General features: G+C 36.4%; 4 protein-coding genes and 1 non-coding gene across 8 annotated transcripts; all 5 read left to right on the forward strand.

The window, feature by feature from the left end:
- The first annotated feature begins 1850 nt into the window (after positions 1-1850).
- LOC112702951 (DExH-box ATP-dependent RNA helicase DExH7, chloroplastic) lies at positions 1851-31416 on the forward strand. Of its 2 annotated transcripts, none has more exons than XM_025754199.3 (34): positions 1851-2506; positions 2673-2878; positions 2971-3033; positions 3594-3744; positions 3828-4228; positions 5114-5332; positions 5873-5984; positions 6124-6321; positions 7243-7322; positions 8731-8853; positions 8998-9084; positions 11370-11470; positions 11995-12052; positions 12298-12363; positions 13081-13163; positions 13276-13456; positions 13740-13895; positions 13977-14078; positions 14190-14342; positions 14917-15021; positions 17287-17427; positions 17531-17620; positions 17707-17763; positions 18138-18221; positions 18664-18762; positions 18842-18982; positions 19306-19376; positions 20800-20869; positions 21281-21373; positions 22256-22468; positions 22909-23001; positions 24129-24251; positions 25051-25220; positions 31111-31416. In XM_025754199.3, the coding sequence occupies exons 1-33, from the start codon at positions 2110-2112 to the stop codon at positions 25123-25125; spliced, it is 4392 nt and encodes a 1463-aa protein (XP_025609984.1). In that variant the 5' UTR covers positions 1851-2109; the 3' UTR covers positions 25126-25220; positions 31111-31416. The 2 variants fall into 2 exon arrangements, with proteins under 2 accessions (XP_025609984.1, XP_072055493.1); XM_072199392.1 differs by having other exon boundaries at positions 1887-2506; positions 13743-13895.
- Positions 31417-43102: 11686 nt separating this feature from the next.
- LOC112701394 (uncharacterized) lies at positions 43103-43852 on the forward strand. Its single transcript, XM_025752155.1, has one exon. The coding sequence runs from the start codon at positions 43103-43105 to the stop codon at positions 43850-43852; it is 750 nt and encodes a 249-aa protein (XP_025607940.1).
- Positions 43853-43946: 94 nt separating this feature from the next.
- LOC112701396 (uncharacterized) lies at positions 43947-45869 on the forward strand. The gene is made up of 5 exons (XM_025752156.1): positions 43947-44123; positions 44205-44796; positions 44897-45363; positions 45513-45566; positions 45675-45869. Exons 1-5 carry the CDS (start codon positions 43947-43949, stop codon positions 45867-45869), a joined length of 1485 nt encoding a protein of 494 aa, XP_025607941.1.
- Positions 45870-49321: 3452 nt separating this feature from the next.
- Positions 49322-53513, forward strand: LOC112702952 (uncharacterized). 3 transcript variants are annotated; one of them, XR_003154379.2, is made up of 3 exons: positions 49360-50000; positions 50927-51614; positions 51745-51993. XR_003154379.2 is itself a non-coding variant. In XM_025754202.2 (2 exons), exons 1-2 carry the CDS (start codon positions 49681-49683, stop codon positions 51408-51410), a joined length of 804 nt encoding a protein of 267 aa, XP_025609987.1. In that variant the 5' UTR covers positions 49322-49680; the 3' UTR covers positions 51411-51687. The 3 variants fall into 3 exon arrangements, 1 of the variants encoding a protein (XP_025609987.1); XR_011863908.1 differs by lacking the exon at positions 51745-51993 and adding an exon at positions 53109-53513 and having other exon boundaries at positions 49443-50000; XM_025754202.2 differs by lacking the exon at positions 51745-51993 and having other exon boundaries at positions 49322-50000; positions 50927-51687.
- Positions 53514-63982: 10469 nt separating this feature from the next.
- Positions 63983-64086, forward strand: LOC112704361 (small nucleolar RNA R71). The gene has a single exon (XR_003154989.1). It is a non-coding gene; the product is annotated as a small nucleolar RNA R71 (small nucleolar RNA).
- The last annotated feature ends 7487 nt before the right edge of the window (positions 64087-71573 follow it).

The raw sequence follows: 71573 nt of genomic DNA on the forward strand, positions 1-71573 counted from the left end.
GAAATACACCCAAAGGATTACAAAAATACACCTAAAGGATTTAAAAATACACACAAAATTCGTTGAAGTACACCTTATGCATAATTCAGAACTCTTCCTCTTTCTCCTCCTCATTTTATGCTTCTTCTTCTTCTTCTTCATTTTCTTATTTCATATTCTCATAATTCTTTTTGGGAGGAAAAAATCAAATAAAGAAGAAAAAATACATAATGTTGCAAAATCAAAAGAAGAACGAGGAAAAACACGACAATGAAGATGAAACACTTCAAAAACGAAGAAGAAGAAGAAGAAGAAGAAGAAGAAGAAGAAGAAGAAGAAGAAGAAGAAGAAGAAGAAGAAGAAGAAGAAGAAGAAGAAGAAGAAGAAGAAGAAGAAGAGACACGAAAAAAGAAGAAAAAGGAGAAGAAAAAGAAGAAGAAATAAATGACTTGTATGGAAAAATGCTTGTATGTGGAGAATTCTTAAAAAAAAAACGTCTAAAACCAAGAAGAGTTAATGACCAAATCAGTACCCGAAAGATTCAAACGCTGATATTTTGGTACCTCACTATTGTTATTGACAAAATGGTCTTTAAAAGATTTTAAAATTTGACAAGCGTGCCCCTGAGCTTGCCGGAGCAAATTTCCAGCAAGCACAATGCTGATGTAGCCACCATGTTTTTGTGACTTGGCAAACCACCCCCAAAGTTTCCTCCCCAACGCACACTCCCTCCCCTTCCCTCTCCCCTCTATCGGAGCCCCATCCCCAACGCACACTTCTCCCCCATCGTAGTCTCTGCCGTATCACAACCCCCTCCCCAACGTGCACTTCCATTCATAGCAACAACAACCTCCACAACTCTCCTTCTCCAACGCACACTACCCATCCCTCAACCCCACCACTTGCAGTAACAATTGCCTTAATATCAATAGCAATAATAATCTCCACCACTCCCCCTTCCCCAACGCACACTCCCCTCTCCCTTCCTCAACATCACCATTCACAGCAACAACAACCTCAACATCAACAGAATTGTCCCAAATCATGAATTGTCTCAAATTTTTAGGTTCAATTATCATTCAAAAAAATTAATAAAAATAAAACTCAGAGAAAACAAACAAATTCATATACAATAATCAAAATAAAATAAAATAAAATAAAACTTAATACAACACCACCAAAATAAGAATAGAAGAACACCAGACATAGAGGGGGCACGACACGATGGAGTCAAGATGGAACCAGACAAAGGAGGCATGATAGCGACTGGGGGCTAGTAGCAAGCAGATACAAGCAGTGAAGGCGACAGCGGTGAAGACGCACAGACAATGCAATGCCACGAAGGAGATAGACGACACTGGCGGACGCAGAAGATTTGATGACGAGATGGCGACAGTGCGGTGTCGATGACACTAGCTCTATAAGACTGAAAAGGTTGAACTCCACTGCTGTTTTGGGAGAGAGTGAGTTGAGAGTGTGAGACACTGTGTTAGAAAGGGGATTAGAATTCAAAGGGGCAATGGAAGGAGGATTATGATTTAGAAAGGGAGATTTTGAATTGAGGAGGGGTGAAGTGCGTTGGGGATGGGGGATTAGGGTTAGGGAGGGAGAGGAAAGAATTAGGGTTCAGGATGGGGAGAATGCATTCAGAAAGGAGAGGAGGGAGGAGAATGAGAAGTGCGTTGGAAAGGAAGAAAGGAAGAAGTAAGGTGGGGTGGGAGTAGGAGAAGGGGGTTTGCCATGTCATCAAAATGTAGTGGTAGTGGTAGTGGTAGTGAGAAGGGGGGTTTGCCATGTCATCAAAATATAACTCATAATACGCTTGTTAAATTTTAAAATTCTTTAAGAATCATTTTGTCAATAACAATAGTAAGGTATCAAAATGTGAGTATTTGAATCTTTCGAGTATTGATTTGGTCATTACCTTGGTCATTATCTCAAACCAAGAATAAGAAGGTAACAGAAGTTGGGAGTGGAGGTAGACAATTGCCCCCCAAAAGAAAACTCCCGAAAGAAATTTTAGGGCGTTAAGCTTCAATGGTCTGGTCTGCTGGTTACTGCGTATCATGATCGGAGGAGCAAAGAGAAAAGAGCGAGGCAAAGGGAAAGCTTAATTAGCAAAATAGAAATATGCCGCCAAAAAAGAGTAAGAAGAATCAGAATCAGAAGCAGAAGAAGCCCCACGCTTCGGCTTCCTCTGCTCCGAGGTTGCAGATTTCGGCCGATAACGAGAGCCGCCTCCGCCGCCTGCTTCTCAATTCGGCACCTGCGTCTGCTCCACCGCCTCTCCCCGCCGTTGATGATGCGACGTCATCCCTAACGAGGGCTCAGAAGGCCAAGAAGCTTAAATCTCTTTACGAGAAGCTCTCTTGCGAAGGTTTCACTAATCGCCACGTTGAGCTTGCTCTCTCCGCTCTCAAGGAAGCTGCTACTTTTGAATCAGCTCTTGATTGGTTATGCTTGAATTTGCCGGGCAACGAACTTCCGCTCAAATTTTCTACTGGAACTTCCACTCATTCCACTCAAGGTAAAAGTTTGCAATGTTTGTTATTCAATTAACTTGTCGACTTTAGTTCGTATTATGTATTGAGTAATTGATTGGAGTAATTGTATAAAATTTTACTGATATAATTTTATATTGAGACATTGATATTTTACCTCCCGTTTTGTAATTTTGTTTTGAGTCTTGTTAGGGGGATCTGTTGGAGTTATATTTAATCCACGGGATGGTTCGGCTTCTGCGGAAAATGCATCTGATACGACTGAGGAGGAACAGGCGCCGGAATTTTCTGTTTTAATAGAGAGACATTGGAATGATGATAGTTTAGATTCTGTACAACCATCTCAAGCAGATTGGATAAAGAAATATGTTGAGCAACAGGAAGAGGAAGAGGAAAAGGTAATGATTGACAAGCATTTGTATGAAGAATAAAACTGCTGTATATTATTGTCTCTGTAAAAGTTATCGATTTGATTTCGTGATATATTCAGGATGAATCTAAGACTTGGGAAGATGACATTTGTTATGGGGGTAGTGTCAGTGCCAAAAAGGAGGTATTTATATTTTCAAGCTTAAATTACATTGACCACCTTTTACACTGCTATGGTTGGGTTTTAAGTAGGTTTAACCCTTCATGCTTCCTTTTTGATTGAGGTACTCATTTTCTTTCTATCTTCCTCTTTGTTGTTGGGTTTGGCATGTTTAGGTTATAAGTTTCATTTCTTTTTAAAAGAGTTCTGATCAGTCATATCAGTTGTCTTTGTAATTGTTTTCATTTTTTCAAACTTTTATTAATAAATTTTGCAGTAAGCACTAGTAAGATGTGATAACATTTGTTAATGGTATTTAACATATGCAAGTTCCTGGTTTGAGTGGCCTGATTGCTGAAGTTGTTTGCTTAAATAGTGCATTTTCTTGGTAGTTTGTTTGATCAGGTCAGTAATTCTATATACTAAAACAGGTCTGTGTCTGCAATCTGCATTATCCGGTAGAAGGGGCTGTTTGTTAGAAAATTTAATGTCTTTGTTCTGCTTGGTCTCTATTAATGTTCTGGGAGAGTGCAACATTGCTTGTTCATGTCTGATGAGTTTATCATTTGTTTCTATCTTAATAGTCCTGCGAACCTAGGCCATATGATGTTATTTCCAAGGAGTATCTTGCTGCAAGGTTAGAAGCTGCAGATGCCAAGGAGAACAAGGACAAAAAACGTCAGGAGCAGGCAGGCAATGTCATCCGGAAACTGAAGCAAGAGTTGTCTGCTCTAGGTTAATTTGAATTTCTTTTTTTATTTCTATGTTTTTTTGACCTCCTTTTTTTGTCGCATTTGATGATATGTTATACTGAGCAGGATTATCGGATGATGATTTGGCCTTACAGTATGAGCAACAAATCGGTTCTAACTATGAGAGAGCATCATCTGGCCTGTCTGGCCATGAGCCCAACACAGGTGACACAGCAGGTTATTCAGAAACTAATTTGCCCTCTGGTGGAGCTGTAATTGATGGAAGTGATGTAGGGCATCGTAGCATGGAGGAAAATATTGATAAGTCTTCCTCACTGGTTGTACACATTGAAGAAAATTCTGTTGAAGGAGAGGCAGAAGAGGTGGAACTTGGTGGTTTCTTCTCCGAGGATGTATCATCTAATGAAATATTACCTCCTGATGTTTTGAGACTGCAGAAAGAAGAAAAATTTAAAAGACTTTTGGAAAGCAAGAATTTAGAAAATTTAGATGGCATCTGGAAGAAGGTAAGTTTGTAGGCTATTTATAATGATGGATCACGATGATTGATTTTAATTTTACTTTATGTGTCTTGACTGCCTTCCAGTTATTCTCAATATATTTCTTTTACATTAGAGTTTGAAGGAACAGTAATTGTGTTGGTTGGTGGATGCATTCATGGATATTATGAATATACTGCATGCTATATTTGAATGAAATTGACTCATATTGACTCATACTACGGACCTATAGCTTTTGGGATAAGAGTAGGTTTTTTATTTTTGTTTGGTTGGAAGAACATGGCCTTTGTAATGGGTTCAACTAACAGATGTTGTGCTAGTTTGGATTGGCTTTTTGAGTGAAAAAAGTACCCGTTTTTTTAAAATAAAGTACTTTTATTTAATCTGAAACCTATTTGGAATACGTCTTAAAAAAAAAGCATGTTTATTAAAAAAAGCAAATTATTTGCTTTTTCTAAAAGCTAACAATACCTTGCTTTTAAAAAAAGCAGAAGCAAAAGACGTTTTTAATACTTGAAAACTCTTTAAGTCTATCCAAATGTAAAATAATTTTTGTCTGTTAAAAAAAGATTTTTTTAAAAAGATAAACAAAACAAGTACTTTTATTCCAAAGTCAATCTAAACTGACCCGTTATTGTATTTGTTGGTTTCTTTTTGTTTTGTTCCTATGTTTAGGAGGATTTCTAGTCCACCTTTATCTGTTATTCTTTTCCCTCTTCCTGTTAGTGCATTTCTTATGTCTTCTTTTATTTAAAAAGGAATTTAATAATTTTTTTCTATCGTTTCTTCCTGAGCATCAAGTAGAAAGCAGTGTGTTTGTGCATTTTTGTTATATATCTTGCTATAGTCTGATGGTATTTATCTCTGATGTTTTAATTTAAATAACGATAGGGTGATCCTAAAAAGATCCCAAAGGCAGTTCTTCATCAACTATGTCAGAAATCAGGCTGGGAAGCTCCAAAGTTCAATAAAATTCTTGGCAGAGGGAAAAATTTTGCCTACACTGTGACTGTATTGCGTAAAGCTAGTGGGAGGGGCAAGAACCGAAAAGCTGGGGGACTGGTCACACTTCAGCTTCCAGATCAGAATGAAATCTTTGAATCTGCAGAGGTGAGTCGTTCTTAATTGTTGACAGAAATTTGTGCATGGCCTGCACTCTTCATTTACTAGTTTATTTTTTATAAAAGTTGCACTTTTCATTTATTACTCATAGCTTGATTGCAACCAATTTATGAAGTATCAAGGGATCATTAGGAGTTATTTTAAAGCTAAGATACACCCTAAGAATAACTAACTTTTAGTCTAATCACTAGTCAATCTACATGACTATATTTGATCATATATTCTAACCCACCCTTGAGATGAAGCCATTTAGATTTCAGCTTGATTCAATTAAACACAGCGAAACAGTGGCAAACTCAGCCAACCTGGCCAAATAGACCCCAACGTGTCAGCAACATATGCAAGAAGGAACCTTACCAATTAGGCCAAATGCAAGCAAGACAACTGCTTATCCACATAGAGGAGAGGCTCCAGAGTGCACTGGATACACAACTAGATTTCATTTACATGCTAGTCTTGTCAATTGTTATAGATGATATGAGAACAAATTCTCTGGTCCATACAACTTTGCAGTTTTACTGATTGCAGGATGCACAGAATAAGGTGGCAGCTTATGCTTTGTTACAAATGTTTCCTGACGTCCCAGTTCATCTGCCAATTACAGAGCCTTATGGTTCTCTTGTTATGAAGTGGATGGAAGGTTGTGTTTCTTTCTTATGTTTAAATTTTATTACGTTGAAACATTGATTTCACCATTGTGTTTGGTTTAAATTCTTTAATCATAATGTATGTGCACTTCTCTTTTTTCATAAGATGATATCTGTTTTCAAAACTTACAGGAGAATCATTTGCCAAGCTAGAAGACAGTGAGGAAGATCATAGAACTAGTTTTGTGGATTCATTATTAAATGGTGATGGTTCTGGTGCAATTCCGTCTGTTGAAGTTGCAGATCATAAGTCTCAACAAACAGATAATTTGGATAGACTCGGTGAAAATAAAACTTCGGCAATTGTCAGTCATCAGCCACCTACTCAGAGTAGGTTCATCCATTCTTATTTAATTTATTTTAGTTATGGAATTCATTCATTTCCCTTTTGAATGGTTTTTCATGAATAAGCCTGACCTCAGCTTGAAACTGTGTTTCTTAGAAGTATAAAACTGTAAGATCTCTGGCTGCATAGAATTTTATGGCTGCCTTTGTCCTTAATTCCTTTATCTGGTAATTTGTACCTGCTTATCGCTCTTCCCGAAGAAATATTGACAGCTAACCTTGTTAGCCAATTCAGAGTTTATTTTTATTTTTATTTTTTTTGGGGTTAAAAAATAAATCAACAATCGAATAAATTGGAAGAAAGGTCTTGAGAAAAGTCCAATCATACAATCCTGAGCCATTTGCAAGAACAAAAGGTAAGACAAAAGCTTAAATTGGATTAAAATAAAATAGGTACTAGTGCTTTGATGGAGATCCTGAGCCTTATGTAATATTAATGTCCAAATTATGTGTCTTCTTCCCTACACATCTACTACACCAATACCTTTGGTGGTTTGGCTGTGACATTCCTGTAAGAAAAAGGCAGATTTGATGAAGATAGTCCAATAGTAAGGTACAGAGAGTTAGAAAAACTATAGACGAAACCATCAAGAGGAATTCATATATTCACATTATTGTCTAGATAAATGGTTTATGGTATGACATGATAGCGTAATTTGATGCATTTTAACCGACCCCACTAAAGTGGGAAATGAAGGGCATTCACAAAATTCAATTCATCAGCACCTGATTTTGATTAATGTTTGAGTGAACGTTAACAAATAAATTGGTCTTCTGGTAAAATTCAAGGGTTACTGGATATATGTTTGATTGATGGGTAAAAAATGCATTTATCTGTCTTCTTTGACTCTTTGTTACTGTTGTTATTTTTATTATTGTTTATGAATATAAAATTTTCTTGTGCAGGAGATACATATAGCAAGGAAAATGAGAGTAATTATTTGAGACAGGTTCAAATTAATAAAATGAAAACACGTAGATACCAGGTTTGTCTAAGTTTTTATAATTTATAAGTACTTTATATATAGTATATTAGCTGCTATTATTCATAAATTGTCAACTTTTCCTATCCAATGAGTTTTCTGGCTGCAAATAGTTTGCGATTTGGAATGTCAATTCATTGAATGTAAGACAACGGACATGTAGTGCAAGTTTAGCATGATTAATCATAAGATCATACTATCTCACAATTCAACATGATTTATGTTGCTTGGGTTTGTCTCTTAAAATGAATGAGAAATAAAATGAGGTGTATACCATATATTTTAGCTGGATGGATCTACTAGAAAAGTGTTTCTTGTGTTACTGTTACCCAGGCTTTTAGTTAATTACACAGCTATAAGATTGTACTGTATTGAATTTGATTCATGGGTTTGAAAAGGAAGAATTTTACATTTCCCCCTCAAGTTTTCAAGAATTGTAATCAAATTGAACAAAGAGATTGGGACTCTTTATTACCAAGAAAACTAGTTTTTCTTCAGCTATTTGAGCTTAGATATCCAAGATGTTGTTGCCACATTATGGAAATCAATACCAGTAGAATTGCAAGAAACAAAAGGCAAGAAAAAACATGGAGACACTGAAAAATGGAGTGGAAAAGAATGTCCCACCTTAGGACTATTTGTGATCATCTTCCCCGAGGGTTGATATTGTACAAGACAACCAGTGAGAATTCAGCTTAAGTAACTAACTAAGAATTAAAGTTAATAGTGCAATCATATGAAATACAGATGCTAGTTAAAGATAAAAGAATATTACTAGTGTGATAGGTAAAAGGTTTCCAGAATTTTGAAATTTCCAGAATATTTGGTGGAATTAGGAAAATTTTCAGCACTATCGGTCATATGATCCGATGCCTGGAATCGAAACACCAGGATCTACAAAAGGGTTTATCCAAGAGAAGGCTGAAATGATCCCTTTTTGAATTCAGTTTCTGTTGGTATTTTGCTAGTGTTATTAAAAATTATTATTAACAGGATAAGAGAAATGATATTAGAATAATGGCTAGTCAATTGGCCTGAATTTTATATGTTTATTAACTCTTGACTTTTAATCTCAATTCCTTGATAAATAAGGAAATAAATAACTTCCTTGAGTAAGATAAACAAGGATGCAATAAAATTATAGACAAATAAGGAGTAATAAAATCCCTTGAGTAAGATAAATTCCTAACAAGATAGGGTCTCGAAAATTATAGTAACAAAATCATCCTTAAAATGACATGAATTGATGCAGTTTATTAGATATCATTCTCTGTCTCTTAAAGATTTTTTGTGAATATTTTCACATATATCATGGTCAATGGCATTCCTTGAGGTTGAAAATTTCTGAAATTTCAGTTCAACTGCAAAAAATATCTTAGGTAATGACATTGGCAACTATTTTGAGCTGCAGGATATGTTGAAAATGCGAGCTACACTTCCTATTGCTGCAATAAAAGTTGATATATTGAAACTGTTGAACAAAAATGATGTTCTTGTTGTTTGTGGAGAAACAGGCTCTGGAAAGACAACTCAGGTGATTGTTTAGCTACAGCTGGTGATGAGTTTTTACCTGTTGTATTGACTAATGTTTTCTTTTTCACTCGTCGGCACACTTCTTTTCTATAGACTTTGTGAATGGATATGTCTATAGTTCTTCTCTGATTAGCATTTAATGTAGGTTCCACAATTTTTATTGGACGACATGATCGAGTCAGGACATGGTGGACATTGTAATATTATATGCACACAACCAAGGAGAATAGCGGTGGGTACAAAATCAGCTTATTTCCCCAATATATTATCTACTACTTTCTTCGATTGTTGGATTGGCAGTCTTATCTATCCTACTTTAACTATGATTGAGATGTCTACTTAGTAACAGTTTTCTTGTAACATGTTAAGGCTAGGCTGTTTGATATGGAATGCTGCATTTTTCCAAAATTGATGGACTGTGTAGTTGCAGAATGTAGACCTGATACATTATCTTAAAATTAAATGAAGCAATTTGAAATCATCTAGATTAGATGTGATAATTTCATATATGATTTATTATAACTTGGTGAATTGGGAGGTGTATTGTTGTCCAAAGAAGGAATGGGGCTTGGATTTCGGCAATCATTTAAAACCGTAGTCTTGGTGGCTAAATCACTATCACATTTTTCAGAACCGGTGTCTACCATTTAGAGTGAGCTACTGTCCAATGAAATTGTTAAAAAATAAAGAGAATATTTTGTAATATCTACGTCACATCTTAACATATCAAGTAATATCTCTTAGGATTAGTTTCGGTATATATCATTATTCTCTGATTCTTTGTCCTTCTTCCATATCTAAAACCCACAACCTCAACATCGTATCAGAGCGATACCATCCTTCATGACTTGTGGCTTCCCTTTCCGCTGCCAGGATCCCAAAATATGGAATTATGCCGTCTATATTACCTCAATAGCCATCAATCACCAACTTTTCTTCCAACCCTGACAAAAGGTTATGGTCTCTTGATTCCTTTGGAAGTTTTAGTTGTAAATCGTTTTTGTAATTTCTAACTCATCGTCTCATCCTCGAATACAGTCTCTTTCATTTTTGACAAAACCTATTTGGAAGTCCAAAGCATCCTCTAAACAGAGTTAACATCAATGACATGTTGCAGGTTCGAAGGCCACAATAGGCTATCTCTCTTGATGTGTGTTATGTGCGAGGAAAATTCAGACTCAAATTCACATCTGTTTTTGCATTGCCCCTTGTTTGTGTTTTTGTGGAATAATTTGTTTGGTATCTTTGATGAGTGTTGGGGTGCGTCTTGCAACCTTAGATCAGTTTTTCTTGGCTTGATTTGTTTGTATCAGTTTTTCTTGGCTTGATTTGTTTGTTTTGAGAGTAGGAAAGTGGCAAATAAATCATTGTGTCACTGTGCAGTATATACCACTATTTTGAGTATTTGGCTGGAGCGTAATCCATACACCTTCTATGACAAAATTTATGATAAGCAAGTTTTATGTGATAGGACTAGATATCTAGCATTTATTGGTGTATGCTCATGATCTTTATAGAGAAGGCTTTCCCTATCTAACATGTTTATAGATTGGGAAGTAATGCTTTATAGATTACTTTTTTTTTTTGGGCTCTTGTATAGTGATCTTATCCTTTTTCTTATATTATTCTTATCTCCATGGGTTGAGCTTGATAGTGCAACTAGGACCAGGTTTTGTTCCTCAGGAGTGCAGACTGCAAGTACTATCCTTTCATGGCAACAGGTCAGTGTGCGTTGGTGCTGGTTTTTTTTTTGGGGGGGGGGGGGGGTTTGAGGGAGTGGTGTATGTGAGTATTAATGTAGGGTGTAACTGGGGCTTTGACTGTACTACATTTAGAATAGGTTTGCATTTGGTGAATAGAGCAGGGAGGAGGGATTAGCGGAGACAGAGGAGGTGAAATTGATGGGATCCAAAATATAGGAAACACTGCAGTGGAATAATTGATATAAAAGTTATCATGGATGGTACCACTCTAATTCCAAATTAAATTTGTTGGAGGATACAAGAAAACTGGAAGTGAAACAACATATGCGGAAATAAATACAAGCAAGTTTCAATATCACATTTAATACTTGCTTATTCCCAAGACTTCATTTTATCGTGCCATGGTGCCATAATAATAACATGGCAGCATCAGTAACACATTCCCATGCTAAACACATTAACTAATCTATATGCTTAGTTTTGTTCCATCAGCATCAGCATGTGTTCTCATAGCATACTCAGACTCAGTCATAGTGTGAATAATCTATAATATAGGTTCCGTTCTTATTGGACATTTTTTAATTAAAAAAAAAACAAGATACTTAACAGCAAATGTTGGTTTCCTGCCTATGTTATAGTCTCACTCGGCTTACTAGTGTCTAACTTTTTGTAACACATGTTAGACTTAATCTGCCAAAACTTTCCTTGCTTTCATTATAATTTTATGCTTTTGCTACCACTTTTGTTTGGATAAATTTAAAGCGACATTTTCCACTTATTACTTTTGGCTTATGTTTTTTTTGTCGTGTTTCAGGCAATTTCAGTAGCTGAAAGGGTAGCCGATGAGCGGTGTGAACCTTCACCAGGCTCAGAGGGTTCCTTGGTTGGTTATCAAGTTCGACTTGACAGTGCCAGGTGCTCATTTGTCTATTCAACATATTCTTGTTAAATGCTTATTATTGTATTAAAATTGGGCTCATCAATCCAACTCCCATAGACGATGAATTGCTGGTTTTGTTGTCTATTCTTACTCTGTGATACTGAATTGCTTCCTTTCTTTTATTTACTTTATTCAGATTTGGACTTTAAACCATGGTTTATCAGTTTTTGCTATGAATAGAAGAAAATAGGAGGACGATCTCTTATCCTTCCATCTTCTTGTATAGAAAGAAGAAGAAATTTGTTAGGGGGTAGAAAAATATTTGACATAAAAGCCAACAATGTTCTCAGTAGAAAATATGTTTTATCCAAAAAAAAGAAAAGAAAAAAAAATCTTAGATTTGAAATATGTGTTAGTATGGAGTACCTTGGATGGATGTACAAAAGTATTCTAAAAGGGAAATGAAATATTGCACTAACTTTATCTTTCCCATATGTGCTTATTCTTTGCTTTCTGGGTAATTACATTTACAGAGTGTAAATTACTTTTGTCATGATAGGAATGAGAGAACTAGGCTTCTGTTTTGTACAACAGGCATCCTTCTCAGAAAATTGATGGTATGTTATGCTGTTATATAGTATGGGCAGCCTGTATTCAGCTTGTATTCTATTGTATGCAAGCATTTTAATGAGGACCAGTGCAAATTCAAAGTTTTTGTTGTTTTGTTTTCGGAACTCCTGTCTCTATTAAGAGTATCCTTGCAGTCTTTAAAGAAATTGTTTTGTATTTTAATAGTTATTCAACTATAATTTCATTTGATTTATTGAATTTTAAGCCATTCTTTGACTTTTTCAAATTTCAGGGAGACCAAAGTTTGACTGGCATCACTCATATCATAGTTGATGAAGTTCATGAGAGGTCTCTATTGGTCAGTTTAATCAATTGAGATGGTTTGCGGTTATCATTTTTTATGCCTTGGCTGATTGGATCTTTGTAGGTTTTTGTAAGATATCTATGAATGCATGTTTGAAAGTATGCAAGTTTGTAAGATATAGATGATGCCATTAACAAAGTAGGTATCTATGTTGTTTTATTGCTTGTTTTAATTCTGAAAGTGTCAGATCAAAACAATTTAGATACTGGAGGAAAAGGTATTTTGTGAATATAATAATGAGTTTCACATGATTATATCTACAGATTAAAGTTAGATTTTATCAGTGTTGGGTTAAACAAAACTAATAATGAGGACAGAATATACATATTGATGTACTTAAAGTTGTGTTAGATTTTTTGGATTGAATTAGATGCATGCCTAATCTCGTTCTTATTAGGCATTAGAGTCTATCCTATGTATAGCACTGTGCCTTCTGTAGATATATAGTCCTGCTAACTTGATTCTAGATGTTCATTCTTGGGCAAGAGTTGGATGTGCCAAGTCCCACGGGCATATGACCTAATTATTTATAATAACTTGCACAATCTTCTTCCTTAGAATTGCTTGTGGGGTTGAGTGAGGGCTAGGTCTAATCTCAATTCTAATAAGGAGGACACCTGATCCTCTGATTCTGCAATATTACATAGGAATTCTAGCTGCTCGTTTTCTTTAAAGCTATGTCAATCTCATATATCTTTCCAACTTTTACAGGGTGATTTTCTCCTAATTGTTTTGAAGAATCTAATTGAGAAGCAGTCCACTGAAAGATCAACAAAACTTAAAGTCATTCTAATGTATGTCGTAAATCCTGTACCTACAATTGGTATATTACACTTGTTTTTATTGAATTCCATTATGTAGTATTAAGAAATTCCCATGTGTCTTGTATTCAATTATGATAATCAGGTCTGCTACCGTTGATTCAAGTTTATTCTCAAAATACTTTGGACATTGTCCTGTAGTTACTGCAGAAGGAAGAACTCATCCAGTGACAACATATTTTCTTGAGGATATATATGATCAGATCGATTATCGACTTCCTTCGGATTCTCCAGTTTCTTTGACATCAACATTTCGCAAGGAGCAGGTATTCTGCAGGCTCTAGATAATGTTTTTACCCTTTATTAGTTTTGTTGAACTGAAGCTTAATTATCCGTTTTATGACATGTAAACCATACCTTCTCAGTTTTGCATATTTATGTAACTTAGAAAATGTTGTGATGGTCTGAAACCATTTTGCAAGACTACCGGTATTTCCGGAGAAAAAATTGAATCATGATTTTTACATCATTGAAGTGAGTTAGGTTTTATTTTTTTATTTTTTACTGATTAATGTCTTAGTTAATGAATTGTTTCAATTTTCAATTTAGAAGTTGCAGAAAGGTCTTGTGACAAATAGCAAGGGGAAGAAGAATCTAATGTTATCGGGGTGGGGTGATGAATCTCTGCTTTCCGAAGAGAACACTAATCCATATTTTGTTCCAAGTTATTATCAGTCATACAGTGAACAAGCTAAACAAAATCTAGTAAGTCCTATTTAAGATGAGTGTGTATACAACCTTAGGTTGTGGCTATAATTTGACCATCCAAAATTCTGTTTTGTTCAGAAAAGATTGAATGAAGATGTCATTGATTACGATCTTCTAGAAGATCTAATATGTTTCATTGATGAAAATTGCAATGAGGGTGCCATCCTTGTGTTCCTACCGGTAAGCCTAATTTGGTATTCTCTGAGCTACTAACTAAACCGTTTACCTGAATTTTTGTTGGTATGAGTCGTTATTTATTTATTTACTTCTTGCTATAATTTGACATGTCAGGGAGTCTCTGAAATAAACCTTTTACATGATAAGTTGGTTGCCTCTTACCGCTTTGGTGGACCCTCTTCTGAATGGGTTATTCCGTTGCATTCTTCGGTTGCATCAACTGAACAGAAACAGGTGTTTTTGCGCCCTCCAGGAAATACACGTAAGGTGAGGATGGCCCTTAAGATTTTATTCTTAAAATCAGCTTAGAAATCACTAATATAATTCTAAACCGTTCCTTCTTTTTAGTATTACCCTTTCCTAACAGAAAATGTGGCACTTGGTTTTCTCCCTTGTGCTTCGGCCTGATTGCATCTTGTTTACTGTTAGGATCCCAGCTTGTAAACGTTTACAAACATCTATGTAAGATGAAAGCATGAGTTACTGTTTAACACACTCCTGCAGACTCCAGCTTGCCTAAGCTTGTGTGAAATTTAACCTTTATTTTGAAGAATGTGAGGGGCAGGAAGATTCAAACTACAAACCATTTAGTTATAGGAGCTTTGGCACCATGCAATAAGCCATCATGTTTAAAGATTAAGCTATTAGGTTGAGAAACATCTAAAGCTTTGTATTTAACAACATTCTTTTGCCTTTTCTGATGAAAGTATAGACTTCAGATTAAAAGAGAGGACTTTTATTGAGAAAACCCACTATTTATATTATTTTGTAACTGAATAACATTGTTCAGCACTAGTGATATCTATTGTAGATAAAATATTTTGACTTTTCCTACTGCTAGGTTGTTATAGCCACAAATATAGCAGAGACCAGCATAACAATAGATGACGTGATATATGTAATTGACTGTGGAAAGCATAAGGAAAACCGATATAACCCACAGAAGGTATGTCATCTTTTCATCTTTCTCAATGTGAAATTAATTAATTTATTATTATGAAATGTCAAACATTGCCATCAAACCTGTTAAATTTATTGATTTTTCACCTCATATGTGAAGCTGCAAATTGTGGTACTGAATCTGTCAAGTTTCAATAAGGGTATTTAGTTCAACAATATAGGGTTCATACTTGTTGCAGTACATGGACTGAAATGGATCAATTTACCTAGTCCTCTCAATCAATTACCCATCAGTCACCCTCCTCAGTAACATCTGCTTAAGGGGATGCAGCTAACCCATGTTGATAATGCTAAGTTCCATTTGTTCAAGGTTTCCCAGATTGTTTGCTGTTCATTATCGCTAACAAGGAAACTTCTTATGATAAGCAACTTGAGAAATGTTTTTGTTCCTTGGTCATGAAAGATGATCGTTCTGTCCTCATCTTGCTCAATTATCCTTTCATTGCAATATCTCTTGCATCGAGTCCCCTGGCAACCACGTTATATGGAGTCATATTTTCCTATTGTAGTGGATTTGTTGGTAATAAGCTTGGAACTTAGGAAGCTTTAGATTGGTTGATTGAGAATTTTAGAATATATGAAGGTATCTTATTATTCTAATCTTAGAAAATCATCATGAAGTGCTTAGGACTAGGTTGAATTTTTCCATATATTTAATGATTTTATTTTCTCGTTTAATTTGGATTTGGAGCCTAGTTTCATGATAGATACGGAAAAATGCCATCAATTCTAATCAGGTGTCAGAGCCTTTTCTGTTCTGTATTTGTTAGTTGGGTCACCTGGACAAGTCTATTTTACAAACTTCAGGCTTCAGATGTTAATTCTTGGACTTCAGGGTAGTGTATCAAGATGTCCCACATTGGTTCAGGATTTGGGAATGGTCTTCAAGATGGCGTGCAAACATGTATGATCATATGATGACACATTCCTGTAGGTCATCTTTTACTCGATCTTGCTTTGAAAATCAGACTTGTGAGACTGAATGGGTGCTGATTAAGAGCATAACTCAGTCAGTCGGATCATATGCTTCGGGCGAGTTGGCTCGTCCAATATTTTGGAGCATTCAAGTTGATCCAGTCCACCCCCTGCTCATCCCACTCGATAAAAACCTAGTAGGCTCTCTATTCAGATCGAACTTCCTGCCTTTCTCTTTCTCTGCTCATCCCAGCAGCCTTCTGCAATGTCTGTTGCTGGACCTCTGCACCATCCCTTGATCTCCTAGTACTCCATTCTTCTCCCTCATCAAGGATCTCTATTTCCTTATGATAAATTGACAATGACAATGATGAAGTGGCATGGTGCGAATGAGATGGTTTCTAGTTATGCTGTTATTGTTGTTATGAATGTTGTCTGACAAACGATTACATGTGGGATGGCACAATGTGGGTACTGGGTTGGTGGAAATACATTTCAAGACGATCCTTTGTGTTTGGCTATGCAGGTCTTCTTGGTATATGGCACATACAAGAGGCACCTTTTTTTCCCCTGTTGACATTTATTATTTCATTTTTTGTTGGTTCTTTTTTGTTTTGGGTCTCAATTGACTTTTGATTAGGCATCATTTTACTGGGTATTATTTTTGTTGAGTTGTGATTTATATGCATTTTTAATTTTAGTATAATTATGTTGATTGTGATTAACTTTTTTATTTGTGCCACTATGCCTATATCTGGTTCATGCATTTTGCCTGAAATTTTGAGGGGAACCTTAAGAATATTATTTAAAGGTTACACAAAATAATTGGTGGCCAAAATGACCTTTGTGCCTCCTTTTCCATTTTTTTGATGGTATGGCTTTTTGGGTGGGAAAAATACCAAAAAAAATCTACTTGGTGTAAAATTACTAAATTTGGTGAATGGAAATGTCTCGATTTTCTAAATGTGCTTGCAAAAAATCGCGTCGAAATTCGACCTCCAGAGAACTTTCGCTGAGTATGTCGGCCAGGATAGGCATCTGGCCTAGGTAGGCTGGCGAGATTGACTAGTCTATGTTCATGTGTCATGTATGTATTTGTATAAATGTTTTTGCCCAAGTAGGTTCTTGACCTTGACAATCTAGTTATGCCACTTAAATTTTAATTAGTGCTTTGTCTTATACTTCACAACATCATATTAGATCAATGCATCATTAGTTCCTTTTATGTCTCTTCCTCCTTCCTACCTTAAAACTTGTAAGCTCAACACTCATAAAACACATATATGCTTTGTACAGGATAATATAACCAGTTATTATTGTTTTGTGATTGTTATAGAAATTGTCTAGCATGGTTGAAGATTGGATATCTCAAGCAAATGCAAGGCAGCGCCGGGGCAGAGCTGGACGTGTAAAACCTGGAACTTGCTTTTGCTTGTACACTCGTCACAGGTTTGAAAGTCTCATGCGTCCTTATCAGGTATGTATTGAAAATGCTCAAAAGGGTGTCTTAGCACTATGTTTTGTATTCCCTTCCATCCTTCTCCACTAATACTTGCTCCTGTTATATTATTCTTATCAAGGTTCCAGAGATGCTTCGGATGCCATTAGTTGAACTGTGTTTGCAGATTAAGTTACTGTCTCTTGGTCATATTAAGCCATTTTTGTCCAAGGTAAACAACTGTATTTTTTTTTACTTAAAAAATACTCTCCAAATAGGTTATCTGGATAGTTCTTTTAAATATATTTCCATTATCAGGCTTTAGAACCTCCAAAGGTTGAAGCAATGAGTTCAGCAATATCCTTACTATATGAGGTACTGTATAGTTGTATTTCACTCTATCACTGATTTCAGAGTATGAGTTATTGTGGTTGTTATTTTTTTATAATTCTGTTTCTATTTGATTTACGTACATTATAGTTGGTTTTGACTTTTGACCCAGCTTTGATAAATACTCCTCATTGTTAAATTGTATTGTGATTGAGATATTCACTTTCTATTTCTGTTTATTTTTGGCGAGACAATTTCCTGCTCCATTTATGCTCTTTTTTCTATACAGTCCTATTAGTTATGTGTTGAATTACATTCACATAGAATCTTAACCTGTTTCAAAAATTTTATAATACAGAAATTCAAAATTTTACCTGATCTCTACGTATTTTACTTTCATTGAAACAAATATATTGTAGGTTGGTGCTCTTGAAGGTGATGAGCAGCTGACACCGCTTGGACATCATTTGGCAAAACTTCCTGTTGATGTCTTAATTGGAAAGGTGTATACCGTGTCATTTTTTTATCTTTGAAAGCTTAAACTGAATTTCAGATTTTTAAGGCTGAAGCTATCTTTCTCACAAGTATTTCTTGAGCTCTATCAAGTGTTTTTTCCTTTCTAAGATTGTTGTACTTCACCTAAATTGAAAACGATAGTTCTCTCCATACTTTCTCTCTTTTGATCTGACATTGTGAGTAATAACTATTTAGTTTCTCCTTAACTATATCAATATTAAATGTAGCCTGCTTTGCTTCGCTCCCTGCTGGCAAATGTAAATATTGTATATCAAGTGTATTTGAAACAACATCCTGGATTGGAAATGGTTCATTTCAATCCTATTCTGCTCATCATATACAATGTGGATGATAAATTATATATTATATACTTTGCCAATCACCAATGCAGTGTTTTATTTTTTAATTTTTTATTTTTGGTATTTACAGATGATGCTGTATGGTGCAATATTTGGTTGCTTGTCGCCTATTCTTTCAATCTCTGCATTTCTAAGCTACAAGTCTCCATTTATATATCCAAAGGATGAGGTCTGTATCGGTACTAAGATTTTCACACCATTTTACTTCTTTATATTGAGTTTTGAACATATTGTATGTCAATCTGCAGAGGCAAAATGTTGAAAGAGCAAAATTATCATTGTTGAATCACAAGGTAGACGGGCCAGGTGATACCAACAATGTTGATCAGCAATCTGATCACTTACTAATGATGTTAGCTTATAAAAGATGGGAAAGGATTTTGACTGAGGTCAGCATGTGATTGTATTTTTCTTTTTACATATTTTCTTAAGTTGTTATATGACTGCCTTGATTGAAGCACATGCTAGTTATTTCCTTACACTCTCTTATGGTATCTATGCACGTGAAGCAATATGTTAGAAGTAATGCTAGTAAGTACCATTGTGTCATGATTCACGGAGAACAACTGATAAAAGAAAAATAAGAAAACTTGTTCCTGCTCTTCATCATAAGGCATTGGTCTTTGCATTTATCCATAGAAGCCGATTCATTCGGCATACAATAGTGTTCTTTCAACACATTTTTAATCTTTTTAAAATTTTAAATATGCAGAAAGGAGCTAAAGCTGCACAACAATTCTGCAATTCCTTCTTTCTGAGCAGCTCTGTAATGTATATGATAAGGTGTTAGGATATCTTAAATTCACTCTTTAATATATGTTTATGCTTGTATTATTGTTGACTTACTGTTGTTAGTTGTGTAGATTTTGATAACTGTGGCTTCAAACTATGATATTTGAGTAATAATGACATGGTGTGTTCAATGTTGTTTGTGTTGTAGATTCTTACATATAGTATATATAGCATCTGCCTTGCCTTTATGATCCTTTTGGTTTTCCACTCTTCCAGGTTAACTACAAATCTACAATAGTAACATATCCAATGGTAACAAGTAATTTGCATAGTAACTTGTTACAATAAAAAAATGGGAAAAATGTGTTATACAAATGGATCAATGTGCTTTCTTGCGTGATTTATCTATATGCTAAAATATATTGAAGAATATAGATATTCCAATCTAATCAGATTTGGTTGGTAATCATTAGCTAACTCATCTCCACTGACGATGTATAAACGCTAAAAAATTACCATGGAATGAGATTATTCACGTCTAATAGAAACTTCTTTCACTTTCTCTCTGATTTTGTTCCTTTCTTTAAAACTCTGCATCTCCTAAGGACTCTGATAACATATAGGAGTTACTTGTTTCCTTGTGAGGATTCATTGTCCTCTTTTGTGCTCTTTCCTTCCATTTTAGTAACATTTCTTTTTCAATTATAGCAAACGTAATCTGGAAATCTTATTGTGGAAATGGTTTTAACCAGTTGCCCAAAATGAAGGGTGTTTGTTGTGTAATTGTTACTACAAGAACGCTATCTGGTATCCTTGTCTTGTGCAGTTAGCAAATTTGCTTGTTAAATATATGTTTCCTCCCCCTTAAAATGATGTTTGAGTTAATAACAGTCTCTTAGATTAAAGATAACTTTTTCTTTCACAATTTATAATATTGGTTTTCAATCCACCTTCATTGATGTGCCTAACCCTAATCAAGTACAGAATACTGGCTGAAATTACTGCAATAAATGCTCCCTTCAATATTTCATCTCCCTCATAGATATAGACAGAATTTATATATTTATGTAACTTCTTCAATGTGTCTAGGACTGGGAACAAATTTATGCTATGCACATATTAGAAGGAATGACAAATGTCAACTCGATATTTGTTTTATAAATTGTCTGTTTATAACTTTATATGTGAATTCTTTTTCTACATCTGTTTTTATGGATGATATTTGATAGGATGCAATTGTAGTGGGCCCTAGTTGTAAGTCAGCTATATGTGTAAAGAGTGATGAGAGCAGAAGGTATATGATGTTAGGGAGGTTGTTTTCTTTTTTATGCTAGTTAAGGTTAGGCTATAAGGATGGCTCTACTTGCTCAAAAACTTCACTTTTTCTTTCAGATTTCACCTTGATTTCAGTCTTAAGGGAGACACTGCATTTCTATTTCTTATGTCTACTTGTGGTTTCTATTAATCTTTTCAGGGATATGAGAATGCAGTTTGGAACATTGCTAGCAGACATTGGTTTCATCACTCTTCCTAAAGATGATAAGGTGTACTCTCTTATTTTTGAATAATGCTTGGTTTTGTTTATTCTTGAGCTCAGTTGTATATTGATGCTGAAGATCTTAACATTAAGGTACAGATTACATAATGTAGAGTCATATATATATATTGGTGTAGGGGTTGTTTTTATCAGTGAATCTCTTGCACACGCAGTTTGTTCATACTTCCTAACTCTGGTGCACTAAAGCACCCCCATCCCTTATGATTAAGATAAATGGTGAAAAAATAGTCATTCACTTCTGTTGCCCTGTTGACTAGTCTCTTTTGGTTTCATTTCCTTGTTTCTTTATTCGTATTGACATCCAATATTAGTTGAGCTCTTCTCTACACGTCCAGTTGAGAATCAAAGAATTTGCTATATAAATCTTGGTTCTAATCAATAATATGAACTACTCCAGTTGGATCGAAAAAAGCTAGGGAGTCTTGACCGTTGGCTTTCTGATGCATCACAACCATTCAATGCACATGCACATCATTCGTCAGTTGTCAAGGTAATGTGTTCAGATCTTCTGGTTTTAACATTCAAGCAATACTAGTTTCCTGTTCTTGGGGGATTTCAGCTGTTGTTCTGTTCCATGTGTCCTGTTTAATTTTATGTGGTCATTTTCGTTAACTTGCAGTGTGCTTAGCTGGTTTATGCCTTGACTTCTTTAAGAAGCTTTTGGTAATTGCTTTTTAAACTTTGCGTGTACAGTATACTATTTTCCTTTTCTCAACTAAAAAGAAGGAAAAATCTCAAAACTCAACCAATTGAAATATCAAAATTGAATAGCTGTCACACTATAAAGTGAATGGATATTTCATTTTCTCTCTTGCAAAGGCATAATTATTTGAGTCCAAATTGTAAATATTATTTTGTAGTGATGCATTGAATGGAGCATAGCATTTAATTGACCTGTGCTGCTTTCTTCAATTACTTTTCTTCTTCTTCTTTTTTTTTTTTTTTTTTGTGGTGGTGAGAGGACTTTGTTTCTGTTGCTTGTTATACTTCATTGGATCTTATGATGGCAACCTAAACCATTACATTGTTTTTTTCCTACATGCTTGTCACTATAAATGTTTTGTATCACATATTGGTATCCTTCTCGTCTCAACTCTCAAAATAAATATTTTAGTTCTTGGTGCATATCATTTGAAATGGTATTCAATTTATTGGTTTTGGAATGCAAGCTGTGTATTGAGTGTTTTCTAAATCACCATGAATATAATTTATCTATCACTGTTTTCTTAATTCGGTGTGCTGGACCATTCAATGTGCAAGAAACAAATCTATGCAAGAACTAGGTGATATAGAAGTAGTGTTAAAAGAGTGGATTTGTAAGTGTCACTATCCATTTTCCTGTGCAATGATCTCTCAGAATATACCCTTGCAGGCTATACTATGCGCTGGTTTGTATCCCAATGTGGCAGCTAGTGAACACGGTATTGTTGGAGCAGTTCTTAGCACCTTCAACCAGTCTTCTAACTCTGGAAATAGTGGTCGTACAGTCTGGTTTGACGGAAGAAGAGAAGTTCATATCCATCCTTCTTCTATCAACAGTAACACTAAATCCTTTCAATACCCCTTTCTCATCTTCCTTGAAAAGGTTTGTTAGCAATTTATAAGTGGAAATTTGTTAGCTTGCCCTTTCAGGATGCTTTTCTGATATGATTTGAAAATGTATTACTATGTGTTATTACTTGTTCTGTTTCTTTCATATGATATTTTTGTTATGTTTATATTTTTCCATCCCTATTAAAACTCTAAAAGGGTTGTAGTCAACTCATGATACCTGTTTGTAGTGAAAAGGAGCTAAGCTAAGTTGAGCCAGGAACCGAAGAAAATAATTTCCTTGCTCAAACTCGGTTCACCCTTGACTCACAAGCTGCTAGCCTCCAATCTCTTTGGAAAAAATCTTTTGGATAAACTTTTATTGAAAAAAGACTATACTCAAAAAGTTAAAATACATAAATATCTGCATCTACTTTAGATTTAAAGCATTATATATGTGGGTCTGTGATATAAATCTAGCTATTGGTATTTCAGGTTGAAACAAACAGAGTATTTTTACGCGATACTTCTGTTGTTTCTCCATACTCCATTTTGCTGTTTGGGGGGTCAATTAATGTTCAGCATCAGGTACATGTTCTGGTTCTCTTTGGGCAGTATATGATGTTTATAAGTTTACTTCATAGATCTTTAAAAATGGACCAATTACTATTTTCTTAGGTTGCAAGTTACTCCACTTCAAAATGTTACCATGGAGAAATTATGTTGTTTTAGTTTTTTTATTAATGTAAATAAATAACAATGACAACTGAACCTTGCCCCACTAAGAAAGAAGTATTGGAACATCAAATTCCAATAGAGTGTTTGAAGCACCTTTTTCAGTAAGATGCATTGCAACCTTCTCCTAGTGAACATTGATCTCTTTCTTGTATTTGATTGTTCACCCTGCTGCAATCATTTCTTTAAAATTGTGTTTGTCTCATTGTTTTATACGTTTTTAATCCAAAACAAAAATTGCAACACATTATGTTTTACATCTCCCTCTACCATTCAGGATGCTCAAATCATAAGTTGTAAATGGTATACTCTGAAATCTTTTAGTGCCACTTTGCTAAATCTGTATTTGATATACTATTGTTTCCACTTGTGCAAAAATGAAAGGGTACCTCAACTTCTCTATTTCTCATTTATTTTAATCTCGAGTTTACTAATAGGACAATTTCATCTTGAGAAAGCGTACTTGCTCCTAGATAGGTTCATTAAATAATTTGTTTTTTCCACCCATCTGCTATTTCCTTGTACTTCTTTTCCTCAGAATTTCGAACTCTATCCCTTGTTTTTTATTGCATTTCCACAAAATGAAATTAGATAGAATATTAAGGATGCGTTAGTAACTTAATAACAGTTAATTTAGACAAAAATAAAATTGAAATTTCTAATAATAGGCAAATCCATGAAGAAAGAGTTAGATTAATAAAATTTTTTATATCTATAGTGCCGCTCAGATCCCACCCCACTTAAATGGAAAAGGCATTACTGTTATTGTTGTCATTTGTAACAGTAATTTCCTTTAACTGACATTATTTATTTTCTTAACCTTTGCTCAGTAACCTTAACGGATTGGTTTTTTGAAAATGAAAAGAGTATTAAATAACAATTAGCTGGGAAATGTTATGATCAAAAAATTAAGCATTTTATAATAAAATTATATATTGCTTAAAATGTTGAATTTTTTTCGGTTTACTCTTTCCTTGTAGACTGGACTTGTAACAATTGATGGGTGGTTGAAACTGAGTGCACCTGCACAAATAGCTGTGTTATTCAAGGAGCTAAGACAAACTCTACATACCTTTCTGAAGGAGCTTATTCGAAAACCGGAGGTGCCATTTTTCATTACTTGAAGCTCTCTTATGGTTGATATGTTTCCCCATTATCTGTAACTTTATCTGGATGGTTTCTCTTAATTTATTTTTGTGGATGCATGGGTCCACCTTGGGCTCATACTTGTTTCTGTTGAATTTGAACTAATTCACTTGCAAACAAATGGTTACTTGGTTAGATATAAAATTATTCATATACTTCTATCTAATATTGAAGTTTAAAAAGAGATGGTTTTATGACATAGCATCGAAAGTTCAAAACCTCCAGGACTAAAAGGTCTAGAGTTTTCTTTGTTGTTTCCCCAATTCTTTTGAATAAAAATTAAATTTCAGCACAAGGAATGGATGGGCATGTGTATGAGCATTCTTCAAGCCCCAAAAGGGTTTTTGCATGAGGGTGTTTTAAATATAAAATCATTTATATATCTCTACCTAATATTGTGGTAACTATAAATCAGTCATGGTCTTGAACTTTTAGCTAATTTTAGTCCTTCAATTATGATATATATGTTATATATCTCAACCTAATAGTTGTCGTAACTATAAATCCTTCAATTATGATTTAGGATTACTCTTTATGCAATATGCTGTGCGATATTCATGGTATGAATGATGCATTTTCAGTTGTTATTTATGATCTATATGGTCTTGAACTTTTTTAGCTATTTTTTGTCCTCCAATTATGTACAAATAACTGAAAATCTATTGGTTTGTTGTAGTGCTATTTGTTTGTCATTATTGCTTCTTCATGATTACTGCTTTCAACATAGAATAATACGTGGGCTCTGTTTGCTTTCAGGAGGCGCTCATGCTCAATAATGAACTCATCAAGTCCATCGTCACTTTGCTGTTAGAAGAAGGAAGCCCTAAATGATTGATCAATCCACTTCAAAAAGCCGCCATAGCGGCACTGGCAGAATTTTCAAGAAACCGCTATAGCACCAGAGAAATTCCTTTATACACCATGAAGTAAGAATGATTCTCCTTCCACATTGATTTATTATCACAAACATTTAAGAAAGAAAGATAAAATACAACCCAAAAAAATAAAGGAAATCATAAATGAGTGGTTATGAAGTGATGTTCCTTCCTGGAGGTGGATAGAATACAACAACAACAACAACAAAGCCTTGTCCCACTAACAACAAAGCCTTGTCCCACTAAGTGCGACGCCATTGTGCTCTGTCATGTATCATGTCTGCAGAGAGACCGTTTACATATAGATCTCGTTTGACCACCTCATGGATGGTCTTCTTAGGTCTTCCTCTGCCTTTCGCCTTTTGTGCATCTTCCATCTCATCCGCCCTTCTGACTGGATGTTTTATCGGTCTTCTTCTCACATGTCCAAACCACTTGAGACGCGATTCAACCATGTTTTCCACAATGGGTGTTATTCCAACTCTCTCCCTTATATCTTTATTCCTTATTTTATCCAATCGCGTATGACCACTCATCCATCTCAACATCTTCATCTCTGCCACACTCAACTTATGTTCGTGCTCTCCTTTAGCCGCCCAACACTCCGTACCATACAGTATAGCCGGTCTTATAGCGGTGCGAGAGAATTTACCTTTAAGTTTTAAAGGCACTTTTTGTCACATATAAAACCAGATGCACTCCGCCATTTTGACCAACCTGCTTGGATCCTATGATTTACATCATGTTCAATCTCTCCATTATCCTGTATGATGCACCCAAGATACTTAAAACTTTTAACTTTTCGTAGGATGTTCTCTCCAATTTTCACCTCTATATTGGAGTTTTCCCTTCTCAGACTGAACTTACATTCCATATATTCCGTCTTGCTACGACTTATGCCAGTGTTTTTAAATGGTGGTTATGGCGGCGCCATAACGGTATGGCGTGGCGAGTTTTGACCCTGCCGCCATTTACTCGGCGCCGCGATGGGGTTATAACGGGGGGCGCCATGGCGGCCGCAATTGCGGTGGCGCCATGGCGGGACGCAATCTGCATGGCGGAAATAGCGGGATTTCTCAGGTTTTTCAAAAAAATTTGACGGTGGCTTGGGTAATTTAATAAACCTAAGTCAGATCCCACTAACCACTAACCCTAATTTTCAGCCCCTCATTCAAAAACTACCTCCTTTGCCTCTTCAAAAAAATCCCTCTCTACGTCTCTGTTCTCTCATCCCTGTGACCCAGATTTCTTCACCACGCTGCCATCGCCGCCACCCATCTAGCCGCCCGTTGCTCCGCCCGTCGCGCCACCTGACGCGCCGCTCGTCTCTGTTCTCTCATCACTGCTGCTCATCACCTGTTCATCACTGCTGGTTCGTACGTGTTTCATCTTCTCTGCTCCTGTTTTTTTTCTTTTCTCTCTTCCTTGCTGCCCCTTCTTTATCAATAATCAGTGTTAAACTTCTCTTCTTCCATTTTTTTCCATTCAGTATACTATGTCCACTTCTAGACAAGCCCTTAATTCTAATGCCCCTACTCCTGCCTCTGCTGGTCCTACTGTTGGTGCTGCTCCTGTTGATCTTTATTTGCTAAATTTGCTACTCTATTTGCTATATTAATTGGATGTTTTATGACTAAAAAGTTGCTTATATAGATAGATTTTATAGTTTATTATATTTGCAATTTTTTACATGTTTTTTTGTACATATATGTGTATTTTTTAGGTAATCCGCCATTTCCGCCATTTTCCGCAACGCCATCCGCTATAACTTTATGGCGGATTTTTGGCTCACCGCCATGAGCCGCCATCCGCAATAAAAAACTATGGCTTATGCGCAGATCATACACTTGTAGAGCTTCTCTCCATAACTCTAACTTCTTATTTAGGTCTTCCCTTGACTGTCTCATAAGGACGATATCATCGGCAAAAAGTATACACCATGGCGCAGGCTCTTGGATGTGCTCTGTGAGTACTTCCAAGACTAATGTGAAAAGGTATGGACTTAAGGATGATCCCTGGTGTCATCCTATACCAATAAGGAATTCCTTTGTCACGCCATTTTGAGTCTTCACACTAGTTGTGGTCCCATCATATATGTCTTTAATTGTCCGAATATATGTGATTCTTACTCTCCTCTTTTCTAAAACCTTCCATAAGACCTCCCTTGGTACCCTATCATACGTTTTTTCCAAATCAATAAACACCATGTGTAGATCCCTTTTATTACTACGATACCTCTCCATCATCCTTCTTAATAGGTATATCGCTTCAGTGGTAGATCTGCCTGGCATAAATCCAAATTGATTCTCTGTTACTTGTGTCTCTTTTCTCAACCTCCGTTCTATCACAATTTTCCATAACTTCATAGTATGACTCATAAGCTTAATCCCTCTATAGTTTCCACAACTTTGTATATCCCCCTTATTCTTGTAGATAGGTACCAAGGTGCTCTTTCTCCACTCATTAGGCATCTTCTTTGACCTTAAAATCTCATTAAAAAGCTTGGTTAACCAGTTGATGCCTTTTTCTCCAAGACCCTTCCAAACTTCAATCGGGATATTATCAAGTCCTACTGTCCTGCCATTTTTCATCTGCTTTAGAGCCTCTTTTACCTCAGAGTCTCGAATCCTTCGATAGTAATCAAAGTTTTGATCTTCTTCCCTTGTGCATAATCGACCAAGGCTCGGAAAAATCTTCTGTCCCTCATTAAATAACTCGTAGAAGTAGCTCTTCCACCTTTCATTAATCTTCTCCTCTTGAGCCAACACCTCTCCATCCTTATCCTTTATGTACTTAACCTGATCCAAATCTCTCGTTCTTCTTTCTCGGCTCTTTGCGATTCTATATATACCTTTTTCTCCTTCTTTCGTGCCCAAAGACTGGTAGAGACCCTCATATGCTCTTGTTTTTGCTTCACTTATAGCCACTTTTGTCTCTTTCTTAGTCGCTTTATATTTTTCCCAGTTATCTGCATTGCGGCATAAAGACCACTCTTTAAAACATTTCCTTTTTATCTTTATCTTTTCTTGTATACTCACATTTCACCACCAAGACTCATTGTCTCTTGGTCCTATTCCTTTAGATTTACCAAAACTTTCTTTTGCTGTTCTTCTAATAACTTCTGCTATCTCCTTCCACATCTCTTCCGCGCTTCCATTCCCATCCCACTTTGCCTCTTCTCCTACCCGTCTTAGGAAGTTTCTTTGTTCCTCACCTTTCATCCGCCACCACCTCGTCCTTGGGTTTTTCGTATGATGTCTTTTCCTCAACTTTTGCTCAACGCGAAAATTCATGACGAGCATCCTATGTTGTGTTGTCAAACTCTCTCCCGGGATAATTTTACAGTTAATGCAAAATTTCCGGTCGACTCTCCTCAACAAGAAGTCGATTTGAGAGCTTGTCATGCCACTCTTATATGTTATAAGATGTTCGTCTCTCTTTTTAAAACATGTATTTGCGATGAGAAGATCAAAAGTTGAGGAAAAGTCCAAAATAGTTTTACCCTCGGCATGGATCACCCCGAAATCATGACCTCCGTGAATACTCCCATATCCAGTCACTTCTCTCCCAACATGGCCATTTAAATCTCCTCCTAAGAAAATCTTATGTCCCAAAGGTATGCCTTGAACCAAACTCTCTAGATCCTCCCAAAACCTTATCTTGTGTTGTTCGTCCGAACCCACTTGCGGTGCATAGGCGCTAATCACATGGAAAGCACCTCCCTCCACCACAAGTTTGATAGAGATGATCCGATCTCCCACCCTCTTGACATCCACTACGTTCTTCTTCCACTGTTTATCCACAATTATTCCAACTCCATTCCTATTCTTCACCTTTCCTGTATACCAAAGTTTGAAACCAGAAGAATCCAACTCCCTAGCCTTTGTACCAACCCATTTCGTTTCTTGTAGGCACATAATGTTAATCTTCTTCCTTGTCATGGTGTCCACCACCTCCATAGACTTTCCTGTTAGAGTGCCTATGTTCCATGTCCCAAATCTCAACCTTCTGTCGTTTCGACTTTTACCTTTTCCTTTGTGAACTAGCTTATTTACCCTCGTCCGTTTCCCAAAACGCGAGAACCCTTGCTCATTTAACACTACATCCGGACACTGATGCAGCGGCTCTTGCTTTGACACCGTACTCGAGCCATACGGCGCGTTGCTTCCGGGCAACGACCTAGCTTTAGCACAATAATGTCTTTGATTCATGTCATGGGGGTTTGGCTATATTTTTATGTTGGTTGCCGAAGACCTAACACAACCCTCCTCCTTTATCCGGGCTTGGGACCGGTTATGTACCACAAGTGTAACATACGCGGAGTTCTGGAGGTGGATAGAATATAGAGTAATTATAAATCATAGAATATCGCATAGCACCTCTAGCTTCTCTTGTTTCCTTTGTTCTGTGTATTAGATATTAGTCTTCTATATATCAGCGCGTTTGGCTTCCCTCTATCTTAGTATTTGTGAATAGAATTTATTACTTTTATATATAATTACATATATATACATTAGCTGCTATGCCCTTTACTCTTTTACTATACGGAAACGCTATTTTGACAACTGGATTCTACAACTCACTCAACTGCACAGTCAGTCCCTGATGCAATTTTCCACAGGCAAGGCTTTGAAACATGGAAATTTTCCACTGGTATTACAAAATTTCGCTGGCCCATGCAAATTTACATGGGAGAGAGACTTTGAAACAACTTACAAAATTATACATGTTACAAACATGAACGTTATACGTTGAATGCCCAACGTACAGGCATTCCTGCGTTACACCCTTACGCCATACAAGGGGCCTGTGTGAATTTAGTCTCCTATAAATGGCGTGAGTTCAGTCCCCTGAGAGTGGCTCTCCACAAAAAGGGGAGAGGGGGAGGGGTGCTTGTTTAACCTTACTTAGAAAGGTTTGTAGCATTAGGTTAGGTGTAACTCTGTAAATTGCTTCAAAGAGCCCTACAGATTTATATAGGTCATGTGAAATCTTTTGAAATATAGTGTAAAATTGCGCTAGAGGGATTGTATGGTGGTGTTAGGGGTGTTGCAGGAACCAATTATTAAAGCAAAAATAGTATTTCCGTTCACAAACTACTCTATGCCGCGACACCATTTGGCATCCACCATGTTTTCATAGTAGATTTTTCTGCTAAAGGGTATGAGCTGCTATCCGTTATTCTTTTTGGTCATTCAAACACACACACTACACTAGAAGGCTCTTTTAAGTTTTAGCCACAACTAATTACCAAAAAAAAGTTTTAACCACAAGTAAGCTGTTGCTAAGATTGAGCCTGGATTTGGCCGATAGGAGGCAAATGCTTTTGCCACTGCCCACTGGTACACAAGCCTCAGCCACAGCTGCTGTGTTAAACGTTGTTAATTACATTGCATGTGTTCCAACAATAATGGAAAAAGAGGCTGTATGTAATGCTTCTGGTTTCAGCAGGGAACTATAATTTTTCCTCCTTCACATAACAAAGCACTTTTGGTCCTTGTGGCCCTCTTGTTTTCAGTTTTCCAAAACACACTTAAATTTTATGATTTTATTTCAATATCAATAATTCTTAATTTAACTTTACAATTAATCTCCTAATTTAATTTATTTAAATTTAATCATGTAGTAGTACTATTTATGTCTCAGTAAAAGGAGCTAATGAATTATGGATCTGTTATTGTCTTAGATCAGTCGTTTTTTATTGGTGTCGGTTAGTTACGATCAAAGCCAAAAGTAAAATGTTTTAGTATTTTAATTTTCAAAGCTGTAAATTTGAACATTCTTATTCTTATTTAGAAATGAAATATCTCTTGCAATTGCTCCTATTCAAAGGTGGAAGATTCCTTTCAATTAGTTTCTTTTGACTTTGATTAATTTTGTGTTCAGAAATTGAAATAAAAATTAGAATAGCATAATAAATTTCATTCTTTTTTACTTACAGCTATCAATATCAACAACTCACCAACAAAGTGATGGTTTTAGCATCTGAAGTTCAAGATTCCTCTCAACTATTTATATGAGGGAACAAATCTGCATCATCCAACTGATTAGCCACTTGTTTCTTTTAAATTTGATTAGTCTAGAGCATAATGTATTTGGTGTCTCCACAAGTAAAAAGAAAAATATCTCCCACATTATGTTCATACATGTTTTTCCTTAGGAAAAAAGTGAAGCTAGATTACTTGATTCATTAAACAGAACCCAAAAATAAAACCGAAAAAAACGGGTTGATTCTCGAAGCGTCAAATTCAAACACGTTGCAAGTTAATTAGTAATTACAACATCATAAAGAAAAATAGAACTTTGACCAAAAAAAAAAAGAAGAAAAAGAAGAGGACACTAGAACAAGAAGAGTGATTATGACCAAGTAAGTTAGATTCGGTTCCTCTGGAAAAAAAATGTTGCTTCGATTGGTAGAATTAATTTAATTAACTAGTCCACTTTATGAAAGTCGCAAGGTTTAGTGCGAGTAAATCGTGAATAAATGGGGTATGTACCAACCATAAATAATTTAAAATAGTTATCGTAAATAATCAAATTTGATGTCTTAAGTTTGCACACAATCGTTAAGGACTAGATAACAATTCTTAAAACTTGGTTATTTCTTCAGATCTTCTACTTCTCCACTTCTCTTCTACGTTTTCTCTTTCTCTGTTTATTTGTTTGTGTTTGTTTATTTCTTTGGGAATTTTTAAAAATGGTATGAAGGAGAAAAGAAAAATAGGCATGCATAAGGGAAAAAAAAAACACAATAGCTCTATATAAAACAAAAATTTTATGATGAGCAACACATAAATCTTTTAAAGATAAACACAATGTTTTGAAGAGAAACTTAGAAAAAATACAAAAATTTGTTGAAGAAAAACAATTTTTACGAAGATAAATCTATAATTTTTTAAGGTAAACATACAACTTTTTGAAGAAAAATAGAAAAAGGACACAAAAATTAGTTGATAAATAAAAAATTTATGGTGATAAGCATGAAAACTTTTTGAATGTAAATACAACTTTTTGAAATGAAATAAAAAAAGCATACAAATTTATTGACGATAAAATCAAATTTTACGGTGATAAACACACTTTTTGAAGGTAAAGAATAAAACACAAAATTGTTAGGGAAGAAAATGAAAATTTTACGCGATAAAAACATCAGGTAAAACAAATTTTTTAATAGAAACAAAGGAAGAAAATATGGTTTCTTTGTTATGAAACTAAAATTTGTGTTTTTTAACAAAAAAATTTGTATTTTTTTGTTATTCAATTAAAAAATAAAAAAATAACCTGTGTTATACAACTAAAATTTTTGTTTTTCAACTATAATTTGTGTTTTTTCAATAAAATTTATGTGTGTTTTTTCAAACTCCTCGTCCCCTTCACTTTCTCAAAAAACACAAAAAAAAAAAATTACAGTAGAAATGTCAAGAGAAAGAAGAAGTCTCAAGAGAAAAAAAAAAAAAAAAGAAAAACGTGTAGAAGAAATTGGCGGAGGAGGAGGAAGGGATGATGAAGAAACATGTAATAGAAGTGTGATTTGCTTTTACGTTGTGTGAATCTTTTTGCTGAATTAGGCAAATTTTGTTGATTCAGTTACCAAGAAGATAACTTGGTAAGTATTACACACATTATGTATTAATGTATTATAGATATATAATCATTCTAATATTTAAATTTGTTAAATTAGTATCTGAGTTGGGACACCATAAGTGTAAGATAAGAAGCCTTCCTAACCCTGTAAGCAACTCCTTTTTGTTGAAAATGTCAAATACATGTCCTTCTTTGAGAATAAACAAAGAGTTTATAGGGAAGGCACTCGTACTGTATCCTGTATTTAAGGGGTGGTGCATAATTTGCTAATGGTGTTTTGGATAAGGCATATATAATTTATTGTGAAATAAGGAAATAAATACCTGCCTTTAGTAGAACAAAGGAATATGAAAGGATCCTAAAAATGAATTATGAAGTGGGAAGTGGATATTCTTCAAAGGTTTGACATCTATCCAACAGCCAAAAAATAGTAAAATTCAAAGAAAGAATATGTTGGTCTACTGGAAATTCCAAAAAGTACAAATTTCAAATTTAAAATCAATATTTTTTTTAGTTAATGTTCTTTTCTTTTCTATCAAAAATTAAATTTCTCAATTTTTTTAATTAAAATAGGTAGCCTAGGCAAGAAAAAAGATACTTATTAATTAAGTTGAGTAAACTATCATTTCTATATCCATAAAAGTTCAAAAAATTCTACGAAAAAATAAAATTGACTTTATATCCATGAAAAATTATTTTTGCAGATAAAATTATCCAAAACTTAAAAAAATATTTAGAATTCTCAAACTACCCTTTAATATAACTTAATTCTAACCTTTAATTTTATTTCACACTACCATTTTTTCAGTCTCAAACTCTACCACTACCTAATATTCACACTTATCCTAACTAACACCATCACTACCGTCAACAGAAACAAAGGATAATTTGAGAGTTTTGGTGGAGCGGCAGGGGCAGGGACGGGTGACTTTAAGGGAGAGGGAGGGGAAGGTGGTGGTGAAGAGGGAGAAGTTGAGGATGAGTTTTGGGTGGGTGGGGCCGTGAGAAGGAATCTTGGGGTTTGGATTGAAGGGAGTGAGACTGTAGTAGTGGTGTGAAGTGATGCCATGGTTGTTGGAGATGAGGTGGGATTAGAATTTAAGAATGATTAAGTTAGAGTAGAGGAATAATTTAGAAAATTTTGATAGATTTTTAAGATTTAGGTAATTTTGTCTATAAAATTCTATTTTTAGTGCATGTTTGGGTGCCATTATTTTGTTAAAAAAAGATCTTTTTTCAATGAAAAAAATCTTTTTTTATTTTTTAACGTGTTTGGCAAATTTCTAGTAGTAAAAGTAAAAGCACTAGTAAAATCAAAAAAAGATCTTTTTTGAGAAGCTATAATTTACATCTTTTTTTAAAAGATCTTTTTTTCTTAAAAAAAAGATGTTTTTCATGTAATAAATAAACAAAAAAGTACTTTTATATTGTTATACCCAAACATAATTAATAGATAAAAAGACCTTATTACATGAGATATCCAAACATAAAATTACTTTTACTTCTCTATAAGATCTTTTAAAAAAATATAACTCGAAAAAAGATCTTTTCTTAGAAGCTCACCCAAACAAGCCCTTAATAGATTTGTCTCCTCTAAATTTTAAATTTCACTTTAGAGGAAAAAGTGTGATCTCACACTATTTATTTCATAGGTAGAACCAAGAAGAAATATGAGAGAGAAATTATTTAAGGGTGAGAGATTACATTTTACCCTCTAAAATAAAAATTCAAAATTTAGAGAATCCAAATTCTTTTTTAATAGTTACAAGTTAGTTTTAGATCTTTTATAGTCAAATTTTTGTTAGTATTATAATCTTTTATAGTCAATTTTAATATTTTACTCCAGATTTTATTTTTTAAAAACTCATAATGTAAATAGTTTACAACAATAACATTACTTAGTTTTTAGGTGTTTTTTTTTCTAAAGTTATTAGTGGGATTTGGATTCAAGATTTTTTGGTGAAAATGGAGAGATTATACCACTTGAACTATGGTTTGTTGGCTTAATTCTTGAGTGTTTAATATAACAACATTTATTATTTATACCTGACATTTAAGTAACAAACTAATGATATAAAAAATTAATAAAATTTGCTAGCCCAATTTTATAATGTTGAAAATATTTTAAACATTTTTTTACTAATTATAAAAAATATGATTCACTACAAATTTAGTTATAATTTTTAATTTTAAAATATTTTTATGTGTAATAAAATCATATATCATATGATAATACATGTGACATTTACAAAATAAAGTCAACTAATAATAGTAATAATATGAGTAAATGGTTAAATTAATCCCTAAAAGATTACTCATTCTTTAAATTGATTCTCGAAAGATTTTTTTAATCAAATTTGTCTTTTAAAAATTTTAAATTAGTCACGTTAGTCCTTTTGTCACTTTGTTTGTTAATGGTCTCAAAATTTGCTAATGTAACACATTCAGTAACACCTCAACATACATCTAGGAATCTTAATTGATTATTAATGTGATTAGTTTATGAAATTAGATCAAATCAAAATCTAATTGAGGAGAGAATTTGAGGCATTATAATCCCATAATTTGGGGTTGATTTGATTTAATTTCATAAACTAATCATGTTAATAGTTAATTAAGACTCCTAGGTATATGTTGGAGTGTCACTTCACATGTTACATTAGCAAATTTTGATGCCATCAACAAATAAAATGACGAAAAGACTAACATGACTAATTTAAAATTTTTAAAGACGAATTTAATTAAAAAAAATCTTTGAAAGACCAATTTAAAAAATAAATAATTTTTTAAGGACTAATTTAACTATTTCCTCGTAATAACATCTTCATCGAACAGAATTAGATAATCAATTATATATATACTTATGCTTTATAACCAATTTGAGCGTTTAGCATGCTGGTCCATTAAAATTTAAATTTCATTTAGTGCATGTATCAATTTACCAGTCAATAGCAAATTATATATATAAACAAAACAATACCAACAAAAAACAAAGTTTTATTCTATTAAGTGAAAATAACTATATGAATAAAACGATATTATTATGTCTCTTTCATACATCATGTTTATAGTGAAAATGTTAATATGTAGATCTTTTATTACGATCTCATGTGATATGTGCTCAAAAAAATATTTTTATCATTCTAATAGAATTACAATCTTGTCATGTCTACAAATCTGATTATTAAAAGAATTATATTATACTTGCTTGGAGATAAAAAAAACTAAGTTTATTTCAAGTACAATTACATTGACTTAAGGAACAACAAGTAACCATGAAAAGTTTAAATCTGAACCACGTCTAACTAAACTGGTTGGATTTAATTCAGATTCGAAAATTACTTAATTTGTAAGCATTCAAGTGAGAAGACCTATTAGATTATATCAAAATTAAATTAAAGTTTATTTAGCTAGATTTAAATTTGATTTATTGTTAGAATTTGTTAAACGATTTGATTTTGTTTTGATTTGTTTAGTAATATCTTTTTGTGTTTAAAATTTAAATCAATCAAATTTGATATAATCTAATAAAATTAAATTTGATTTAAAATTATTAGATTTATTTTGAAGTTATATCTTTTATTTAATTTTAGATTTTATAATTTTATTCTAAGAAATATACTGATTAATTAGAGATTTATTTAAGTATTCTAAGACATTTTATGTTATTTTTTATGAATAAATTTTTTCTGTGCTTTTATGGGATAAGTACTATTTGGGTCTCTAAGACTGTGTTATTTACAGAGACAAGACATTGAGACAGGAACACAGAAATACAGAATCGTGTTTGGCAGAGGAGACATGGACATAGACAATATGTCTAGAGACACTAAATTAGTATATTGACAATATGTCTAGAGACACTAAATTAGTGTATTTTGTGTCCATCCTAACAGAAAGGACACGAAGACACTAACAAGGGATACAACTTATTTTTTATTTTTTCTTTTATTATTCTTATTAATTTTTTGTAATTATATTTTTTATTATTATATTCTTCATCTCAAATTTTTTAAATGAAAAATATAATAAATTGAATTTTCATAATTTGTTCTAGTTTATTACCAAACAGAATATAAGAGCAGAAAATTTTGTATCTCTGTTCTTCAGTGTCTTGTTCTGTCCTGTTCTCAGTGTCTTATCCTGTCATGTTCTCAAAAACAAACGCAACCTAAAGTTTAGGATCAAAATCAAAAGCGTTCCTAACTTTATTTTGGATTTAAAATCGTCACTAATATTTTATTTGATATTAAAAACGTCTTTTTGAATAAAATATTTTTTAATGACAAAAATACTCTTTTTTTCCACCATTTCACTCTTTTCTTCCGTTAACAAAATTCCAAACTACAAATTCTTAAATATAATTAACAAAAATCAAATCTAATTTAAAAAAAATCAGAAATACCCAAATTCAAGCAACAACAATCCAGAAACAAGAACAAGAACAAAAATTAGAGAGAAACAAAAAATTCAAAAAAAAAACAATAGCAATTCAGAAACAAGAACAAAGCAGTGACGATGGCAACGGAAACAACGGCAGCAGTGGCAACACGGTGACCATCCACCACCACCATTGCATTTTTTCCATCTTCGCGGGCTCTCCCCTCCCCCCTCTCTCTCTTTGGCAGCAACGTGACTTCTCCAAGGGTGGAACATCTTTGAAAGGGATCAAGGCTTTAATCTTTAAAATGGTGGTTTCTGGAAAAATTGAAGACGCCTGCTTTGCATTAGAAGAGCTGCCACGGTCTGTATGGTGGGTTTTACCAGCGGCACATGAGGATTCGGGGATGTCCATGGAAAAGCTTGGCTCAGAGGATGAATCAACCTGGCTTAATTCATCAGCATCAAGCTTCTTGTTGCGAGGGAGTTTGCTAAGGAATTGCTTGAATATTGTGTCTACCTAGTTGGTGAATCTGGTAAAGTTAGAATCTTTTTGAGGAACTCATCAAAGATAGAATCAATACAGATCGAACATTGCGTTTTCTCCATCTTCGTAGGCTCCCCCCTCTCTCTCTTTAGCGGCGACGCGACGACCTCCACCACGGCAGCGGCTCCATTCTCCTTGTGCGGCTTCATGGATGATCAACCATGGCAAGACGCAGCGGGACGAGGCTAAATGCGGATGGGCGCGACGTATCCCTCTCCTTGAAGGTGATGCATGTGACGGCGGCAGCAAGACATGAGAAACGGCAGTGACTCCTCTCCCTTTGGTCACTGGCTCGCATCCCTCTTTCCCTCTTTTCTGGGTGTGACATGATGGCGCAGCAGTACCGTCCCCCTTCTTCCCCCTCTCATTCTTTTTTCTTCCCTGATCAGCTCTCTCTCTTGTGTGTGATGGTGGAGATGAAGAGAAAATAGGATTTGAAGACTGTGGTTAGAGAGGTGAGAGAGTAGGGTTAATATTTGACACGTGTCGAAGCTTGGTTAGGTACAGGCAGCACGTGGCGGGCGTGCTGACACATGGCAAAGCTTGGTTGATTGAAGCTACAACACATGGAGCACTACAAGAAAAAGGCGCATTTGTAACAGAAAATATTGTTACGAAACGTCAAAATTTTGAAACAAAAGTTTTTTGTAACAAAAAAAGGGTCCATTGCAGTAAGTCCTATTACAAAAAGTTTTTGTAACGAAAAATGGAACTGTTACAATTCAATACCATATTTTGTAACAATTTTTTCTAATACAAAAAACCAGAAGCTGTTACAAAAGTGGTAACAAATTTTGATTTTGAAGGTATTTTTTGTGACAGTCAATTTTTTTACTATCAAAAAATTTTGTTATAAAATGTAACATGATTTTGTAACATTTTTTTCTTTAGTTGCGAAAGCAAATTAATTATTTTGTAATAACTTTTTTTTATTACAAATTACATGCATAATTTACTAAATTATTTTTTAAATTAACTAATATATTAACGATTTTAATAAGCAAGTTTACATGTATATAATATGCAAAAACATACATAAGTGAAACAATATCCTTTTAGCTAAAATTGTCTTGAAACAAAATAACATTAGCTAGTGAGTACATTGATTAATTCAACCAAAACATAAAAGTTCTAACATAGATTAGTGTCTCTATACATCAAAACATTCTTGAGCCCTCAAGGTAGCATATGGTCACCATTTCAGCACTCCTGTAAATAAGAAAAACCGAAACAAAAAAGTTAGAAACAAGATATTATAATTTTCCACTAAATTTTATCCAAAATGTTTAGAAAATTTTCGGCGGAACCTCCCCTAAAACTTGGATATTTTCACCGTCCACGGTTCCAACAAACACAACCAATTCACAACTTATGTCTCAGCCATACCTAACCAAATTTATCAAACTAAATAATAGGACATTTGTCATTTTTCACCCATGACACAAGTAAAATGTGATAAATAGATCCATATGCAAATTAAAGCATACTAATATAAAATGGGAATCACCTACGAAAATGTATTAAAACCATAAGCAACTTTAGGAGTACCTTTAGGGTCTAGTTTGTTTTATTGTCAAAGCGCGCTATGAGAGAGTTCACAATAGCTTGTTGAGCTTCCAATTGAGCTTTCACTCGAGCTTATTCTTCCTTTTGGCGTGTTTGTTGGTTTTTAAGTTTTTCTTTGAGCACATCTATTTCCTTTGTTAGCTCCTCATGGTCTTGCATTGCCTCTTGAAGTTGTACTTGAATCCTTAACTTAGATTTCTAAGCCTTTATGCCATAACCTAGCATCACAACGACTATCACTTTCAAAGGGCTCTATGTAAACTAAATTCCAAGGTGGTTCTCTATAACTCCACAATACAAACTATCCTAATTCAATGCATTGTAAAAAATACAAAATCAATAACAAAATTGAATTAATATTTCTATGTTAATTATGATGATGTAGTTACCTAAAAATACAAAAGTTTAAGAAAACAAAAAGTATCAAAATCAACAAAAAAATGCAAAAAATAGAATCAAAATAATAAGGCACTAGAGTAAAATAATAAGGCACCATATAATTGTCAACTTTCTGATAAAACATAATTGAAATAACAGAAATTGAAAGCGTCAAATAAAATGCTTGGACATACTCAAGAACATGATAAAAGAAGAGTTTGCTAGCAAGCTTTCGTCCAAACTCAACAGCCTACACCACCAGAGGCAGACAACAATCATAAAGATAGTAATGACACCTAAGAATTGTACCAAGATAATCAATTAAAATATTCAGCAGATTTGTCTGATCATATGATTAACAAATATAAAATGATCAAAGAATATGAAACAATGACTACATATGTGGATTTCTGCATGGATTTTAGTTGTATATAGGGTAATTAAATCCATACCTCTGGGCTTTCTAGATACTGACCTTCAGACAAGAAATCTACAACTTCTGACTCAAGAAAATAGTTAGTGAACCTGCGCATTTTGTGAAATCTGTCCTTCCCAGGAATAAACTCTATCATTTTGCGGACTACTGCAAGTTCATCAATCTTTATCCAGATTTGGCTATAGTCTTTCGGGCTCACAATCTCCATTGGTACCCTCTTTATCACCAGAGTACTCTTGTGCATTAGTATTGACTTTAATTTCAGCTTCAAATCCCTTGGAATTACTCCCTTGCACTTCTTAAATAGAACTAGTTTCAGATTGCAAATCCTTGCTCTCATCAACATTAATAAACTCAAATTTCACACCTTCAACCTCATTCATCTTATCCCAATCTTCAATATTGCTAACCTTTTTGATTGATTGAATGCTCTCTTCATCCTTATCCACTAAATCATGATGTTCCATGGTTAAAAATTTAAAATGAACCTAAGATTTCCTCGTCAACAATGCAAAAACTGAAAGTTTACCCAATAAAACGTAAGCCTTGCGAAAAATATAGTAAGATTAAGACTAAGAACTAGAGCAACAGTGAAATATTCTAATTCCAATAGCAAAACACATCAAATAATCAGGACTGTGAGAATACAAACAAAACAAAACAAAAAATGGCTAAAAAATAAAAATTATGGCATTCCAGGAGAGCAAAATATACATCGAAACAATTAGAAAAAAATGAATGAATAGAAAGTAAGCCAAGAAGAAGAAGAAGGAGCAGGAATAGCTTACTGTTAGAGATCCAATCTAATGAGAAGAGTTGAAAGAAATTTTAATGCATTATAAAAATAAAATTAAGACAGAGTGTTTTTTACATTTTTTAAATTTCAGACCTTTTAATAGGTTTAGATCAATCCCAGTCTTAAAAACGATTTCTAATTAGAAGATTCAACTTGTGATAGCACTATTCTTTAAAACGAAAGAATTTCAGTGTCTAGTATTTAGTAGTCAATGGCATGATTAAGAAGCTCGGCAAGGCATGCAAACATATCATGAAAAACAAGAGGATCTTCTGACAGAAGCTCTTTGTTCCAAAAACCAAGCATGAAAAATAACACAGACATTGCTGCTGGGAACCTAGGACAAGGTGGAACTACAAAAAGGAAACACGGTTCAAGGCGCGGGCAACTCACTGTAAAAAAAGAATGACAGAAGTAGAGCGATGGCGACCTCCGGTAGTAGCGACGGAGACAGCTTCACAGACGGCGACGTGGTTTGGCGATGGGCGGACCGGCAGCGACGTGCGTCTCCTCTCTCCGTGGCTGAGCTCCCTCGCGGTTCTGTTTCCTCCCTCGTGCGTCCTTCTCTTGTGACAGAACAGTGGCGGTGACGACATGGAGCACTGCGCGGCGGTGGTGACGAGGCGTGGTGAAAACCGGCGACGACGGTAACGACGCGGCTGACGGCAATGGCTTCATGAACTGCGATGGCTTCACGGACGGCAACGCGGCTGACGGCGCGACTCCCTCTCCTCGCGGTTCTGGCGGTGGCAGCAGCACGGCCCTCTCTCATCATCGGATGTCCTTTCTTCTCTCTCCTCTTTCTCCCTCTTCGTGCTTCCCCTCTTCCCCTTTTTTTCTTGAGAAAAGGACAAATCCGTCCCTGACCTTTTTTACCGCAGACATTTTCGTCCTCGAGTCTTGGGAAATACGTTATCGTCCCTGACCCCTCAGAAAACAGGACATTTTTACCCCTCTGTTAAAGTGTCTCCGTTTAGCCCTGACGGAAAACGATGACGTGGCCCCGTGGCGCTGACCTGGCCTTAACGGGGTGCCACGTTTGCTTGGCTTTCCAAAAGAGGACAAATATGTCCCCAGAGCCCAAAACGCTGCCGTTTTCACCCAACCTTTCGAAACTAAGCATTAGTCACACACACAATACACATAACGCGAAAACGATCAGAATCCCTCCCCCTATTTCTCCCTCCAAAAATTGCACTACGTGGAAGAGCAGTTGTCGTGCGGTGAGGAAGCTGTCGGAGGCAAGAAAGAAGGTTACTGCATCACTTTAGCACTGCCGTCTTCCAATCAAGGTAAGATCGCCTTCCTTACTCCTGAATTTTCTGTGGTTTGTAGTAATGGTGAAGTGATCATGCGTGCATGTTGATAATGTCTATAACAGTGGTGTAGTGAGGGCTAAAATTGGTTTTTAGAGCATGGTGGCAAGTAGTCGTAGGAGGTATTGTGTTAGGGCAAGGGGGGTTCTGTAATAAATTTTAAATTTTGAATGTAATGTAGTACTGAGACATTGTTGTTTCTTGGTAAATTTCAGATGGTGGATGTATTTGTGGTGCCAGTTTTTCACCACGGAGGTAGCTTCGTGAGAGGTAGTGATGGTGTTCTTGTTTATGAGAATGGTAAAGAAGATAGGTTCCCGGAGATGGACCTAGATTTTGTGAACTTCGGAGATCTTGTAACGCTATTCAAGGGTTTGGGATACCAGTCGTACAAGGCAGTTTACTGGTATGATCGAACAAGTGGGTTGCTTGAGTCTGGGCTGAACGAGTTAACCGGGGACGCAGGGATCAATGCAATGCGGGAGAATTTAGTGAATGACCAACAGTCTCTTGAGTTCCACATTTACTTTGACCACCCCGTTGATGCTCCGGAGGTAGTAGATAATGCTGGCAAGGATGGTGATGATGAAGTGGAAGTGGATGAAATTTTAAAGGAATTGAATACATCCTCTTCGTCGGATGATGGCTATGAGAGCACCGAAGATGTGTTATATAAACCTCCACCAGCTGGGTTGGAGAATGATGGAAGTGATTCTGACAGTAGTATAGGGGCTGTTGGTGGCAAGAGGAAAAGAGTAAGAGAGCCAACTAAAAAGGTGGTAACCCCGAAGAAGAGAGTCACAAAGAGACAAGGGGTGAAGGATAAGTATAAGAAGGGTAAGAAGAAGGTGGGTGCAAGATGGTAAAAGCCAGAATCGAAGTGGAGATGATAGCTGTCAGACTAAAACAGGGGCAGCTGGTGAAGGTGGAATGGACTCAGCTGCTGGGCCTAGTGATGGAGGAGGTGGTGACAATAGGGCTGGAGTAGAAGACGTAGGGAGATACTATGTAAGTGAAGTCCCCACAGAGCCTGAGAAAATCATGTTTGAGTACGAGTCCGAGGAATTGCACACACCTATGGTATCAGAGGATGAAGGTGTAGGCCACAAGTTTTCAGAGTTTGATGATGACTATGCTCATGGTCAGGGCAGATTTGAGTTAGGGATGAGGTTTGCAAGTGTTGAACGGTTTAAAGATGTGGTGAAGGACTCATTCATTGCTGAAGGTAGGAGGGTTAAGTGGATCAAGAATGATAGGGAGAGAGTGAGAGTGGGCTGCAAGGATGAGGAGTGCAATTTCTTGGTTCATCTGTCTTACAACAAAACTCTGCAATGTTACCAAATTAATACGTACCAGCCAAATCATACTTGTGCAAGGGATTTAGGAAGTAATGCAGCTGACCAGCATTGGATCAGCAGGAAAATTGTGAAGAGGATGGCTACCCAATCACACATGACCACTAGGGAGGCAACTGAGTTCCTAAGGGAGGAATTTTCTTTGGCTCCCCATCCTAAGATGGTGTACAGAGCAGTTGTTGAGGCTAGGAAAAAGATTATGGGAAACGAGAAGGAACAATACAAGAGGACAAGGGACTATTGTGAGCAGATTTTAAGTAGTAATCCAGGATCTACTGCAAGGTTGGAACTTATGTCAATTCCAGAAGCCCCTTGTTTTCGATAAGATATACATATGCTTAGATGCCTGTAAGCGAGGGTTCAAGGATGGGTGTAGGCCTTTGCTGCACCTAGATGGATGCTTTCTGAAGACATACTACATGGGGTGGCTTCTTGTAGCAGTTGCCCAAGATGCAAACAACCAATTCTATGTTGTTGCATATGGTGTTGTGAGGGCTGAGACGAAGGATGCCTGGAAATGGTTCCTGACTAACCTTCAGGCTGACACAGGAGACGATGCACACCATGGCTGGAACTTCATTTCAGATCAACAAAAGGTATGATGCATTATTTCTTCATTATTGCACACTTCATATATTTGCTGAGTTGTGATTGTTGGCTGCTCATGTTCAATGCAGGGTTTACTCCCTGCCCTAAAGGAAGTCATGCCAAACGCCAGGCACAGGAACTGCGTGATGCACATGTGGAAGAACTTCATTAATAGGTTCAAAGATTTATACAAAAGAGAGGTTGTCTGGGAGTGTGCCAGATGCACAACAGTTACTGAGTTCAAGGACTGTATGGAAAGGCAGAAGGCAGTGAATCAGGGAGCTTGGGAATACCTCTCCAGGTTTGAGCCAGAGACTTGGGTGAAGGCTTATTTTTCACATGGGCCGAAAGTTGATAACCTCACTAACAACATGTGTGAGGTCTTCAATGCCAAAATTGTTAATTACCGCTGCAAGCCGATCCTGACTATGTGCGAAGAAATCAGGTGTTACCTGATGCGGAGGATGGTAAATCACAAGCGGGTTCTGGAAAATCACCCTGGTAAACTTGCACCAGTACAGCAAAAGAGGATGGAAAGATTACTTACTCTTGGGACGAAGTGGACAGCAGAGTGGGTTGGAGATAATGAAAGAAAAAGGTTCGAAGTGAGCCGCAAAGGAAGCAAGGTAGATGTGGACCTCATTAAGTACACCTGCTCCTGCAATCGATGGCAACTTACTGGTAATCCAAAAATCTACTTATAATCTGTTAATTTCTTCATCACCTGTAATTTAACTAGTCTGTGCTATATGATCAAATTGAAAACATTTTTTTGTGCAAGGGATGCCATGCACACATGCACTTGCTGCTATTGTGAAGAGGTGTGACAAGGCGGAAGATTATGTCCACCCTTGGTTGTGTATGGAATCAATTCGGAGGACATATTCACACTGCATCAAACCAGTCCCCAGTGCAGAATTATGGCCTCGTACTGAGTACTCACAACCAGAACCCCCCATCATCAAGAGACCTATTGGCCGGCCAAAAGTTCACAACAGACAGAAAGATCCTGCTGAGCCATTGATGCAAGGTGGGAAATTGAAGAAGTCTTTCTCGGTGGCTTGCAGTAAGTGTGGTGAAAAGGGCCACAACTATAAAACCTGCAAGGGAGCTCCATCAAACCCCAACTGGAAGCCTAAGACCAAGAAGTCTAAGAAGAAAGGAGGATGCAGCTCTCAAGAACTAGTTGTGCTTCCTTTGTCCCAGTCAGCTCCACCCCCAATGATAAGTTTGCATTGTATGTTTCTGGTATGGATTACCCTAATGGTAAGCTTAGTGAAGATTATGTCAGGGACTAATCTGTCTGATTGCCATATAGTTCAGGGGTTTATGAGTACTAGTAATGAATTCGTTAAGGATCAACATGTCTTAATACAACATGTTCATTAACTCTCCAGGATTCTTCAAGCAGCCAGCCAACCAACACACAACCCCTGCATCAAGCAAATACTGTAACTGTTTAAATTGAGCTCTTTGTGATGTTGATATACATAGTTGTCTGAATCACAGTTGGTGTCGTTTACATTTTTTCCCGTTGGTTGGTCTCCTCTTGCGTGCAGGTTACAAGTGCAGCAGGACCAACTCATGCAAATGATGCAGCAGCGCCAACCACGGTTACTAGATCCACGCTTGTCATAGCACCTCCTTTACCAACAGTCACTCCATTCAGGCCACCAGCCCCAAGTACAACCCCTCAATGTAATGCTCCAGGCAAGGCTCCAGAGATTGTTAGCAACACTTCTCGCCCGAAATAATCAAAATTCAGACCAAAGCAGAAGATCTTCAGGCCACCGGCACCACTGCTTCAAGGACAGTCTAGCGCAACGCATAAAGCCACATCTCAGAAAGTCTCCCAAATAACAACACCAACTGACCCAGCATCCAGGGATACAACATGAGTGAAGGCTGACGATATTATGATATTTTTGTTTAGATGTAACCCCAATGTAACTGATTATCACAACTTCTACATACAATTTCCTTTTTTTGATTTGGGTCTTTATTTTGAGTTAAAACAACACTTGTCAACAAACGACATGTTAATGGTAGCATTCCTTTTATTTTGATGTCAGTACATGATGAATGTATACTTTTATACTATGAATATCAGTAGTTGCAACTTTTATCAACTGTGATTTTGCCAACTTATGTTACACACAAACATTTCTTTCCCAACTTTTATCAACTGTGATTTTGCCAAATTTTGTTACACACAATTATTTATCAACTGTGAAGCCAGATGCACAAATGATTACTACATTTTTTCCCCAGCATCTTGACCAACCTTACATCATTACTTACAACTAAATAAAGCAAAAATCAGGACAACAAACAACACACACATAATCCACCCATTTTGATTCTTTTTAACCTCTAACGCTTCTATCCTCTTCTCCAACAACAACATCTTGTTTTCCATCTCTTTCAGCCTGAGAGGCTCTTCACCATGCAGAATTCCCTCCTTTGCCAGGTACCTTGTAACACCAACACCAAGACCGGCTACGTGCTCGTCCAGCCACAAAAAAAACTTGCAGCATGGTTGTCTTACCTGCACAGAATCAATCCTCAAGGCTCAGAAAGGGTTGGAGTTGAGGATAAACCCTAACACAAACGGAGTTACACAAATGTCCTTTGCTTACCTTATAAAAGGGACATCCCAGAAACAATCTGTTCGGATTGCTGCTCGTCCTCGACATGATCAGAATTGCGTTTTCTCCACAGAAGCACCTTGGTGACACACCCTCCTTTCCATCACTGGCGTCCCGAACTGGGCCTCTTCTCGAGCTTGACGACACTCCTTCGGATCCCATGGTCGCAATGTTCCCTTTCCTCCTTCACCGGCTTCACTCTCACACTGCCTTCGAAGGATTAGGGTTCCAGGACTTCATAAATTGGGGAAGGGGGAGAAACGGCAGCGTTTTGGGCTCTGGGGACATATTTGTCCTCTTTTGGAAAGCCCAGCAAACGTGGCACCCCGTTATGGCCAGGTCAGCGCCACGGGGCCACGTCATCGTTTTCCGTCAGGGCTAAACGGAGACACTCTAACGGAGGGGTAAAAATGTCCTGTTTTCTAGGGGGTCAGGGACGATAACGTATTTCCCAAGCCTCGAGGACGAAAATGTCCGCGGTAAAAAAGGTCAGGGACGGATTTGTCCTTTACTCTTTTTTCTTTTATTTCTTTTCGAATTGCTGTTAGGTTTCTTTTTGTGTGTATTGAGTGTGAGTGTGTGACCGTGGGTGAGTGAGTGAGGGATGTGGCCGCTGTGTGACTGCTATTTGTGTGTTAGAGGGTTAGGGTAGAAAATTAGGTTTAAGTAAAATTGGGATTAAGTTAGGGTTTAGTGTTTTGGAAGTGTAAATTAAAGTTTTGTTTAGAGTAAAATTATTAATAAAATAATAAAATAAAGTAATAATTTAAAACTAAATTAAATATAAAGTAATTATCTTTGAAATGCCGTTTAATTACTAACTTGAAATGTATCTTCGAATAAATACTAATTTAATGAAAATATATAATAATTAAATTGGTTCTCTTTTATTTACAAAATAAGATTAAAAATCTAAATATTTAAAAGTAAGATATATAAAATATTATTTATTTATTTATTTTTTTATAAAAACTCTAAATAATAAATAAAAATTTACTCAATTTATATATAAAAATTTTTAAAAATATAATCTTAAATAAATATAATAGATCATAAATAATTAATTAATAACTTTTTAAAATTAGGGGTCTTACACATTGTGCTTGGTGGAGTAGACGGCGCGGAGATGAGGGAGACGCGAGTTAGGGGTGAGCAATTAAGATTTTTTTACTGCTTCACCCTATTACTTTTTACATTCAGCTAACTTAGTGTCTTAGTTTTTTTTCTTTTATATTTAATTATTGTTCTTTATGAATATAATTCTAAATTTTTGTATGCTTTCACAAATTAATTTTTAGTTAACATTAAAAATCTTATTATGAATAAAAATTAATGAATATGAACAATATGTAAAAAATTTTAATTTTTGAAACAAAATAAAATTATTCTAAAAAAATTATATAACAAATTTTTTTAGCGTGTTTAACATTTTGAAAAAAAAAATTATTATAAAATATATTTATATTTTGTGATAAATAAATAACTTATTACAAATAATGTTAAATTTGTGGCAAATTAATTTTTTGTTACAAAACAATTGGAATTTTTGAAACAAAAAGATATTTTGTTACAAAATATTACGAATTTTTGTCGTTTATCATTGGCACCCAAACAAGTTAGAAATATCGTCATTTTGTATATGAAGGGAGAAGAAATGATGGAGACCTAATATAAAGTATTCGTCTTCTTCTCTACCTCTACTATTCTTCATTTCTAACTTGTTTGGATGCCAAAAGTAAACGATGTCGTTTACTCATCATCCAGCATGGCAGGGAGGCTGCAATCTCAGCACTTCGTTTGCCTAGTCATTATCGGAAAGAATCGAGGGACTATATTGGTGCCCGGACTTGAATCTGGAGGACCAACATAGGTAACTTTGAATTTCAGGGACCAAAATGAGTAATCGCGTAAATTTCAGGGACCAAAATGGAAATTTAGTCTGAATACCTCAATGCATCAATGAAATGGTGGAGAAGAGTTTCAATATATAGAACTCAATGGCTGGTCGCTGAACAGAATGGGGGACTATTCCCTACATGCAGACAGGCCTGCAACACGCCCCCTGCTACATCATCGGAACTCACCACAAACTTGCAACACTTCACGGGTTCCGAGGCAACACGCCTCCGCGTGTTGCCAGGGTACTGCCACCCATTGCTGGCCGCCACATCACCATGCCTCCTGTGTGTTGACCGGGGACAAGCTCTGGCACCATGTCCTTGGCGTGTTGATTCTGACACCCACAGTTCAGCAAAACACGTTCTTCACCAATATTCACTAATACACTTAAAAGAGTTCCATATGAAAAGTAATTTCTGTTTTATTTTCTTGTTTTCTAAATATTTTGTTAATTATATACCTGTTATATCCTTTTAATATTAATCGAAAGAGAAATATTAATAGAGATCATCATCGTAAAAAAATGTTATGATTGATAAATAATATTGTTATTTTTGCTTTGAAATTCTGGATATTTAATAAAATTTAATATATTATTTTAATGATTATGGAAAACTAAAAAAATAATGATATTAATTTGAGATGGAGTAAACAAAAATAAGAAAAAAAAACTAGAAAAGGATTGTTTCTATTTTATTGGCGAAATGACGATGGATCATCTGATTTTCATGGTGATGTTCCAAGCCACTCATTACTTAAACCAAGAAAGCAACGAAGTTAAACAACAGCCTCAATTTTCCCCCTCTCAACTCAAACTCATATAACACACAAACACAAACCACCAACACACTCTCACACACCGTTCTCTTCTCTCTTTTCTCTTCTCATGAAAATAAGCTTAATATCTTTGGGGAACTCCATTTGAAAGAGAGGGAAAGAGAGAAAAGAAAGAAAAACAAAAATCAATTAGTGATAATCACTTTTAGTAATTAATAATTAGTTACTAAAAGTGCCTGCCATGGCTTTTCTGCTACCAAGTCTTCAACCTTCTCTTCTTTCACACTCCAAATCGATAGACAAACAAGTACCCCTTCTCTTTAACCACCACCATACAACAACAAAGCCCACCATCTCTCTCTCTTCTTCTTCTTCTTCTTCTTATTCAGTCTTTGCAGTTTCTCAGGTTGCTCAGGTTAACACACCAACAACGGGTTCTCAAGAAAAGCAACAACAGCAGCCAAAGGATGAGTTCTATGTTAATCTTGGAGTTGCTGTTAGGACTCTTCGTGAGGACATGCCTTTGATCTTCATCAAAGACCTCAATTATGACATTTACAGGTATATTCATCTGCCCCATCTCCTCAAAATCTCTTTTTTACCCTTTTATATATATGTATTAGGAGAAATATTTGTATGTATACTAAGACACCCTTTAAAGTTTGTTAATGGCAGATTATAGTAAGTGTAGATTATTAGGTTTCAGTTCTGTAATTATTGAATGTGCTGTTAAACCTATTTGTGTAGTTGGGAGTGTGTTTTGTGTATATAGACTTTATGTATATTGTTGTTTCTTCTTTTTGTCTTTGGTTATTGTGTTTGTAGGATCCTTATATTTTTTATGAAATCTTCTTGTAATATCTTCTTGAGAAGTAGTTAAATGTGATGTTGAATAATAATGTTCTTGGTGTGCCACTTTGCCAATTTGACATTTTCATAATTGAATTATTAATTTGGATCCTCTAAAGTGAGTAAGTTGGTAAAGTGGTAAAGTGAAGGGTTAATCAACATTGATTTTGTAATTTCCATGAAATGTGTGTCCTACTATCTTAATTTAAGAATGATTAACTCCTCACTTTACCACTTTACAACTTCCTCACTTTAGAAGATCTTGATCCTTGAATTATACTCTTATTAGTCTTATGTTGGCTGTGACACTGATAACCATATCTTTATGAAGGCAGTGTTAAGCTTATGTGGGTAGCTACTGTTATTTAGTTGCGACTTGTGTGTGTGTTGTTTCTTCTTTTGTTTTGGTTAGTTGTCTTTTAGGATCTCTTCTTTTCATAGAAATGTTCTTGTAAGATGTGCTTCATTCGTTTTGAACAAGCTCTCAAAATAATGTGGATATACACCTGTTCATGAAGTCATATGATACACAAGTGAAATCTATTCTTATTTTGGTTGTGAATCAAGTTTTATGCAAAATGTAAGTTTGGGGAATTTTATTTATTCATTTAATTCTAATTGGATTTTGGTTATCTCAGGGATGACATAACATTCTTGGACCCTTTGAACACATTTACTGGGATTGAAAAGTACAAATTGATCTTCTGGGCATTGAGGTTCCACGGCAGGATCTTGTTCCGTGAGATTGCCCTTGATGTGTACCGGGTGTGGCAGCCTTCGGAGAACGTGATACTGATTAGGTGGAACCTTAGGGGTGTGCCTAGGGTTCCTTGGGAGGCCAAAGGAGAGTTTCAAGGAACTTCGAGGTATAAATTGGACCGGAATGGCAAGATTTACGAGCACAAAGTCGATAACTTGGCATTCAATTTTCCTCAGACTATCAAGCCTGTTTCGGTTTTGGATTTGGTTACCGCTTGCCCTGCAAGTCCAAATCCTACGTTTTTGTGGGGTCCTGTGGATGATTACTCTTCTTCGTGGATAGCGTTTTACCGGGCTGTTAGGGAGACCTTGAATCAAGAAGGGAGGTTGCTGCCGCAAGATTGCTTAGCTACTTGTTCATAGCCATTGCTAAGTGATCTGTTCCATAGGTTGTAATGTATACAATATAGTTTTATTAGATTAGGTACAATGAATTTGGTTCATAGCATAAAAAAATGGTTTTTCTTCAAGGACAACAAGAGTGTACATAGTTAGGCCCAGGGATATGCAGAAGAGTCAAGGTTGCTCACTCTGTTGTTGGAGGAAATGGAGAGACCCTTATGTTTGGTGAGCTTATACAGATGATATTACTCTTATTATTTATCTATAAGCAATAATCTTCTAAAATTATTTTGAATAATTTAGATTTTCCTTGATTCCTTTATAGAACTGAATTTTGTCATTTTTCGTGCTGCAGTTGTTACGCATATGGGATCACTCTATGTCCTTTAAGATTTGAGCTATAGTTTTAGCTTACAACTCTTATTATCATATTATTTTCTTGAGCCATATAATTGAATTCATCTACTTGAAACTTGGGTTTTGCCATAGGTGATGATATTCTTGATTTTTAATTTGTTGTTCAAGACAAGTTTATCTGTATACTTTTTTCCCTTGTAAGATATCTTTGCCTACTATGATATAAAGATCACATATTTTCCTATTATGTTCACATATTTGCATCATTTTATGTAGGTTAATTGTTCTCATGTTTAGCTGGCATATTGTCACAAAAAAAAGAATGATTTGTTGATTTTTTTAATCCAAAAGGCTTTAATATATTACTTTGCAACTCATATAGTTGTCAGTGTATTATGTACGAAAATTGTGCAAAGTTATGCAAATTAGTCAAATTCAGATTGTAGGGCTTAACTACTAGAAATCACCACATGTATCAAATCTTAATTGTGTTTTTGTACCTAACTTACATGACTTTCCCTTTGCATGCATCCCATCCCTGATCTTTATTATTGCAATTTCTTTGAACATTCTTATTAGAAATTTGCATGGTTGATGAAATTCCATTTGATGGTACAAGCATGCTTTTCTTCTTTCTTTTTTTTTTCCCACCCATTTTTTGGGTACTTTGCGGTTTATCTGAAATTGGAATGGCCTATTTTCCATGATTTGAGTTGAACGTTGTTCGGAACAGTGTTGGTGAAAATAGCACTTAGTCGCGAAACACGTTTATGGACTTCTATACTTTTTATTTAGATTTTCTTTAAATATGATGTGAAACTCATTTTGATTTAGATTTTACATCTTATTGAATATAATGATAAGTGTGTATTGACTTAATACAAAATGAAAAGAAATACAAACATCAAATTGAGAAATATATGGTTGTGGTTTTGCTTATCAGAGGATTTGTGAAAAATTTAAGAATGGTCACAAGCCGGTCCAAAAAAAAAAAAAAAGAATGGTCACAATATTTGGACCTATTCAATATGCTATTTGCTTCTTTTTTTGTCAGTTTCCTCTAATACAGAACATCTACTTTGCAAGTTTTGAGACAATACTCATCCTTTCTGCCTTTCATATACAATCTTCAAATAAGAAAAGGGAAAAAAAATAACAAGAAACAATGACGGTATTTTTCAATATGACAGGTTGAGGGCTAATTCACCGCGAGTCTGAACTTCATTTAAGAGTCTTGATGAGCGGATATTTTATACGCTTTTTGACATCATTTTCATATAGTTTTCATTATATTTTTATAGGTTTTAGTGCAAAATTCATATTTTTGGATTCTACTTTGAGTGTATTTTATGATGATTTCAGGTGAATTTTGGCTGAAATTGAGGAGTTTTGGAAAAGTCTGAGTCAGAGACGAAGAAAGGACTGTAGATGCTGTCAGGATCTGACCTCCGTTCACTCGAAGGAGCATTTTTGGAGCTACTGAAGTCCAAATGGCGCGCTCTCAATGGCATTGGAAAGCTAACATTCAAGGCTTTCTAGTAATATATAATAGTCCATACTTTACTCTGGAAATGAAAGCTCAAAGCTGGCGTTCAACGTCAACACTTCACCCTATTTGATGCACGAAAATCTGTATCGCTACAAATTTTCTTCGGCAAGTATATCGAATTGTCATCAAGTAAAAACTCACTGTAGAGTGAGGTCGAATCCCACAGGGATTGATTGGTTGAGCAACTTTAATCAGAGGAATGTCCTAGTTGAACTAAACGGAATTGAAATGGGATTTGCAGAATTTTAAATGGCGGAAAACGTAAAGAGCAAGGAATGTAAATAACAGAAAGTAAATGGCAGAATGTAAAGTACAGAAAGCAAATTGCAGAAACTTAAATGGGAATGGGGATGATGAACATAAATGTAAACAACAAAATATAAAGAATGGGTAGATCAGAAATGGGAAGCTCATTGGGGTTAGGAGATATTGTACTCTCCGGATCAAGCTCATTCTCATCTCTTCCTCAATCCATTCAACTCATTGATCTCTTGGCAATATTAGGTGATTGAATCCCAATTTCTCGGCAATTCAATCTCTCCAAGCTTGAACAATTGCTCAATTCCTTGATATAATTGCTCATGGGAAGAGATGAAGTACGATCACTGATTATACCACATATTTTCCAAGATCAAAGTATTGGTAGGATTATATGTCACTATATCCATCCAACCCCCGATCCAGTCCAAAATGAGAAAGAATTTCTCACATGATTTACTCATTCCTCTTCCAAGGTTTAGAGGAAATCCAAGTATGAGTAACTTCTCTTCCGAGATAGTTACTCAATTGGACGAAGATCGAAAGCTTTCAAGTAAATCAAAGAGAAAGAAAAGAAGAAGAAGAATGTAAACTATGATTGATCCGTTGAATTACAACAGAGCTCCCTAACCCAATGAAGAGGGGTTTAATTGTTCATAGCTCTCGAAATGAAAGATGGAAATGTAAATTGCATTGAAAAACAAAGCTGAATTACAGAAAAAAGTAAATTTGGGTGTTTACAATCCTGGATTCCCAGGTGCCAATCCCCCTTTTCTAGTTCAAAACTACCCCTATATATACTACTTCTCTGATCTTCAGTTAAGTCTGCAAGTCTCTGGATGTGCCTTTGGTGCACGAAATTGTGATCTCAATGGCGCCAACAACTTGGTACGCACAATTGTAATATCACTTTTTTTCATAACTTCGCACAACTAACCAGCAAGTGCACTTGGTCGTCCAAGTAATAAACCTTACATGAGTAAGGGTCGATCCCACGGAGATTGTCAGTTTGAAGCAAGCTATGGTCACCTTGTAAATCTCAGTCAGGTGGATTCAAATGGTTATGGAGTTTTGATAATTAAAAGATAAGTAAACATAAAATAAAGATAGAGATACTTATGTAATTCATTGGTGGGAATTTCAGATAAGCGTATGGAGATGCGTTGTTCCTTCTGAATCTCTACTTTCCTATTGCCTTCATCTAATCCTTCATACTCCTTTCTTGGCAAGCTGTATGCTGGGTGTCACCGTTGTCAATAGCTACTTCCCGTCCTCTCAGTGAAAATGGTCCTCTACGGTTTCTGTACGGCTAATCAACTGTCGGATTGCTCGTCTTAGATGAAAAATACCATGCACAGATATCGTATGGCTAATCAGCTGTTGGTTCTCGATCGTGTAGGAATAGGATTTACTATCCTTTTGCGTCTGTCACCACGCCCTACAGTCGCAAGTTTGAAGCTCGTCATAGTCATCCCTTCCCAGATCCTACTCGGAATACCACAGATAAGGTTTAGACTTTCCGGATCTTAAGAATGCTGCCAATGGATTCTAGCCTATACCACGAAGATTCTAATCTCGGATTCAGATGCCCCATTGTCAGAGGGGAGTCGATGTGAATCGTTGATTAGAAACCCAAGAGATATACATTCAATCTTGTTTTCATGTAGAACGGAAGTGGTTGTCAATCACGCGTTCATAAGTGAGAATGGTGATGAGTGTCACATAATCATCACATTCATCATGTTCTTGTGAGCGAATGGATATCTTAGAATAAGAATAGGCATGAATTGAATAGAAGAACAATAGTACTTTGCATTAATACTCGAGGAATAGCAGAGCTCCACACCTTAATCTATGGTGTGTAGAAACTCCACCGTTGAAAATACATAAGTGATAATGGTGTTCATTGGCTTCGGCCCCAGAGGGGGAACCAGAATAACCAAGACATCTAATACAATGAGAAAAAGTTCTATTTATACTAAACTAGTTAATAGGGTTACAGAAACAAGTAAATGATGCAGAAATCCACGGGCTGAGCATTGAAGCTTTCACGTGTAGAGGCCTTCCTTGGAGTTAAACGCCAGTTTGTAATTTGTTTCTGGCGTTTGACTCTAGCTTGCAACTTGTTTCTGGTGTTTAACGCCAGAATAGGGCAGAAAGCTGGCGTTATATGATAGGCAAAATTGTGATTTACTCTTTTTCATAACTTGAACAATTCTTAGCAATGGCTCAAAAAACTTGGTGCACACTACTATGGTTCACTCACATTCTTCACAACTTCGCACAACTAACCAGCAAGTGCACTGGGTCGTCCAAGTAATAAACCTTACGTGAGTAAGGGTCGATGGTGCGCGAAATTGTGAACAATACTTTTTCACAACTCTCATAATCCCCGGTCATGAACCCCAAAAACTTGGTAGCTCAATACCATGGCATTACACAACTTCGCACAACTAACCAGCAAGTGCACTGGGTCGTCCAAGTAATAAACCTTACGCGAGTAAGGGTCGATCCCACGGAGATTGTTAGTATGAAGCAAGCTATGGTCATCTTGTAAATCTTAGTCAGGCAAACTCAATTGGATATGATGATGAACGAAAATAACACAAAGATAAAGATAGAGATACTTATGTAATTCATTGGTAGGAACTTCAGATAAGCGCATGAAGATGCTTCCCTTCCGTCTCTCTGCTTTCCTACTGTCTTCATCCAATCCTTCTTACTCCTTTCCATGGCAAGCTTATGTAGGGTTTCACCGTTGTCAGTGGCTACCTCCCATCCTCTCAGTGAAAACGTTCCTATGCTCTGTCACAGCATGGCTAATCATCTGTCAGTTCTCGGTCAGGCCGGAATAGAATCCATCGATTCTTTTGCGTCTGTCTCTAACGCCCCGCCTGCTAGGAGTTTGAAGCACGTCACAGTCATTCAATAATTGAATCCTACTCAGAATATCACAGACAAGGTTAGACCTTCCGGATTCTCTTGAATGCCACCATCAGTTCTTGCCTATACCACAAAGACTTTGATCTCACGGAATGGTTGGCTCGTTTGTCAGGCAAGCACTCGGTTGTCAGGCGATCAACCATGCATCGTGCAATCAGGAATCCAAGAGATATTCACCCAATCGAAGGTAGAACGGAGGTGGTTGTCAGTCACACGTTCATAGGTGAGAATGATGATGAGTGTCACGGATCATCACATTCATCAAGTTGAAGAACAAGTGATATCTTAGAACAAGAACAAGCGGAATTGAATAGAAGAACAATAGTACTTGTATTAATACTCGAGGTACAGCAGAGCTCCACACCTTAATCTATGGTGTGTAGAAACTCCACCGTTGAAAATACATAAGAACAAAAGTGATCATTGGTTTCGGCCCTAGAGAGGGAACCAGAAGAACCAAGATGAAAGTACAATAGTAAAAGGTCCTACTTATAGAAAACTAGTAGCCTAGGGTGTACAGAGATGAGTAAATGACATAAAAATCCACTTCCGGGCCCACTTGGTGTGTGCTTGGGCTGAGCAATGAAGCATTTTCGTGTAGAGACTCTTCTTGGAGTTAAACGCCAGCTTTTATGCCAGTTTGGGCGTTTAACTCCCATTTTGGTGCCAGTTCCGGCGTTTAACGCTGGAATTCCTGAGGGTGACTTTGAACGCCGGTTTGGGCCATCAAATCTTGGGCAAAGTATGGACTATCATATATTGCTGGAAAGCCCAGGATGTCGACTTTCCAACGCCGTTGAGAGCGCGCCAATTGTGCTTCTGTAGCTCCAGAAAATCCACTTCGAGTGCAGGGAGGTCAGAATCCAACAGCATCTGCAGTCCTTTTTAGTCTCTGAATCAGATTTTTGCTCAGGTCCCTCAATTTCAGCCAGAAAATACCTGAAATCACAGAAAAACACACAAACTCATAGTAAAGTCCAGAAAAGTGAATTTTAACTAAAAACTAATAAAAATATACTAAAAACTAACTAGATCATACCAAAAACATACTAAAAACAATGCCAAAAAGCGTACAAATTATCCGCTCATCAGTCGATCCCACGGAGATTGTTGGTATGAAGCAAGCTATGGTCATGTTGTATATCTTAGTCAGGCTGATTCAAATGGTTATAATGGTTTTCGAAAATTATGATAAAAAAAGCATAAAATAGATGAAAGAGATACTTATGTAAATCATTTGTAGGAATTTCAGATAAGTGTATGGAGATGCTGTGTTCCTTCTGAATCTCTGCTTTCCTACTTCTTTTATCCAATCCTTCTTACTCCTTTCCATGACAAGCTGTATGTAGGGCATCACCGTTGTCAATGGCTACTTCCCATCCTCTCAGTGAAAATGGTCCAAATGCTCTTGTCATAGCAGGGCTAATCATCTATCGGTTCTCGATCATGTCGGAATAGAATCCATTGATTCTTTTGCGTCTGTCACTACGCCCAACAATCGCGAGTTTGAAGCTCATCACAGTCATTCAATCCCTGAATCCTACTCGGAATACCATAGACAAGGTTTAGACTTTCAGGATTCTCAAGAATGGCCGGCAATAATTCTAGCTTATACCACGAAGATTCTGGTTAAGGAACCCAAGAGATACACGCTCGATCTAAGGTAGAATGGAAATGGTTGTCAGTCATGCGTTCATAGGGACGGATGATGATGAGTGTCACGGATCATCACATCTATCAGGTTGAAGTGCAGCTAATATCTTAGAATAAGAATAAGCATGAATTTAATAGAAAACAGTAGTAATGGCATTGAATCTCGAGATATAGCTGAGCTCCACACCCTTAATCTATGGTGTGTAGAAACTCCACCGTTGAAAATACATAAGTGATGGTCCAGGCATGGCCGAATGGCCAGCCCCCCTAAAGGTCTAAAATCGCATACACTGACTAAATATCAATCAAAAGACTAGACGCCTAGTACAATAGTTAAAAGTTCTATTTATACTAAACTAGCTACTAGGGTTTACAGAAATAAGTCTAAGTGCAGAAATCCACTTTCGGGGCCCACTTTGGTGTGTGCTTGGGCTGAGCTTGAGCTTTACACGTGCAGAGGCTTCTCTTGGAGTTAAACGCCAAGTTGTAACGTGTTTTTGGCGTTAAACTCTGGTTTGTGATGTGTTTCTGGCATTTTAATCTAGAATGCAGCATGAAACTGGAGTTGAACGCCAGTTTGCGTCATCTAAACGCGAACAAAGTATGAACTATTATATATTACTGGAAAGCCCTGGATGTCTACTTTCCAACGCAGTTAAGAGCACGCCATTTAGAGTTCTGTAGATCCAAAAAAGCCATTTCGAGTGCAGGGAGGTCAGAATCCAACAGCATCAGCAGTCCTTTGTCAGCCTTCTATCAGATTTTTGCTCAGGTCCCTCAATTTCAGCCAGAAAATACCTGAAACGACAGAAAAATACACAAACTCATAGTAAAGTCCAGAAATGTGAATTTTTCATAAAAACTAATAAAAACATTCATAAAAGTAGCTAGATCCTACTAAAAACTACCTAAAAACAATGCCAAAAGGGTATAAATTATCCGCTCATCACAACACCAAACTTAAATTGTTGCTTGTCCCCAAGCAACTGAAAATCAATTAGGATAAAAAGAAGAGAATATACTATAAATCTCAAAATATGAATGAATATTAGTTCTAAATAGATGAGCAGGACTTGTAGCTTTTGCTTCTGAACAGTTTTGGCATCTCACTTTATCCTTTGAAGTTTAGAATGATTGCATCTATAGGAACTCAGAGTTCAGATAGTGTTATTGATTCTCCTAGTTAAGTATGTTGATTCTTGAACACAACTACTTTTATGAGTCTTGGCCGTGGCCCTAAGCACTTTGTTTTCCAGTATTACCACCGGATACATAAATGCCACAGACACATGACTGGGTGAACCTTTTCAGATTGTGACTCAGCTTTGCTAAAGTCCCCAGTTAGAGGTGTCCAGAGCTCTTAAGCACACTCTTTTTGCTTTGGATCACGACTTTAACCACTCAGTCTCAAGCTTTTCACTTGGACCTGCATGCCACAAGCACATGGTTAGGGACAGCTTGATTTAGCCACTTAGGCTTGGATTTTATTTCCTTGGGACCTCCTATCCAATGATGCTCAAAGCCTTGGATCCTTTTTACCCTTGCCTTTTGGTTTTAAGGGCTATTGGCTTTTTCTGCTTGCTTTTTCTTTTTCTTTTATATTTTTTTGCCACTTTTTTTTGTAAGTTTTTTATTTTTCACTGCTTTTTCTTGCTTCAAGAATCAATTTTATGATTTTTCAGATCATCAACAACATTTCTCTTTTTCATCATTCTTTCAAGAGCCAAAAATTTTAACATTCATAAACAACAAGATAAAAAATATGCACTGTTCAAGCATTCATTCAGAAAACAAAAAGTATTGTCACCACATCAATATAATTAAACTAATTTCAAGGATGAATTCGAAACTCATGTACTTCTTGTTCTTTTGTATTAGAAACATTTTTCATTTAAGAAAGGTGAAGGATTCATGGAATTATTCATAGCCTTGAGACATAGACACTAGACACTAATGATCATGTAACAAAGACACAAACATAGACAAACATGAAGTTTAAAAACCGAAAAACAGAGAAATAAGCACAAGGATGTTAAGGAATGAGTCCACCTTAGTGATGGTGGTGCCTTCTCCTTGAAGGACCAATGGCATTCTTGAGCTCCTCTATGTCTCTTTCTTGCCTTTGTTGCTCCTCCCTCATAGCTCTTTGATCTTCTCTAATCTCATTGTGAATGATGGAGTGCTCTTGGTGGTCCACCCTTAATTGGTTCATATCATGACTCAATCCTTCTAGAGAAGTGTTGAGTTGTTTCCAATAGTTGTTTGGAGGAAAACGCATCCCTTGAGGTATCTCAGGGATTTCTTGATGATGAGCTTCCTCATTCTTCTCTTGAGATCCATGGATGGCCTCTCTTGTTTGCTCCATCCTCTTCTTAGTGATGGGCTTGTCTTCTTCAATAAGGATGTCTCCTTCTATGACAACTCCAGTTGAGTAGCACAGATGGCAAATGAGATGAGGAAAACCTAGCTTTGCCAAGGTGGAGGGCTTTTCGGCTACTTTGTAGAGTTCTAGAGAGATGACTTCATGAACTTCTACTTTCTCTCCAATCATGATGCTATGGATCACGATGGCCCGATCCACAGTTACTTCGGATCGGTTGCTAGTAGGAATGATGGAGCGTTGGATGAACTCCAACCATCCTCTAGCCACAGGCTTAAGGTCCAGTCTTCTTAATTAAACCGGCTTGCCTTTTGAGCTTCTTTTCCATTGAGCTCCTTCCACACATATGTCCATGAGGACTTGGTCCAACCTTTGATCAATTTGACCCTTCTAGTGTAGGGGCGTGCATCTTCTTGCATCACAGGCAAGTTGAATGCCAACCTTACATTCTCCAGACTGAAATCTAAGCATTTCCCCCAAACCATTGTAAGATAATTCTTTGGGTTCGGGTTCATGCTTTGATTATGGTTCCTAGTGATCCATGCATTGGCATAGAACTCTTGAACCATTAAGATTCTGACTTGTTGAATGAGGTTGGTAAGGACTTCCCAACCTCTTCTTTGGATCTCATGTCGGATCTCCGGATACTCATTTTCTTGAGCATGAAAGGGACCTCAGGGATCACCTTCTTCTTGGCCACAACTTCATAGAAGTAGTCTTGATGGGCTTTTGAGATGAATCTCTCCATCTCCCATGACTCAGAGATGGAAGCTTTTGTTTTCCCTTTCCTCTTTCTAGAGGTTTCTCCGGCCTTAGGTGCCATCGATGGTTATGGAAAAACAAAAAAGCTATGCTTTTACCACACCAAACTTAGAATGTTGCTCGTCCTCAAGCAAAAGAAGAGAAAGAATAGAAGAAGAAGATATGGAGGAGAGGGAGAGACGTGTTGGTTCGGTCAAGTGGGAGAAGAGAGGGTTGTGTTGTGTGAAAATGAAGAAGGATAGAGGGGTTTATATAGTGGAGGGAGAGGGAATGGGGTTCGGTCATTTAGGGTGGGTTTGGGTGGGAAAGAGATTTTGAATTTGAAGGTAGATGGGGTTTATGGAGAAGAGTGGATGGATGTGAGTGGTGAAGAGGTGATGGGAAAGAGAGATTGAGGTGATTGGTGAAGGGTGTTTGGGGAAGAGTGTTATTGGATTGTGTGAAGAAGAGAAAAGGTGAGTTGAGGTAGGTGGGAATCTTGTGGGGTCCACAGATCCTGAGGTGTCAAGGATGAATCATCCCTGCACAAATAAGGCGTATAAAATGCCCTCTGCCTGCAATCCTGGCGTTTAACGCCAGACTGAAGCTTGTTTCTGGCGTTAAACGCACAAATGTAGCATGTTTTTGGCGTTTAACGCCAGCCTGATGCTTGTTGCTGGCGTTAAACGCCAGCTTTCCTCAGGGTGTAATCCTGGCATTTAAACGCCAGATTGCTACTTGTTTCTGGCATTCAACGCCAGATGCATGCTCTGTTCTGGCATTGAACGCCAGCCAGATGCTCCTTACTGGCGTTTAAGCTCTTCCTCCAGGGTGTGCTATTTCTTCTGCTGTTTTTGATTCTGTTTTTAATTTTAGCAATTGTTTTGTGACTCCACATGATCATAAACCTAATAAAACATAAAAGAATAATAGAAATAGAGATAAATAAAAATTGGGTTGCCTCCCAATAAGCACTTCTTTAATGTCAATAACTTGACAGTGAGCTCTCATGGAGCTTCGTAGATCATCAGAGCATTGTTGGGACCTCCCAACATCAAACTTAGAATTTAAATGTGGAGGTTCAACACCAAACTTAGAGTTTGGTTGTGGCCTCCCAACACCAAACTTAGAGTTTGACTGTGGGGGCTTTGTTTGACTCTGTATTGAGAGAAGCTTATCGTGCCTCTTTTCCATGGTTGCAAAGGAAGATCCTTGAACTTTAAACACAAGGTAGTCCCCATTCAATTGAAGGATTAGCTCTCCTCTGTCAACATCAATCACAGCTCCTGCTGTGGCTAAGAAGGGTCTTCCAAGAATGATGGATTCATTCTCATCCTTCCCAGTGTCTAAGATTATGAAATCAGCAGGGATGTAAAGGCCTTTAACCTTTACCAACACGTCCTCTACCAATCCATAAGCTTGTTTTATTGACTTGTCTGCCATCTCTAATGAGATTCTTGCAGCTTGTACCTCAAAGATCCCCACTTTCTCCCTTACAGAGAGTGGCATAAGATTTATACCTGACCCTAGGTCACATAGAGCCTTCTCAAAGGTCATGGTGCCTATGGTACAGGATATTAAGAATTTACCAGGATCTTGTTTCTTTTGAGGTAGAGTTTGCTGAACCCATGTATCTAGTTTACTAATGAGCAAGGGAGGTTCACTTTTCCAAGTCTCATTACCAAACAACTTAGCATTCAGCTTCATGATGGCTCCTAGATATTGAGCACTTGCTCTTCAGTTACATCTTCATCCTCTTCAGAGGAAGAATAGTTCTCAGAGCTCATGAATGGTAAAAGGAGGTTCAATAGAATCTCTATGGTCTCTAGGTGAGCCTCAGATTCCTTAGGTTCCTCAGTTTGGAACTCCTTTTTGTTCAGAGGACGTCCTCGGAGGTCTTCCTCACTGGGATTCACGTCCTTCACTTCCTCCTTGGATTCGGCCATTTTGATAATATCAATGGCCTTGCATTCTCTTTTTAGATTCTCTTCTGTATTGCTTGGGAGAGTACTAGGAGGAGTTTCAGTGATTTTCTTACTCAGCTGATCCACTTGTGCCTCCAAATTTCTAATGGAGGACCTTGTTTCACTCATGAAATTTAAAGTGGCCTTAGATAGATCAGAGACTATGTTTGCTAAGCTAGAGGGGATCTGCTCAGAATTCTCTGTCTATTGCTGAGAAGATAATGGAAAAGGCTTGCTGTTGCTAAACCTGTTTCTTCCACCATTATTAAAGCCTAGTTAGGGCTTTTGTTGATCCTTCCATGTGAAATTCGAATGATTTCTCCATGAGAAATTATAGGTGTTCCCATAGGGTTCACCCATGTAATTCACCTCTGCCATTGTAGGGTTCTCAGGATCATAAGCTTCTTCTTCAGAAGATGCCTCTTTAGTACTGTTGGATGCATTTTGCAATCCATTCAGACTTTGAGAAATCATGTTGACTTGCTGAGTCAACATTTTGTTCTGAGCCAATATGGCATTCAGAGCATCAATTTCAAGAACTCCCTTCCTCTGAGGCGTCCCATTACTCACAGGATTCCTCTCAGAAGTGTACATGAATTGGTTATTTGCAACCATGTCAATAAGTTCTTGAGCTTCTGCAAGCGTTTTCTTTAGGTGAATGGATCCACCTGCAGAATGGTCCAGTGACATCTTAGAGAACTCATATAGACCATAATAGAATATATCTAAAATGGTCCACTCTGAGAGTATGCCGGAAGGACACTTTTTGGTCAACTGCTTGTATCTTTCCCAAGCTTCATAGAGGGATTCACCATCTTTTTGTTTGAAGGTCTGAACATCTACTCTAAGCTTGCTCAGCTTTTAAGGAGGAAAGAACTTGGCCAAGAAGGCCGTGGCCAGCTTATCCCAAGAGTCCAGGCTATCTTTAGGTTGAGAGTCTAACCATACTCTAGCTCTGTATCTTACAGCAAATGGAAAAAGCATAAGTCTGTAGACCTCGGGATCAACCCCATTGGTCTTAACAGTATCACAGATCTGTAAGAATTCAATTAAGAACTGAAAAGGATATTCTGATGGAAGTCTATGAAACTTGCAGTTCTGTTGCATCAGAGAAACTAACTGAGGCTTTAGCTCAAAGTTGTTTGCTCTAATGGCAGAGATTGAGATGCTTCTTCCATGTAAGTTGGAATTTGGTGCAGTAAAGTCACCAAGCATCTTCCTTGCATTGTTGTTGTTGGGTTCGGCTGCCATATTCTTTTCCTGTTCAAAAATTTCAGTTAGGTCCTCTTCAGAGTACTGTGCTTTAGCTGCTCTTAGCTTCCTTTTCAAGGTCCTTTCAGGTTCAGGACCAGCTTCAACAAGAATGCCTTTTTCCTTGTTCCTGCTCATATGAAAGAGAAGAAAACAAAGAGAGAAGAGGAATCCTTTATGTGAGTAGAAAAAGAGGAGAATAGAGGAAGAAGAAGAAATATTCGAACACAGAAGAGAGAAGAGGGTTCGAATTTTTGACATGAAGAGAAGTGTTAGTAAATGAATAAAAAAATAGAAAGAGATGAGAGAGAGAAAGTTTTCAAAAATTGTTTTTGAAAAAAGGTTAGTGATTTTCGAAAATTAAGAGAAGAAATAAAATTAAAATTAAAATTTGAAACAATTAGTTAATTAAAAAGAATTTTGAAAAAGAGGGAGATGATTTTCGAAAATTAGAGAGAGAAAGGTGGTTAGGTGGTTTTGAAAAAGATAAGAAACAAACAAAAAGTTAATTAGTTAGTTGAGAAATATTTGAAAATCAATTTTGAAAAGATAAGAAGTTAGAAAAGATTTTGAAAAAGATATGATTTGAAAAAGATATGATTAAAAAGATATGATTGAAAAGATATTTTGAAAAAGATTTGAAAAGAAAATTAAAAAGATTTGATTTTTAAAATTAAAACTTGATTACTTGACTAACAAGAAACTAAAAGATATGATTCTAGAATTTAAAGATAGAACCTTTCTTAACAAGAAAGTAACAAACTTCAAATTTTTGAATCAATCACATTAATTGTTAGTAAAGTTTTCGAAAATTATGAAATAAAAATAAGAAAAATATTTTAAAAATCAAATTTTAAAAATTTCGAAAATAATAAAAAAATGAAAAAGATTTTGAAAAGATAGGATTTTTAAAAATTGAAATCTTGACTTTACTAACAAGAAACAACTTATTTTAAAATTTTTTTGACTAAGTCAACCCAAAGATTTCGAATTTTTGAGTAAAACAAGGAAAAGATATTTTTTGATTTTTCAATTTTTAATGATGAGAGAGAAAAAGGAAAAGATGTCATATTTGTGTTTTTCTCTCTTTTTTTTGTATACAGCAAGATTGACACAAGACATGAAAAATTAAGATCAAAACACAATGCATGCAAGAACACTTTGAATGTCAAGATGAACACCAAGAACACTTTGAAGATCATGGTGAACATCAAGACTTGTTTTTGTAAAATTTTCAAGAAAAGAAAAACATGCAAGACACCAAACTTAGAAATTTTTCATGTTTAGACACTATGAATGCAAAAATGCATATGAAAAACAACAAAAGGCAGAAAACAAGAAAATATGAAGATCAAACAAGGAGACTTGTCAAGAACAACTTGAAGATCATGAAGAACACATGCATGAATTTTTGAAAAATGAAAAAGTTTGTAAAACATGCAATTGACACCAAACTTAAAAATTGACACTAGACTAAAAAGGAAACACAAAAAATATTTTTGATTTTATGATTTTATAATGTTTATTGTATTTTTTTTCGAAAATTATTTTTAGAAAAACGAAAACAAAGAAAAAATTTTTGAAAACTTTTTGAAAACAAAATAAAGGAAAATTACCTAATCTGAGCAACAAGATGAACCGTGAGTTGTCCAAACTCAAACAATCCCCGGCAACGGCGCCAAAAATTTGATAGGAAAAATTGTGATTTACTCTTTTTCATAACTTGAACAATTCTTAGCAATGGCTCAAAAAACTTGGTGCACACTACTATGGTTCACTCACATTCTTCACAACTTTGCACAACTAACCAGCAAGTGCACTGGGTCGTCCAAGTAATAAATTACGTGAGTAAGGGTTGATCCCATGGAGATTATTGGTATGAAGCAAGCTATGGTCATCTTGTAAATCTCAGTCAGGCTAATTCAAATGGTTATAATGGTTTTCGAAAATTATGATAAATAAAGCATAAAATAGATGAAAGAGATACTTATGTAAATCATTGGTAGGAATTTCAGATAAGTGTATGGAGATGCTGTGTTCCTTCTGAATCTCTGCTTTCCTACTGCTTTCATCCAATCCTTCTTACTCCTTTCCATGGCAAGCTGTATATAGGGCATCACCGTTGTTAATGGCTACTTCCCATCCTCTCAGTGAAAATGGTCCAAATGCTCTTGTCACAGCACGGCTAATCATCTGTCGGTTCTCGATCATGTCGGAATAGAATCCATTGATTCTTTTGCGTCTGTCACTACGCCGAACAATCGCGAGTTTGAAGCTTGTCATAGTCATTCAATCCCTAAATTCTACTCGGAATACCACAGACAAGGTTTAGACTTTCCGGATTCTCAAGAATGGCCACCAACAATTCTAGCTTATACCACGAAGATTCTGGTTAAGGAACTTGATGAGCTTCCTCATATGTCTCTTGAGATCCATGAATGGGCTCTCTTGTTTGCTCCATCCTCTTCTTAGTGATGGGCTTGTCCTCTTCAATGAGGATGTCTCCTTCTATGATAATTCCAGCTGAGTAGCATAGATGGCAGATGAGATGAGGAAAAGCTAGCCTTGCCAAGGTAGAGGGCTTTTCTGCTATTTTGTAGAATTCAAGAGAGATGACTTCATGAACTTCTACTTCCTCTGCAATCATGATGCTATGGGTCATGATGGCCCGATCCACAGTAACTTCGGATCGGTTGCTAGTGGGGATGATGGAGCGTTGGATGAACTCCAACCATCCTCTAGCCACAGGCTTTAGGTCTAGTCTTCTCAGTTGAACTGGCTTGCCTTTTGAGTCTCTTTTCCATTGAGCTCCTTCCACACATATGCCCATATGGACTTGGTCCAACCTTTGATCAAAGTTGACCCTTCTAGTGTAGGGGCGTGCGTCTTCTTGCATCATAGGCAAGTTGAATGCCAACCTCACATTTTTCGGACTGAAATCTAAGTATTTCCCCCGAACCATTGTAAGATAATTCTTTGGATTCAGGTTCATACTTTGATCATGGTTCCTAGTGATCCATGCATTGGCATAGAACTCTTGAACCATTAAGATTCTGACTTGTTGAATGGGGTTGGTCAGAACTTCCCAACCTCTTCTTTGGATCTCATGTCGGATCTCCGGATACTCATTTTTCTTGAACTTGAAAGGGACCTCGGGGATTACCTTCTTCTTGGCCACAACTTCATAGATGTGGTCTTGATGGGCTTTTGAGATGAATCTCTCCATCTCCCATGACTCAGAGGTGGAAGCTTTTGTCTTCCCTTTCCCTTTTCTAGAGATTTCTCCGGCCTTAGGTGCCATAAGTTGTTATGGAAAAACAAAAAAAGCTATGCTTTTACCAAAAAACTTGGTGCACGAAATTGTGATCATCAATAATGGCGCCAATAGACTTGGAGCTCTCAAACACGAATCACACTTTGTCACAACGTCGCACAACTAACCAGCAAGTGCAATGGGTCGTCCAAGTAATAAACCTTACGTGAGTAAGGGTCGATCCCACAGAGATTGTTGGTATGAAGCAAGCTATGGTCACCTTATAAATCTCAGTTAGGTAGATTCCAATGGTTATAATGGTTTTTGAAAAATAATAATAAATAAACAGAAAATAAAGATAGAAGTACTTATGTAAATCATTGGTGGGAATTGTGTATGAAGATACTGTGTTCCTTCTGAATCTCTGCTTTCCTACTGCTTTTTTCCAATTCCTCTTACTCTTTTCCATGGCAAGCTGTATGTAGGGCAACACCGTTGTCAATGGCTACATCCCATCCTCTCAGTGAAAATGGTCCAAATGCTCTGTCACAGCACGGCTAATCATCTGTCGGTTCTCGATCATGTCGGAATAGAATCCATTGAATCTTTTGCGTTTGTCATCACGCCCAACAATCGTGAGTTTGAAGCTCGTCACAGTCATTCAATCCATGAATCCTACTCGGAATACCACAGACAAGTTTTATACTTTTCAGATTCTCAAGAATGGCTGCCAAAGGGTTCTAGCTTAAACCACGAAGATTCTGGTTAGGGAATCCAAGAGATACTCGCTCGTTCTAAGGTAGAACGGAAGTGGTTGTCAGTCATGCGTTCATAGGTGAGAATGATGATGAGTGTCATGGATCATCACATTCATCATGTTGAAGTGCAACAAATATCTTAGAGTAATAATAAGCCAAATTGAATGGAAAACTGTAGTACTTTGCATTAAAACTCGAGGTACAACAGAGCTCCATACCTTAATCTATAGTGTGTAGAAACTCCACCGTTGAAAATACATAAGTGATCAAGGTTCAGGCATGGCCGAATGGCCAGCCCCCAAAGTCTAAGAACTAAACGTCCAAAGATGGATGCTAAGATAAAAGACAAAAACCAAGATGTCTAATACAATAGTAAAATATCCTATTTATACTTGACTAGCTACTAGGGTTTACAGAAATAAGTAATTAATGCAGAAATCCACTTCCGGGGCCCACTTGGTGTGTGCTTGGGCTGAGCTTGAGCTTTATACGTGCAGAAGCTTCTCTTTGAGTTAAACGCCAAGTTGTAACGTGTTTTTGGCGTTTAACTCTGGTTTATGACATGTTTCTGGCGTTTGACTCCAGAATGCAACATGGAACTGGCGTTGAACGCAAGTTTCCGAATAAAGTATGGACTATTATATATTGCTGGAAAGCTCTGGATGTCTACTTTCCAACGCCTTTGAGAGCGCGCCATTTGGAATTTGGTAGCTCCAGATAATTCATTTCGAGTGCAGGGAGGTCAGAATCTAACAGCATCAGCAGTCCTTTGTCAGCCTTCTATCAGAGTTTTGCTCAGGTCCCTCAATTTCAGCCAGAAAATACCTGAAATCACAGAAAAACACACAAACTCATAGTAAAGTCCAGAAATATGAATTTTGCATAAAAACTAATAAAAACATCCCTAAAAGTAGCTAGATCCTACTAAAAATTACCTAAAAACAATGCCAAAAAGCGTATAAATTATCCGCTCATCACAACACCAAAGTTAAATTGTTGCTTGTCCCCAAGCAACTAAAAACAAAATAGGATAAAAAGAAGAGAGTGTTATTGATTCTCCTAGTTCAATATGTTGATTCTTGAACATAGCTACTTTATGAGTCTTGGCCGTGGCCCTAAGCACTTTGTTTTCCAGTATTACCACCGGATACATAAATGCCACAGTCACATAACTGGGTGAACCTTTTCAGAGTGTGACTCAGCTTTGCTAAAGTCCACAGTTAGAGGTGTCCAGAGTTCTTAAGCACACTCTTTTTGCTTTGAATCACGACTTTACCCACTTAGTCTTAAGCTTTTCACTTGGACCTTCATGACACAAGCACATGGTTAAGGACAGCTTGATTTAGCCACTTAGGCCTGGATTTTATTTCCTTGGGCCCTCCTATCCATTAATGCTCAAAGCCTTGGATCCTTTTTACCGTTGCCTTTTGGTTTTAAGGGCTATTGGCTTTTTCTGCTTGCTTTTTCTTTTTCTTTCTTTTTCTTTTAATTTTTGCCACTTTTTTTTCACAAGCTTTCTTATTCACTGCTTTTTCTTGCTTCAAGAATCAATTTCATGATTTTTCAGATTTTCAATAACATTTCTCTTTGTTCATCATTCTTTCAAGAGCCAAAAATTTTAACATTCATAAACTTCACTATAAAAAATATGCACTGTTCAAGCATTCATTCAGAAAAACAGAAAGTATTGCCACCACATCAAAATGATTAAACTAATTTCAGGATAAAATCTGAAATCCAAGTACTTCTTGTTCTTTTGTAATTAAGCACATTTTTCATTTAAGAGAGGTGAATGATTCATGGAATTATTCATAGCTTTAAGACATAGACACTAGACACTAATGATCATGTAGTAAAGACACAAACATAGACAAACATAAAGCATCAAATTAAAAAAACAGAAAAAATAAGAACAAGGAAATTAAAGAACGGGTCCACCTTAGTGATGGCGGCTAGTTCTTCCTTTTGAAGATCCTATGGAGTGCTTGAGCTCCTCAACGTCTCTTCCTTGCCTTTGTTGCTCCCAATAGTTCTGTGGAGGAAAATGTATCCGTTGAGGCATCTCAGGGATTTCTTGATGAGGGAATTCCTCATGCTCTTGTTGAGGTCCATGAGTGGGCTCTCTTGTTTGCCCCATCTTCTTTTCGGTGATAGGCTTGTCCTCTTCAATGAGGATGTCTTCCTCTATGATAATTCCAGCTCAATTGCATAGGGATCACCTTTTTCTTGGCCACAACTTCATAGAAGTGGTCTTGATGGACCTTTGAGATGAATCTCTCCATCTTCCATGACTCGGAGGTGGAAGCTTTTGTCTTCCCTTTCCTCTTTCTAGAGGTTTCTCCGGCCTTAGGTGCCATAAATGGTTATGGAAAAATAAAAAGCAACGCTTTTACCACACCAAACTTAAAAGGTTTGCTCGTCCTCGAGCAAAAGAAGAAACAAAGAAGGGGAAGAAGAAGAAAAATGGAGGAGATAGAGGGAGAGATAGGTTCGGCCAAGGGATAGGAGAGTGGTTGTGAAGTGTGAAAATGAAGGAGTGAAGAGGTGTATTTATAGGGAAAGAGAGGGAGATTAGCCGAATGGAATTGGGTGGGTTTGGGGGGGTGAAAAGTGTTTGAATTTGAAAGTGAGGTAGGTGGGGTATTTGGGAAAGAGGGATGGAGGTGATTGGTAAAGAGAATATAGGGAAGAGAATAGGATTTGATAGGTGAGTGGTGTTTTGGGTATAGTGTTATAGAGATGTGTGAGGGGTAGAGAGAGAAGTGGGGTAGGTGGGGATCCTGTGGGGTCCACAGATCCTGAGGGGTCAAGCATTTCTCGTCCCTGCTCCAATTAGGCGTGTAAACGCCCTTAGTGTGCAATCCTGACATTTAACGCCAGACTGCTGCTTGTTTCTAGCATTAAACGCCAGCTTTTATTCCTTTCCTGGCGTTAAACGCCAAGCTACAACCTGTTTCTGGCGTTTAACGCCAGCTTGTTGCTTCTTTCTGGCATTTAACGCTAGTTTGGTGCTTCTTTCTGGTGTTTAACACCCAGAATGGTGCCAGACTGGCGTTAAACGCCCATTCTGCTACCTT

The sequence above is a fragment of the Arachis hypogaea genome, chromosome 7, assembly GCF_003086295.3.
Source record: "Arachis hypogaea cultivar Tifrunner chromosome 7, arahy.Tifrunner.gnm2.J5K5, whole genome shotgun sequence".
NCBI lineage: Eukaryota > Viridiplantae > Streptophyta > Magnoliopsida > Fabales > Fabaceae > Arachis > Arachis hypogaea.

Bases quoted from the DNA above. Each gene is read 5' to 3' on its own strand.
- LOC112702951 (XM_025754199.3), top strand. From the start codon at position 2,110: ATGCCGCCAAAAAAGAGTAAGAAGAATCAGAATCAGAAGCAGAAGAAG. The intron at 6,322-7,242 runs GTAGGTTCATCC...TTTCTTGTGCAG, and splicing joins TCATCAGCCACCTACTCAGA to GAGATACATATAGCAAGGAA. The intron at 11,471-11,994 runs GTGCTCATTTGT...TTGTCATGATAG, and splicing joins GTTCGACTTGACAGTGCCAG to GAATGAGAGAACTAGGCTTC.
- LOC112701394 (XM_025752155.1), top strand. From the start codon at position 43,103: ATGGACTCAGCTGCTGGGCCTAGTGATGGAGGAGGTGGTGACAATAGG.
- LOC112701396 (XM_025752156.1), top strand. From the start codon at position 43,947: ATGGGGTGGCTTCTTGTAGCAGTTGCCCAAGATGCAAACAACCAATTC. The intron at 44,124-44,204 runs GTATGATGCATT...TGTTCAATGCAG, and splicing joins TCATTTCAGATCAACAAAAG to GGTTTACTCCCTGCCCTAAA. The intron at 45,364-45,512 runs GTATGGATTACC...TTAACTCTCCAG, and splicing joins GTTTGCATTGTATGTTTCTG to GATTCTTCAAGCAGCCAGCC.
- LOC112702952 (XM_025754202.2), top strand. From the start codon at position 49,681: ATGGCTTTTCTGCTACCAAGTCTTCAACCTTCTCTTCTTTCACACTCC. The intron at 50,001-50,926 runs GTATATTCATCT...TGGTTATCTCAG, and splicing joins CTCAATTATGACATTTACAG to GGATGACATAACATTCTTGG.